We start from the raw sequence: 72,089 nt of genomic DNA, 5'->3' as shown, positions 1-72,089 counted from the left end.
TAACAAGCATAGCTCCTTGATTTGCTCCACCCCTCCAAGAGGCTTTGCACTATCCCCAGTTGTTTCTTAAGCTCATTGGGATTTTCAAAGAGTGGTATGCAAGCTCTAGAGGTTTTCTCCCTATAGATTTCCTATTGTTTGAGAAGGATACACTTGTAAGCATCCAAATGGATCTTACACTGTGTCTCTTGATACAAGGCATTGCCTAGAAAAGTGGACAGTTTGAGGAGCATTTCTCCTTTTAGTCTCAAGGCTTCTTCTTCTACAAAATCTATCACCTACCCTCATAAGTGACTAATGATTGTTTTCTTTAGGGAGTCAAATGTTTTTTTCCATTGTTCTCACTCCTGCAGATATACTTGGTGATCCCTCTCTTCCTATTGCAGTTTGGCTTTTTCCTAGGAAATCACCACCTTAATTTTAGTGAGTGCATGGTTCAATCATAGATTTTCTTCCTTGAGTCTTCCATTCTCTATCTCATATAATTTGTAGTTTGTTTGCATTTTATCAAGTCTTTTCTTAATGCTTTGGAGGGCTCCTTCTTTATGCTTGACTTGAGAAAAAGAACTCGAGCATAAAGAAGGAGTCCTCCAAAGCAATACTTCAAAAAGGCTTGAGCTCTTTTTGAAGTATTTCTTCCCTTGATTGGCAGTTTAATCTTTCACCTACAAGGCACTCTCCTTTTTTTTCAATTTCTCATGGAATTGCTACTTAAAGAGGTTTTCTTTTTCCAACCAAAATTTTTGGAATTCTGCTTGTAGGGACTCCCTGGCTCTAAGCTCTTCTCTCTTTGCTTGAAGTTGTGCTTCCTTTTCCTTGAGCTATTCTTGTAGTTTTGCTATTTGTTTCTCTTTTTCTATAACGAAGCTCATGTAATTTTCCTACAACTTATCTAGCTCTTCCTACAGATCCTATTTTGCTTTAAGTGCGCTGGTCTTTGCCCTCTTGAGGTCTTAGCACATCCTCTCTAAGGTTTCTATTCCTCCTCTTCCATGTCATTTAGGATGGCTGTGGGAACTTCTCATGGATTCTACATGTTTCTCTTGCTGATTCTTTATGGTGGTTTCCTATGGGGTCTTTGCTAGTTCAGAGATCTGTGCTTGCAGCTAGTCCATCTTTCTTTACATGTTGAGAAAGAGGGATGGGGGGATACCCTACTTCAAGTTGGATTCTCACTTTTCAAGGGCCATCGTAGTCATAAACTATTCCTAGATGGAGGTCTCTAGTGATGCCTGGATAGCCTTAGTGAGACCCTCCCTCTCTTACTGTGCATGGCCAACTTCCAATTTGTCAAATTTTGACTTGGATGTTTTGGCTACCATCTCAAACAATTTATGTTCCTCCTCTCACTGGCCATGTCTTCTCTTGACCTCTTCCATTACTACTCTTTTTCTAATTCTTTCTTAGTAGGATTGATTGATAGGTTGCCTAGCATTAGTTGTGCTAATGAGAGACTCCAAGGTGAGTAGCTAGTAAGTGGGTAAGCATTGATCCATAGTTGATGATTGTGTTCTTAACCTCTGTGCAACTCAGTTTGGAGGGTGTTTCTTTCTCAAAAACCTTATGAGCTCATACCAAGGCCTCAAAAATATACTCTAACCATAGTGCATTCAAATCTTCATTCACCATATTTCTTGTCATAATATCCTCCATGAACCATTTTGGAATCCTTAGAAGGCTAGAGATAGTCTTGTTGTGAGTAAAGAGGTGGTGCAAGACTTGTGAAGTAGCCATCGCTTCTTCATCCCCCAATTTTTTAAAGAGCACACCCTTTGGTTTCACCACCTCTGGGTCCTTTGAAGCCTAGGATATTGTTACTAGTTTTGTCATTTTGTTCTATACACTTGTTTGTTTTTTCAATCCCAATGATTGTTCCACTAGTTCTTGCGTGAGTTCAATGATATTTTCTTGCTTTTCCTAGTGATCTCCATTCTTTCTATGGAACCACATCTAGAATCCATTTCCTTCTACTTGGTAACCATAGATTACAGCTTCATAAGCTATGAAATTAATAGGGTGGGAAGATGCTTTGATGAGGGTGGCTAGGTCACAATTTGCTATCATCTCTTTGAGTGCTTGATGATGGTTGATGAAGTGTTCCAGGCTACTTGTACCTCTAAAGCAGATTTGCGCCACTTCAAACATGTTCACTTGGATGCCAAAGTTATCCCTTTGTAAGGGAGAGATGTTTTTGTCCTCATTTAGGAAATCTTTGACTAATACCCATATGTTTCCAATCACTCATTCTGACTCTTGTAGGTTAAGGAATAGATTATGAGAAATTCCTTTTTGATTAAAGAAAACAATTTATTCTGTATCAATTTTACCAACAACTCAATTTTTGCATCTATTTATAATTAGAATTCACAGCTTATTCATCACCTTTGACAACTAAAATTGTTACTTATTGGGTTTGGTTGCTTCGGTCACATGGTTCTCATGGTTTGCAGATTGGTTACTTGGTCCAATTTGCATGTTGGTTATTGGTATGGTTTCCCACCCTCCTACAAAAATGAGCCAAGCTTCCCAGCTTGGGAGAGGGATCAAGTGTGTACATCTATAATAATTGACAATAGTTGTATATGATACAATATTATGTATAAAGGGGGAATTTATTTGTGTACAAGAAAGGGTTCCTGAATTCACCACTCATAAAAGTCAGGGTTGTATTCTAGTTGAGCAAGGGAGTCCAAGTCATTTAGTTGGACAAGAAGTTCACAAAGATATGAAAGCAAGTCTTCCAAGAGAGACGGGCCATTGAAGAAATTGGCAACATGGAGTTCTTCCTTCATCAACAATTTTTCAATGAGAGGATGATGAAGCAACTCTTGAGGTAGTGTGAATGTGCAAGCTTCAATGATGGCATGAAGAGACGTGGACTCATAGTAAGTGGGATCATGTTTCAAGAAACTAACGACCTTAGTGGTTACATAAGGGTAACTATAGCTTGTAGTTTCCTTGATAATAGCCTTGAGCTTCAAGAATCTACTTAGGGACTTGGGCATGAGTTCTGGCAAGGGTGATGGTGGTAGTGGGGCTGGTGCTTGAGTGGGAAGTTTTTTGGGTGTCTCAGCTATTGTGTTGTGGTGGTAATGGGAGTTTGTTTCCTAGCATGATCTTCTTGAAGTTGGGTTAGCAAGGTCATGGTCTTGGCATGTTGGCTAGGTGGAGGATGATAGTTATCCAAATGGATTTTGGATCATCCACCCTCAAAGATAAACATAGTAATCACACGAGTATCGGTTAGCTAAAGATGGATGTGTTTGCCAATGTAGCTAACATGACAGTTAGTCACATGCTTGAAGGTATGTTCCAAGAGAATCTCATTACAACTCCTTCTATGTTTGGGAGAACATAAAAGAGAAGAGGAATGGTGCCTATCTCAATTGTGATTACAAGCTTGCAGCAACCCAACAAGGACTATGGTTTTCCTCCATAGGGGTTAATCCTTGCATGAGTTGGTTGTAATGTGGGTTGTCCTAGGTTCTTCCAACAACAATAGAATAAGGTGTTATAATCAAATCCCTGATCAATGAGAGCATCGGCTATCATTGATTGAGTGGTACTGAGTTGAATATGAAGATATGTAGCAGGGATGACAGGTTCATCGTCAGCATTAGTAGTATTGCTAATGGTCACAGCTCTTATATTCAAAAATTTTGACTCAAGCAAAGTCAGTGTGCTGACTTTGCTCACATTGTTCATATAACGTTTGTTCTATGCATAGCATAGGACTAATAATGACCATAGGGGGGTTCATGTGAAGAGTGTCTAGGTGGATGATACTTCCAAATTCTATTGTCATTGAAGTGGCCAATGTGTTGACTGTCTAGATTTTCTAGTTCAAGGACATGATGAAGCATTATACCGATATAATAACGAAACAATATAGACAAATAGCCGTAGATGTTAATTTTCTAAAGAAGCAACAAAACTTGATAGAAAGTTGATGTTCTAAAGAGGGTGGCCCATCAAGATTTAGCTATAAGTGGTGTGGTGGTCAGCACTTTCCGAGAAACTATCCTAATGTCAAATGCAACATATGTGGGAAGTCTAGCCATCTAGCTAGTACTTGTTTGCTGGAGTAAGATTAGCTCTCTTCACAAGGGAGTAGGTAGCCAAGTCCAATCAATCATCGAGCACAATGGAATAACCTTTAGCAAGATGAGGAACTGAAGTAAATATTGCAAAGAGGAAAAGCTATCATAGAAGAGTTGCCTAGTGGCAATGGTGTCAACCTTATCAAAGCTATGCGGGTCAACACCACTGAGGCTTCCAATATACGAGCCATTACAAGAGGAAAGAAGGTTAAAGAAGGTGATAGGAATAAAGTAAAAACTATTGAGGAAAACCCTAAACAGGATTATAAGGGGACGTAAGTCCTTAACCTTGATGTGGAAGCTAGTCCTCTAAAAGCTGTTGATGGCAAAGCTAACTCCAATAAGGCACTACCAAAGAAGAAGGTAAAGGCTAAGAAAGAGGCACCTAAGACTATTTAGTGTGACCAAGAGAAAGAATGGTATGGCAGGAAAAGAGAACCATTGCTAATTATCATTGCTAATTATCATGAATTTGACTTAGCCAATTCTCTTTACAAGGTAAAACCTGATATGAATCTCTTGCACTTGATTAAGTTATCCCCAGGAGTGCGTAAAGAGTTTAAGAAGATCCTTTGCACTGGGTATATTGTCGAACCCTTGGGAATAGCCCATGTGGGAGATGACCGGTTTGAACATGTTGACAAGCATTGCCCAAGGGTGGCAACATATGTTGATGGCATATTAGTGGATCATGCCATTGTGGTTATGTGATCCTCCGTTAACATTATGAATTTTGAATTGATGGAAAGGCTAAGATTGGAAATCAAAAGGGATGCCTCCACAATTCTCCAGATGGCTGTTTAAGGCAATCGGTATGTTGCATTATCAAAGTCCACATGACTGTTGCTAATGTGGAATGCATTTTGGACTTTAGGGTTATCGGATTTTTGGGGTGACCAAGCTATCAAGTATTATTAGGGGACGGCCATGGATCTTGCAATCCGATTGTCAAGCTGATATACCTGCTAGTCTGATGTTTGGTAGAGGTGCTAGATATGTAGTAGTGGATGTATATCCTAAATCTCCTCAAAGCAAGAGAGTACCCCTATCTTCGACAAAATTAGATGCATTAGAGAATCCTTTTGGTAGTGAGACTTTGTCAAGTGATGAATCAAGGGAGGGGTCCACTACAAAATATGTCTACCAGGTGACTCTAAACGAGTTGATAGAAGCTCAAGTTAGAATCAAAGACAGAGATATAATTGTGCTAGATCTTGGTACATTGGATGAGCCACAATTGATTAGATTAGGATTTATACTTAGTCTGGAAGAGAGGAAGGACTACGTGTCCTTGATACAAGAATTTTGTGATATTTTTACTTGGAGCTATGATGAGCTAAGGGATATTCCTCCTACTTTGGCTGTGTATGCTATTCCCCTAAAGGAAGATAGCTATTTTGTTCGACAAAAAAAGTGTGGAGTATTCCTTTTGAGCTAAGGGATGGACTATTTGAGGAGCTACAAAAATTGTGTAAGGATGGCATAATATTTCCTCTACAATACATGGACTGGTGTTCATTAGTAATTATTAGGAAGAAGAAAAATAATCAAATTCAGCTTTGCATAAATTTTGGAGAGCTCAATATACAGATAGTTAAACATTACTATCCTCTACTATTTATTGATCGTATTCTAGATCAATTAGCAAGTAGGAATATCTATTCATTTATGATTGCTTCGTTGGTTATAATCAAATGGCTATCCAGAGGAAGATAAGGTGAAAATGACATTTATCACTATATTTGGTATCTTTGTGCATCATGTTATGGCTTTTGGATTATACAATGCACCAAGGTCTTGGCAACGTATGGTTGATAAAACTTTCAGTGATATTTTCCCAAACGAGATGAAAGTCTTTATTGATGATCTAGGGGCAACCACCACAAGGGAGAGAGTTAATTATTTTGAGAAAATGTTTTGAGCAAGTAATGAAGGAGACCTAGGAGAGGAGAAGGAGAGAGCATGCACTGACTTGTCCATACACTCATTGGGAATTACTGTGCCATGTAGAACTAGAGTAGATGAGGTTGCAATCACTACTGCATTCATTGCATCAACCCCTAGGCATTGCATGTCCATGAGCCCCACATTCATGGCTACTAATAAGCATTCAAAGTTAAGGGCCTTGGGCTAATGGGACACCTGCTCATGAAGCTACAGTGAGATGCTCTCATCACGACATCATTCGTGAGAAGCGTCATGTCGCTCATAAGGATGCTCATGCTGCTCATAGTAATGATGAAGTGGCCGATGATATCGAGCACTTCGTTGCTGATAGTGATGTTGCTCCCCATGTACATACTCATATACATTTGCATGATGCTGCCCATGTACATAAGTCTGTGTAGATGGTTGTCCATGCATGTAACCAGAATGTAGCTCATAAGAACATGCATAGTCATCATATGCATGCTGCTACTCAAAATATGCACAATCATCATATGCATGATGGCCATGAGTAGGCATATGCTACTGCCTTTGCTCATTAGACCCATACAAATGATCATGGTACTCATAATTTCCATGAGAATGACCATGTTGTTGCTCATAACCACACTGATCCGTCCTTTTAAGCATAACCACTTGAGCAACTTGAGTTGTAAGAGCTACAAGTTTGTCATCGATTGCCTTGGCTTGCATGTTGGTGATTGAGATGGTTGAGATCACCCGGTCTATCTTAGACATGAACTGACTGTGTTGCTCAAGTAGTTGATTGTGGCTCTTAGCCCAAAGAGCTTCTTGTCGCCATAGATTAGCATTCAATGCATTCATTTGGGGATACCAAGAGTGAGAAAAGAAACTGGAATTAGCAGCCATGACTGATTTTATCTGGTGTTGCTCACTACTGCTACCACTCCATAATGTTTCAAGCAGTTTCCATTTTCATTGCCATCTAGACAAACCTACAAGTCGAAATTTCAAGCTGTCCACACTTGCATTTTCACCCCTCGTTCAGGTCAAACACTCAGTAATAACAATTGCTATGAGTCAAATTGTGCATTTGTTGCAAGCAAGTTTAAAACATGTATTAAGGGAGAGAGTTGCTACAACACTACTTACATCTAGAATACCACAAAGTATGGCACTTCCTGCAGTTTTAACTTCTCAATCACTTGATTCTCATGAAAGAGTGGTACCACAAGATGGCTAGGTTAGCTTCGTAGTATGACTTCTATGTGACTGCACAACTTCTTTTCAATCTAGTTCAACACAACCCCATTATAGTAGATATCACGTTAAAAAAAACTATCAATTAGTCAAATCAAATGGAACTTCTACACATAGTCTTTTGATCTTGCTCGTTAATGTGAAATTTAGGCCACATCACCTCAATAATGCTCTTAATTTCTAAGTCCCAAACCTTTACAGATTGGGTTCAATATGTCGCCAAATAAAATATTCATCAAAATAGGCACCCATGAAGTATGCAATAGCCTTAGATTGCCTTATTCTCAGAGTTGTATCCATATTCAATACATAAGGGGGTCTCACGCCAGTTGTTTGCATATATGAAGGGATGCACAAGGTCCACAGAGCTATAAGTGCAAGTTTCATCTTTACTCTAAGCTATTGGACACAAAGTTTACTACAGAATACTACTAGTACCAAATCATGCTTTATTAAGAAACTGCAAGAAAAGAGCTAGAAAGCCTAGTAAACGGTATGAAGAAGCTACACAACTAGATCCAAGTGAAGCACTTACATGAAGTACTCTAGGGGGGATACTATTGGTCTCTAGGGTGATGTTGTAGGTCTTTGAGAAGATGCAGCCTCAACTTCTCTGCTTCATGATTGCCCAAAATCCCTCTCTATTTGTTACTTGGGTCTTTGCAAGCTAGCAATAGTTAAAAGCCTTCAATATGCCTGAAATCAACCTTTCTAATGGCATAAAACCTTATGATCTTCCTCTTCACAGGCAGGTACTCTTGATGGTCTAACTAGGAAAAGAAGTGTCAAGTTTTAGGGGTTTATATCCATCTCCAACATTGTCTTCAACTCCAGCACTATCTTCGATTTCACTTAGATCAAGGGATTTCTCTCAAAAGCAAGAAGATTTTTACTCTAATATTCACATGTAAATGCTACTTAGACTAAATAATGACTGCACGACAACAGTTGTGCCATCCTCATTCTCAATCGGCAACAGGACTTACAATTGCAAGGAGGTCTTTCAAGCCTCAATTTATTGTTTAAGCTAGTGAGTGGCTTGCTTTGTTTGAGTAATATCTACAAAAGCAAATAGCTTCATAGCAAGGTTAAACTTCCAAAATTAGAAGTCCACCATCATCATTTATTACTTGTAGAATTGCATGCACCTTGCTAAAACAAATCTATCATGAACTAATCAACTAGTAAGAGAAGCGACAATAGAAACCACTATGCACCATTAACTTCATCCAACTCAAGTGGCATTGCATACATGAACTTGGGCATTTCCAAGAACACATTAGATTGCACATCACTAATGTCGGCCTTTGTCAAATAGCCCTCGTGCATTCCATTGGCAAACATCTTTGCAAAAGAAGCTCATAGGGGTGATTTGGGTACACATATCCCACTTGAAGAGGTTCCATCTATTCAGCACAGCAAGTTGTTTATCTTTGCAGGCAGTTGAATAAACCTATGATTATTGCATCGTAGTTGTTGGCTTTTGTTGGGAACTAGCATTCAAGGCATGAAGTCCCAGAGTTAGGTTAGGTGTGTTTGGGGAGGTTTGAGCAGTTGTCCACCTCCTGAGACATCGTTGGGCACTCTAAAAGCTATTTTTGAGGGTAGTTTTAGTGACCCTATCATGTTAGTCTACTAGGCATTTGATTTTAGGAATCTCTGTTAGTTGTGAGGCAACTAAGAAAGCCTACCAAATAAAAGAGGGGAGGAAACTAAATATATTTGAAACATATAAAATATGGAGGTGTGTAAAAAGGGGTTCTAACCCCTAAAATAAGAAAATAAGAAGGAAAATTCCACGATCAAATGATCATCACCTTATGAAGGCTTGATAGGTTCTTAGGGATGAGTGATGCCTTGTCTTCCATGGGGTGGCATTCAACCAGAAAAATAAAATAAGGATGGTTGGAATGAAAACAAAAGTGAGCAAAAGAAAAAGGATTTAGTGTTGCCCTTACAAGAGCTTGGTAGGTTATTGGGTACTGAGAGTGGACCTGACATTAATGCCCTATTCTCCTTGGGTCACAATACGCTTAGGTCCCTCCTTTTTACATGCCTAAGTATAAAGTACTGAAGAGGAAAATGTGTTAAAATTGAAAAATATATGATTTTCAGTAGACCATGCTATAGGAGTCCTCTCCTAGTAGGAGTTCCTGGTCCAATTGTCATAGGTCAGGTAGGTAGGCCAGACCACCACTTAGGATGACTTCTTTGATAGTTCTTTTTAGCCGGTTTATGTTGGAGCAGTTGGTTAGTGACTAGCTCCGGATCTCTATCAGATTATGCTAGGCCTATCCCTTGTGGAATTCATGCATTGATTCCGTCAAGGGATAGGGCGAGAGTTGTATTCGTGCTCTGTTGTGTATTTTTATTTGTAGCAGCTTGATGCTCTTTATGGTTTTTGATTATGTAGATCAATTCTTGGGTTCGACTGACTGAGTCACCTTATCCCATGGTCACCAACGAGAGCAGAATTTTAGATCTAGATTTAAAGCACAAAAGTAGCCTGAGAGCCGTAAAAAATGCATTTTTGGTGAAAAATGAAACGATTACGAATCAAGGAGCTGAAGTTTTTCTAGATGCATTACGATGCCAGAAATCCAACGCAGATGTCTATTTGTCGATAGTCTGTTTAAACCCCCATTTAACGGTTGTGAGGTTTGATGTTATGAAGCAGCTACTACTAGATCCAAAAGTCGGAAAGCAAGTGACGAAGGCCAAGGTAATAGATTTCGATGCCAGGAAGCCATCGTCCAGTCGGATCGCTAATCCAAGGTTGTTTGTCCCTTTGTCTAGGTTGAAACCACTTGTTGCAGACAAGTGTGAACATATAGGATTGAACTCGTTTATTAAAAATAATAAAATTGCAAAAGTCGAACCACAAAATTTAATGAAAATTTGTATCATTCTTAGATTTTGGGGAATAAATGATATTCACATGGCATGAAAATGAGCATGTTGATGAACCACACTTCATATAAGTCATATAAATCTAAAAAATCAATAATTTATATTAAAAAAGAGAAAAAAATCATAACAAATAATCAAATAAATGAAAAAATTAAGGAGAAAAGAGTTTTTGCACATTAAAATTTACAAAAAAATTGGAGAATGTTTGTGATTGTGTAATAAAGGTAAATCATGAGGGTTTGCCTCAGTTTACCACCATTTATATATTACAATGCTTGCTTGTGTGTTTAGAGCTTATTCGTATAAAAAATTATCACGAAATCTCCCTACATCTATGCAAGCAAGCAAAACATAAATGGGGGGTGGGGCTAAAATGAAAATATATTTGATTACATTGCTGATTACTTTGCATATCTTAGAATATAGGCCGTGGTTTATATAAGTTTTAAGGGGTTCATTAGCAAATTCTATGCATGCTATTCAATTGGCCAAGAATCTAGTCTTCCATTCAAAGATAAAGCACATTGAGGTGCATTACCACTTTATTAGAGAGGTTGTTGAGGACAAGTCCATTGAGCTGGTCAAGATCTTAAATGGCCAAAATCGTGTAAATCTACTCACTAAAAGTCTCTTAGTAAAGCATTTTGCCTTTCATAGGAAGATGATGGGCGTTGGATGATATGTTCTCTTTTCTCATCTTGTTATACTTTATGTGCATTTGTACTTTGTTACCTTTTCCTTATTCTCTCCTCATTAGAGGCACATTCACCTTCAAGTGGGAGGTTGTTGGAGGTAAAGGCACTTGTGCCTACACTGCTCATGTATTCACTACACTAATAGTACTCGCACACCTATACACTGCAAATGGCAGGCATCCATTGCTATCACTTCATTCTTTATTCTTTCAATGACTAATAGAATAAGGGAGGCTAGTTCGGCATTGTGACTATTGGAGTTCTCACATATTGAGTCTCTATCTCTTGCTCTCTTGCTAAATAACTTGGTAAACCCTCCCTTTCTCCCATATGCAACAAGTTTACAAGCAAAGACACATGCATGCACATGCACACATGTGGCATTGGACTTGCCGAAATGCCTAGAAAATGTCACTAGGCAAAAGGTGGATATGGGTGCAAGATTCAAACTATCTAAGTAAGAAATGGGCAATGACAACATAAAAATTGAGGTAATCCCTAACCTAGCCTTTGAAGATCCAGGTAAAGTTGGGGTACACAAGCTATTTTCTAGCACAAAGCATAACTCCACCAAGAACAGAATCCCTTAGGCTTGTTGTAAGATATCGGAATAGAGAAATATTAAGAAATAGGATGATGATGTGACAACACACATTAACGGCACTCCCCCAAACTTCAACGCAAACATCAATATGTATACACAAGCTTCCCCCCACTTTAATGCCCCTTCCCTCCACCCTTGCATGGAAATGCACACATGCACATATACACCTCTTAGTGCCATAAGACTAGATATTGGTATGGAATGTTTATGTTAATAGCTTTATGTCTTGCCTTATATTGATGGGCAATGTAGGTGGGATGAAGTGAATGAAGGCATAATGTGAAGCACACTTGAAAAGGGAAGTTTCCATGTAGTAGCACGATAGCTTCCCTTAAATCACTAAAATTGGAAAAGAGTTGCAACACCCTTGCACCATGTTTGGGATATTTGAACACTTGCATTGCAAGCAAAAGCAACAATGGTAGCAATAATAGGAGTCAACACTTCACTTGTCCTTCCCTTGCCAATTAGTCCTACTCACATCTGTGGGTAGGTGTGGTTGCTCTCACCCATTCTTATCACAATGGGGCACCTCCTATATTTCTATCATCTATCTTCATTGTAGGTATCATGATGGGGTGATTCATGTCTTTCCACCATCAACTAGATGGTCATCTTATAATGATGGTTTTACTAGATTATAGTAGTGATATCAAGCTATTGGATATAGTAATGATGAGCACTCAAGAAGATAGTGACAATGACTATTCAAAATATCTTTATGTCATCTTGGTATTAACCCCATCATATCTACACTTTAACCAGAAGCATGTTGCAAATTAAGCAACAACATATCATGTTTATGATTATTCAAACTAAGGATACCTTTATACATGTCCATTCTTAGCAAGCAAGAAATGCTTATTCATTCTGGCAAAAGCCTAAACTAAGGATTATAATGTTTGTAATAGTTCATATTTAAGTCCTAAACAATTGCATTGTTAGATATCAAACTAGAAATTCTTTAAGGCATTATGAAGATGCTATAAATTGATAGCATTTTAGTGCTACCACAATATATATGTGCAAATACGTATGAAATTTGATAATCAACTCCATATTTTGTGATGGAAAAAGACCACCTTAATTTATACTTTTCTTCATATTGTGGCACTTAATCGAGAAGAGTACCTTACTTGGTAGGTTCTTTAGATTTTACTTTGTTTGATCTTAAGGGTGCTACAAACATAGTAGGAATATAAAACTATTAGAGTTGTGGTTTGTTGTGTTTGAAGAATTCTTTGATGTAATGGAAAGTGCTTCCCCCCTTCAACTTTTGTGAGCGTAGTGAAGTAGCCATGCTATATTTTCCTTTTTTCCTCTTCATATTATTAGGGCTTTGGAAGATCATTGCATGCAAAGCATGTGCTTTATTGTGTGCAAAGTGTGCCATTTATTGCATGCTTTGCTAGAAGTTCTACCAAAGCACGTGCTAGAACTTTGTTAGAACTTCTCATGTAAAGAAAACTAAGGGTGGAACCTTGAATTGATTGATGATTATAACACCACCAAGAGTTAGAGACAACTGCTAGTTCACTTAGTTGTTTGTTTGTTTTTTTTAAATACAAATATTACTAACTTCTTTGTTGCACCTCTTGGCAATCTCATATTAATTATAGACACTTTCTTATGCACAAGTGATTTTACATGTTGGTGCTAATTAAGAGGTCAACTTTACTGTTAAGTAGTGTTTATTTGTTATAGGTCCACTACTAGGAAACATACCAAAACAAAGGATGGATGGGTCCATGCAAATACTTATACTTGAAAGGAAAATTAGTTAACTAGTGCTACCTTTTATAACTTATGCAACATAGATCTCTAAGTGACACATAAATTAGCTAGCATAATTTACCATGATAAAGGGCAATCTAGAACATGATCCATTGTGCCTATAAAGATTCATCCCTACTTCTTAGAATAAATTAACTACCGTATCTTTCCTATTACAATGTTTTGATTAAGCTATTTAGTTATATAAAAAAGAATAATACATGCTTTCCAATCTAAAAGGTAATTTATTCAAAAGAAACAATCCAAATTATTGACTACTTCGTGGAAACAACATGCTAACACATTGAGGATTACAAATAAATGGACTTGTGTATATGGCAAACTTGATAGCTATAACATAAGAGAAAGTTGAGTAGAATAAAATCATAGTGGCTTACTTTTATGATAACATTAAGATGTTCATTGACCTAATGAAACACATAGTTTTCGTACTATTGGATCATGATTTGATTTTGAAAGTGGAATGTACAATAAAAAAGAAATGGTTAACCACTCAAAATTTTCTTTAAGGGGGCTATTAACTATATAAAATGTTTTGGAAATATAGTGATGCACCAATGGTATTAAGAGCATAATCAGCTAGATTACTATGTTCCAAGTTTGTTTAAAAGAAAAATATGGATATAATGGTTTTGGAGATCTATGTGTTAGCACAATTGGCAAGTCATGTGGACTCATGTATAGTACATGCATTTGTTGTGTGCACATTTGCAAGTGTGCATGCATACATGCATATGTAGGTACATGTATGGGCATATAATGGAAACTCAGAATTAACCTACCCTCCTGTGTTTGTGAGCATGACAAGTGTAAAGGGGCATATAAGTGGGCATGTGCTCATTGAGTGGCATGCTTGTCTGCCTTTTTCTCCACATTGATACCATCATGTAAGTCAAAATATGCTGTTTGAAACTACGAGTGGATCAACAAGAGGCTTATTGATAGAGGTGTGGAATTGAAGGCAAGGGTGCATACATGTGACTTGCCATATGGTTTTAGTTAGGAGTAAACATCAATATATAGTCATTTGAAAGGTTAGTGATGGTTGGGGGGAAATTTCGTGGCAAGGCATGTTTGTTACCAAGGTTTTTTTTTTCACATCAGACAACAAGATGTCAATTTCTAGAGATCTTTATGTGATGCCCACTAATGAAAAAAGGAAAATAAAAAAAGGCCAATCCTTATGTACTTTTGTTGGTGGAAAGAGTGGCCTTACCCAAAATGGGAGTTTTAAATGGGTGTGGGAGTGGATGGGTACTTATCACAAAGGAACCTTAGTTGGGTAAGTAACAAAGGAAAAGGGTGAGGGGATGCTTTATTCAAATTGGGTGGTACAAGAGAGAATTTAAAGAGGATGACAAAGGAGCCTTAGTTGGGTAAGTAAGAAAAGAAAGAAGGGACCTTAGTTGTATAGTGCATTTTATTTGGGTATTTATTTTTTTCACATCCTGTTGAACCCAAATACTTTTATGTTCTCCTAAGCTAACTTCTCTCTTCTGCCATCTTATAATATTTGAATAATAGAAGATAAGTAAAATAGGCTAAATTCTGTTTTGTGCTATCTTATCATATCATATACCTATCTTCTATTATTTAAATATATGATAGTAAATACATGATATATGATGGCACAAGCAAGATAGGTTTTGGTCTTGGTAGAATATAAAATTACTTGGGTTCACTGCATCCACTGTAGCCATTGCGGACCACTGTCTCCCCCTTCATCAGGCGGCTAGAATCTTCGCTGCATGCAACATGGTACGTGGGGTTAAAGGTTTTGCTCTCTTATTCTACCCCTTTCTTTGTTGTTGTTGTGCATACTACAAAAAGCAACTGTGTTTTTCAGAAAATATCAGTGCTAGATATTCCTTCATCAGGACCACTGAAGTACAAAAGTAAGGAGCGATGATAGAAATCCCGAATCAGGAGTTCTTAATTTTGAGAGGGAAAACAAGTAGCCAGTGAATTTGCTTGTGTGATATAGTCCCTTTTTGTAACCAGTTTGTATTAGCAGTCCATTCACAGAGTTGGCAAGCAAGAAACTGTGAATAAAAAATGTGAATGATTATAGCCAATGCCCGGGGTATCTGGGCAACATTTGGTACTGGTTTTTGTTTTTCTTCTGAGGGGCCTGTTCCATCACTGAAACTTAGATTCTAATGTTGTTTTCCACTGAGTATCCCTGATATTTTTAATCGTTTTTCGCATAACCTCTGTATATTACACACATGCGTGTGTAGTGTATGTATATGGATGCATATATGCTTTCTGACTTATCTATCAACCCCTCAACACAGACACCCGTCTGCATGAGAGTGTGCATGCGCATAAGTTTCTTTCTATAAACCACTGGCTTTATCAGAACTATTAATGATGATGAAGCCCAAGTTAGATCCTTTGCAATAGTTGTAATCTCCACACACACACACACACACACACACACACACACACACACACACACACAGACAGAGTCCCCACACCCAAGTGTGCATGCTTGCGCACACATGCACACACAGCTTTGTAAGCACTACCACTCTATTACAGACATGCATCCAGATGTGGACGGGCATGTCTGTACAAGCATTTATTGACATTGCAATCGTACTGAAACCCTTTTGTTATACTGAAACACTTTTCCAACTGTTTACCATTCTGGCTCTCCTTGGTTTTGGAAGTCGTGGTTTTTCCCAGATGAATTTTAGCTCCCCATGAAGACTATCACTCAATTCTTTTTCCTAGTCTCTTAGTTTTTAGACATGATAATGGAGCAGTGACTGGGCCGGGATTACTGGGGACATAAGCCGTTTAACATGGAGTTCAGAAGAAATTTTTTACACCCTTGAAATTTCAGCTGCAGATTGATGCTAACAATAACAAATCAATCGTTAGGACTACCCCTTGAAAGCTAATGGCCAAGATCCTTTATTGACGTCAACTGCCTAACAATGAGTGGATGAATGGCTGTATCGAACCTTTGTCCCTTTAACCATCTTATAACGGGTTCTTGCTTACTAGGTTGAATCAAAGAGTCTGCTGGAGACCTGGTAGCAAAAATACTTCTCATTTTAGTGATCCAAATGCAACTCCATGCCAAACATAAGTCAGAAATTTGAGGTCATAAAGATAGGGACTTGAAGATAGGACATTTCTCTTTATTGACTATGGAGGATCCTTGTGTCCCTTTTGATGGTATTAAGAAGGATGCAATTGGTAGACTGAAATTCTACAAGCAGGATTGGATTAGTGGCTTCAATTCTGGTTTCAGGTTTATTTCAACCCCTGATACACTTGACTTCTTGAAGCATAAGTTGTTCAATTTAGCCCTCATTGCAGGAAATTATGATTTTGAAGTTTGAAACATTATTTATGATACTTTGATAGACACAACTATATTATAAAGAGAGACAAATGGTTGACTCAATACACGCTATGCCATTTCCTCCTTAGCTGTATGCTTGACTCCTCACTTTACTCATACCCTATGGTGATGTGAATTGTTATGTGCTTGTTCTAACAAGTATGGATTGCCCTTTCTCCAATGCAGTATTTTTGCCCCTACAACATACATATTTTTTGCATCGGCTATCCCAGTTATTTCGTTTGGAGAGCAGCTCGATCGAAGCACAAGTGAGACTGTTTCCTTTATTTGGACTCTCAATATCTAAGTAGAATTGAGCACTCTCAATGTGTGGTGAATAAGATAATGTAATAAAAAAGATATTTCTAAGAGAATATAGCGGGAGAGATGTTCCTGACAAAGTATGGGGCCTCACAGATGGGATTCTGACTGCGGTTCAAACATTAGCATCAACTTCGTTATGTGGGATAGTGCATTCAATCATTGGGGGTCAACCATTGTTGGTCCTTGGAGTGGCAGAGCCAACTGTTATTATGTACACGTTCATGTACAGCTTTGCCAAAGACAGGAATGATCTTGGACCGAATCTATATCTAGCCTGGGCGGGCTGGTAAGCGCTTCTTTGTTGTGAACAACATGTATGCTTGTGTCTATCAACAATTTTTGCTCATTTTGGTGCTGTATTTGGCAAAATAAGTAGTTGTGTTTTCCTTTCTCAGGGTTTGTGTTTGGACATCAATATCACTGATACTACTTGCAGTATTGGGTGCTTGCACTTTCATCAACCAATTCACTCGTGTAGCTGGAGAGTTGTTTGGCTTACTAATAGCTATGTTGTTCATGCAACAAGCAATTAAGGTGAATAGAAAAATCTTCAAGTTGCTGTTCTAAGTTCCTTGTAAATTTAAAGTGATTTTCTGTCATGATTGAGAATTTTCAGCTCCCACTGTAGTTGTTAGGGCTATTTTTCAAACAATATAATCAGGATGTTTCTCCATATGCTATTTAGATTGTCTTGGCTAATGGTGGAGAAGCGGGTTTGCAGGGCGCCGTTGAAGAGTTTCGAATCCCAAAGCTTGCAGATGAATCCCTTGAAGAATATGAGTCTGCATGGCGCTTTGCCAATGGAATGTTCGGAATGGTGTTGTCCTTTGGATTGCTGTATACTGCTCTGAAAAGCAGAAAAGCAAGATCATGGCGATATGGAACAGGTAAACTCATGTATTTCTTTCACCTCACTTAGCTTTTGGTGTCTTTCATCAAGAGAGTGGTAGGAATAACAACACTTTCTCTATTGTAATGTCACACACGAGACATGTCAAAGACAATTATGATGGCATGGCATTTTCTTTTTTTGCCATTCTATTCCTGTCTGAAACCTTGTTTTGATTTCTGTTTTTCCTAATGTTTATTCCCATCTTGTGTACAATTGCTGTGCCATTCCTTGCATACATGTTGACTGTCAGTCAAGAACCTACAAAGAAACAGCATGAAATGATTCTTAAAGAGAGAAAGACGAGCTGTCCTCTCCAGAGTTTAGACCATGCAAATATGGTAGTAATCTGCATGAAGATCAATGAGGTGCTATTACAGTATGAAAATTTATTGCAGCCCTATGGTCTGCTCAAGTGTATGTTGTTCTATTGCACTTATATCTGAGTGTTGGATGCACCATAGGAAATGATTCAGAAGGGTCACCACCGTTCCATTGATCACCCTAATCAACTGCAAACCCATGCAAGGTTAGTATGAACAAGACAGTAAAGGTTGTATGTGACCTCCAAAGTTATCCATTCCTACTAAGCCACGAGCTAGAATTCATCTATGAACAATACCTGATAATAGCCTTTCCTACCACCAGATTTTCCCATACTCACCCCAGATTAGTCATTCCAGTTTCCAGCCATATATAGCTGATGATCTGTGACATGTGCGGACCAGACTAGTCATTGCAGTTTCCAGCTATGCCTGGTCTTCAAATTTTGCAACCACAACAAATTCCCCAATGACATTGAGGAATTCAGTAGTCAAGACCCAGTTCTTAATCAGTTGCATGTAAGATTTGTAATTTACAACTCTAGTCAATATCAACCATTGTATCTTAATTCTCAGTTGAACCAGTAAAGCTGATGTTGCACAATCTCACTATCTTCTCCATATTCTCATAGCCCACCAATTGTGTCAAGCATCATATCTTGTTGCTTAGTTGAATCAGGTGTATCGCCAGCAAGGCTGAAGTTGCCACAACAGCACAATGTCACTATCTTCTCCATCTTCTCATAGCACACCCAAAACCCTACATCAATAAACTTGAAGACATCGATCACTATCAAGAGAAAGAACATGGTCAATGCTCTGCTTATCATAGACATTGCGAATCTTATCTCATAAGTGCCAAGCAATTTGCTTATCAAAGATAACATTATAGTAGGCTTGCTTAGAGAGTGAAAAAATGATTGGAGATTTATATAACTCATCCAATTCAATCCATCAAAGCATTCGGGCTTTGCATCCTCATGTCTCAATGGCTTAATCTATAATTTTTACACTAAAACCTCTACATTTGTGCCTTCCAATAGCTATAATTTGTGCCATCTAACTTCTCAATATTAAAGATAGCATTGGCATTAGATCCACCAACCATAGTGTAAGAGATGGAAGCACAATCCAAGACAAACAAGCTGTTGCAAATGGCAAGAAAATAGCCCCAAAATCACAACCAAATCAAGGGCTAAGCAAAAGAAACTGCCAAAATGGTGAGTTGTTCACAAACTATAATCAAGTAACTATTAAATCCAAGTGAGTACCCTTAGGTAGAATGCATAAAATTGAAATAGTAAGACAAAGTAAAGAGTGTTACCCAAGTTACCTGACAACATGATCTCCACAATGAACAAGACATCACCTGGAAGTGATATAATGTGCCACAAGGTCTTTTTATAGGCCAAACAAGTATGAGACTCTAGGTAGAAGAGTCGAGGTACAAGACTTCATGAAACCATAAAGAGCCCAATTTTGGCTTAAAATTGACATCTTACGTGATGCCCATACAATTTATTTCAGAAGCCCCTCTTGCTGCTCAATACAAGATCCAATAAAACATCGCAATGATAAACTAGACCCATGGGTACTTCGGTCTTAATTGGAGACTATACAATCCTCAAAGCTAACATGATAAAGATTTCTCATGTGCAACCAAGGCTGAAGACCAGATCTACATTAATCAGCAGCTATAGGTAGCTCATACATGTCCAAGCCTGTCTAATTTGGAGCTAGAAAGACAAGCTAGCTTCAAGAAGTTCAATAGCTTCAACTAGTGTCTATGTCATTGCACAATGTTGAAGGGAGCAAAAGTGCCTCATACCATTGAACAAAGACATAGACTCCTATTGAGAAGATAAACACACAAAAGTAGTCATTGAAGAAGAATCATGTGTAATCCATATCGGTCCAGTTATTTGACTTTTGTTATCCTTTGTATGGGTCTTTGGCTTTTGCATTTTACAACAATAGTTGTTTGTACACAAGCAGTGACTCCTTTTTCAGTTCCAATAAGGGTAGCTACTTTCATCAAGCATGCATGTTTAGCAAGGTTTTGTGGATGAATGCAAATTTGAGCAAAACTTGTCAAAAGTCCCATGTTCCAACTAAGATACGTGTATTGAGATTGAAGTTAGTTAAGACCCTAAAGTAGAAAACAGTGAGGAAGCTCATTGAAGCTTTTCTTGAAGAATTAAATAATACCAACAAGAAATTAAACCTAAGATCTATAACCTAGAGAGCCTTAGAAATGGACCAAGAGATGTTTTTACCTAGTAGGAGCTGCGTGATGTTATTCCTCAAACTAAAATTTATGTCACTAATAATGATGGAGCCCCTTTTTTCATGTGCATTCATTAACCAATTTTGGTGATAGGTTATTCTAGTAGCATCACTTTTCACAAGCCAAGGATTTGGCTTGTAGCACCCAAAGCAACCTTATTCCCCTTGAAGACACGAATGAAGATGTCCTCTTGCACTGATGTAGGAGAGTCAGCATGATAAGACTTTACTACTTGCTGGTTTAATCTGTAATTTAGGGTTTCAGCAGCAGCTGAACATAGAAGAGACGAGAAGAGAAAAGAGAGTGAGCTGCATGATTCACCCCTCAACCTTGGCACGACCTGTTTTGTGATGAATTACATCAATCCTTAGCAAGTGTGGTGCATGCTTGCCACATCACCCACTTACTTGGATCTAGTCCCTATGCACATGCATTTGGTGGTTGGAGCCTAGATGGCTTATGCTCTTGGTCACACATATCATTTACGTGTGCTCTTAGTTGTGCTTCTTGACCCTATGTGTATGTTCTATAGTACATGCACAATGACAATCCCTTAAAGTGCTTCTCTTTAAATAGCAAGCTAATTAATTAGCACAGTAATTTATGTGACACTTCCTCCTTAAGAACTATTTTTGTTCTTGAAAACAAAATTGAGGTGTAATTGCAAAATGGGAAACCTTTTTTGAATAATGCTTACATACTTCCATGTTGCAGTCTAGAAAATATTCCTAGTTTGTCTAGTATGAACATTTGAAATTCTTACATACTTTCATGTTGCAGTCTAGAAAATATTCCTAGTTTGTCTAGTATGAACATTTGAAATTCTTTCAGGATCATGTGGAAGGGATTTCTTATTAGAGAGCTCCACTATCTCATGTTGTAAAACAAGATTATTAGCTTCACCCAACTTTTTCCATAACATACTTACACGAAAAATTGGATGTATCCTACTTGTGTTAAGAGGTTGGAGCTTGTAAACCATCTCACCCATCTCCTTAAGTATTGTCAAGGACCACAACAACAATAATTTTTCATTAGTGCAAGCCTTCATTTTAGTTGCTCAACAAGTAGTTCTAGGCGGAAACCCATACCTCATTATAAAGGGACTGCATCTAGTGGAAGAGTGCTTGGCATAGTTACATGCAAACTCTACTAATCTTAAGTACAATACTCTTTCCCAACTAGTTTACCTTTTAATTTCATATATACAAAGCATATCTTCTAGGATATGTTAAGCCTTTTAGTTTGCCCATCAATTTGTGGATGATCTGCTTTCCTCTTGCTTTGTTTAGTATCTAGTCTCTTGAACACAACTCTCCAAAAGTGACTTTAACTTTCTAGCCTGATTAGAAACAATATTTGCTAGTGGGCGATATAATTGGTATAGGTTCTCTGCAAACAATCTAGTCTATTGTAGACTTTTAACATTAGAAGAGGTTGGAACAAACCTAGCCATTTTGGTCAACCTATCCACAGTTACCCATAGAGTCATGTCCTTTTTGTGTCCTAGGTAATCCAACAATGAAGTCCATGGAGATGTTCTCCCATTTACGTGAAGGGATTTTCTAAAGGGTGAACAAAGTCCTCCCAACTTTAATCTTTTGGCTTTATTGACGTGGCACTTATTACAAACAAGTAAATAATTTGGGACATTCTTGTACATTCCAAGCCTATGATGCCACGTGCTTTGTCGGTACTTTTCACATGCTTTTGTCACACTATAGTGAATCAGGGATGATTGCAAGGATTTAAAGGGGAGGTCTTTCTCAGGGACATCAAATTTTAACTTATTTTTAGTATGATTAAGTTGTGCACATGTGAGGTGCACATGTGAAGTGCAAGTTAAATTGGGGCATGGTGATAGTAAAAAACGCTAGCTTGGGCAATGGGGACATTAGCTAAAGTTGTGATAAGTTATGAGGGATAGGTGCTAGTGGATGCATGGTGACAGTCTTGTCTCTAGGCATTAAATGTCCATGGAAATTGTACGAGGGATGTGAGCTCCATGAGCCCTTACCTCACCCGCGGTGTCGTGTGGTGGAGAGCAGGTTGATATTGCGCCATCCCGTGCTCGCGAACCTTGTGCCTTGCGCATTCGCGCCGTGTTATGCTCGCGTGCCTTCGTGCCGCCTTCGCAATACACTAGGGCCCTCAAGACTTGTGTTATCATTTAAGCTAGAAAACTTAAACATTTAATGCTTAGAACTAAGGTAAATGAATGTTTGAAGATTTTCAAACTCATAGGGCTTAGCATTTTAAATTGTGGATGGGCAGTGGTGGATAGTGCCAAGCAATTATTGAATTTCTAGGATCAATTGAAATTCATTTCTAGAGGCTAAGTTATGCATTAGTAGGTGTGCCTGTTGTAGGTGGAGAGAGAACATTCCATTCAAGGCTGGGACAACTTGTGGGAGGTTAGTTGGGCTGGCTGGAGAGAGAGGGAAGGCTGTTAGCTGTAGGGGATTGTTGGTCTAGGGCTTGCAGCAACAGTAGTGACAAAAGGCAAGTAATCCCGACCAGGGGGTGATAGCATCTGGAGCCCTTAGATCAGGTGGCAATTGTGCCATGCAACAGGATAGGAGCAGCAGTTTTCTTCTCCACCTCAGTGAGAGGTGGTGGCAGAAAAGGAGGGCTTGCCAACTGCATTGTGGTTTTACCCCTCTTCCAAAGGTGTTGGCACCATTAGAATTTCCATTAGAGTTATCATTTGAAAGTGTTTCTTAGTGCTCTTGGGAAGTGTGCATACAGATCTCAGCTGTGTGACACAGGATTTGCTGAAAATTGAAGAAACTGGAGTAGATCTACAAAGGAATGCCCATCCACAATTGAAGTGGCCTTTATGCAAGTGTTCAAGATCCAATTGGTCCCAAATGTGCATAGCATCAAAGGGCAAACTGGGGATTTATGCTATTGGTCATTTGTGACAGCCCTTCATTCCAGAATTTGTTGAGAGATTGGCCAATCAATTAAGGAAGAGGGGATTCTTGGGGAGTTGATTTCTTGAATCTGAGGGAAGGCGTGACTCTTCTTGGGGATTGGAGAGCAATCTCTTGAACACTAAGTTTGGTGGAATACAAAAAGAAATATTTAGTTTGTACAAATTTATTACTTGCTGTAATTGCTGGTATATCAAGTTAATTACTGCCCTGTCCAAGAAGGAAGGCTGGTTTCACAACATCTGCCTCACAATGGACAGAATGAACTTCTCTGTCCATCATCAAGTGATGGCTTCTTGCTTGTGCTTGGGATTTGTTGGAGTGACAGATTCCTCCAACATCCCTCAGTCCACCCCTTAAGAGGCAAAGGTCTCAATGGACACCTCTCCACTCTTTTAGCATCTTGCATACCTTTTATACTCCATTTTTTGGGCAGTGAATTCAATCATTTCAATTTTCATTGTGTCTTGCATTGATTTGTTAATTCAAGCGTTGTTCATACACACTACATTTTAATATTTGACCATATAAAAGTCACTGGGTAACCATACATCATCTAGAAGGATTGCTAAGAGCAATTTGAGGTTGTAGTTCATGATGAACAAGCATCACAACTCCCAAATAGCAACTGTAACTAGCATATTATATGTCATAACTGACGTAAGTTCTTGTACACAAATGAAATGGTACATGATGCCCAAACAACTTTCACTTTTGGATCACATCATCACAAACGTTACACACATTGTAAGTGACACATTTCATTGGCGTTTTGAACATTGAATATACAAAGGATCCAGATCATGAAGGTACAAGCAAGAAAATGTCCATTGTATTGTATTACATGTGTCATCATGCAAAGGCAAATCATTATCGACCATTTTTAGAAATACTAGTATCAGATGCATTTGCAACAGTGCCAATGACATAATTTCTGCCTTTACCTATCTCAGACCACAATCTAGTGATTGCTAGGATGTGGAAGGGGCAGAACTCTGACCCTAAACACTATTTATCGGCATCCAATTGCAAGATTGCAGTTAAAAGTGATCTTTTAGGGGCTTGCTGGTTCTATGACACCATCTATTCATTGCATTTATCAGAATTTGCATCTACAGATACCAATAAGTCGAGACTTTGGCTTGACTTTTGTCCTTTCTGGCTGCAAATTTTCTGGAAGCTGTTTTCCATTGGAGTGTACTTTTTGCTTTTGCACGGCATTATCCTTTGGAGGAATTGTGTTTGGTGCTGCATGCAATACCAAAGGACACTATGAAGACGTGGCTAAGTTTGTGGCATGCAAAGCATGCACCAAGAAAAACACTTATTCACCTAGAAGCTTGCCTTTACCTTTGTCCTTTTTTGGGCTGCAAATTTGTCAGAGGCTACTTTGTATTTGAGGGTTAATTTTGTACCACATGTTTTATTTGATGGGATTGCATTTAGTGGTGGATGCAGTACAAAGGACATTCTGAAGTCATGTGACTAAATTTGTTATGTGCAAAGCATGCACCAACAAAAACACTCCATTTCAACGTGAAATAGGGGGTACCCCTGCTGTTACTTTTCTCAACTTTTGTTAATATTGCAGGAAGCTTTTCTCTGTTTATATCCCATAACAGACAAAAATGATTCTTATTGCAAGACAGCCTTGGTGGACAAACCACCTTACCAAAGCATGCTCCAAATATCTGTTGCTACATATATTGTGGGAAGTCAACCACCTCCACCCATATTGGAGATCAATATCTCTAATAGACTGCTAGTCGTTAATTGGTGACCATACATAAATGGAGAGTTTTCAAGCATCACTTGCTCGTGCTCACTGTCTGTAAGCAAACATCATTAAATCCAATGAACTTAAAAATGCACCACTTCAACTAATGAACACGAACAAGAAATTGCACCCATTGTGCTGCATCCTAAGCAGGTGTCATGTTTCTTGGAAAATAATAATTGCTCTCAGAATATCTTTTTAAAGATGCCACAAAATCTTCATAAAGTGCAGCTTGTACAAACTGAGCCTTAGCTGATCTTGTTGTTAGATAACATATGGATCACTATGAAGCAACATGTGTTTTTGTGTTTCTCCATTTTATCTTGACAACTATACGCCTGGTAACTTGAACCCATTGCACTGCAGATAGAAGAGAACCTATGTACACACACACACACACACACACACACACACACACACACACACTCGTGGATACATGTGCACAAACCATAGTAACATGACCATTTTCTAGCTTCATGTCGCCATCCCACCCCATCCTGTACCACCCCAGTCTTCTCCCCATGTTAGAGCCTCCTCTCATGGTGACAGGGAATGGCAATTCATGTCCCCATTCCCAAAACCACTCCCATGTTACGATGGCTCAAACACTTGCACAAGATGGAAAACAAAATCTACAGGCTGATCAACTCAATTGTTTGAAGCTGTCATGCAGAGTCAAAACAGCAGGTTGCCTGACAAGTAGCAGGCCATGGCGATGTTGAATGTGCAAGTTTCATGCCCAAAAACCCTAGAAACCAGGTTTGCGTGATGATCCTCTATGCAGGCAGTGGCTTGATGTTCTTGCTTTTTCGTGTGTGAGTATGTGCACTCTCGGCTTCCTCAAAGAACTGCCAATATATAGCCGCCTGTCTCTACACCTTGTTTATGTAGTGCCATTTCTAGATAGCTATAATCTGAGTCTTCCGTGCTCAGAAGTCAGGGGCCTCACTACTATTGCGCATTGCACTTGTGCATGGCTGATGATTTTGTTTTGGGTCTTCCTCATTTCCTTCAGCCATTCCCATACCAAGCATTTATTTTGCTTTCATTTGCTGCTTCCACGTGCATTTTGATAACAAAGCACTAATGGACAAAGTATCATGCTACTTTATTGAGTATGAGTAATGTGTGCTTCTCTATCAATGCCAGCACTCAGTAACTGCATCCTATCTGTCCCACCAGCAATGATGAGCAACATAGTCTGGACTGTCTGAAGCTGATATATAGCTTCCAAACTGCAATAGTTTGATGCATTCTTCCCTGCTCCAATTCACATATGATGGTCCTTGCAATGAGAGAAAATATCTCCAGCCTGTGTATACAGTGTTCACAGCCAGTTCTTGTGAATCTGTAAGGCAACTGTCAACTTACTCTGATGTGTAGAGGCTATAAGCTGGGAACTACGTTTCAATGCGGCTTGACATCAGTATCAAGAACACTTCACTGAATACCACAAGAACAGCCAGAGTACAATCTCTGCTGTAGAAGAACAGCTGGATCAAAATGCCAAGGCATATTGTATGCAGAAATAGTTCCCAGTGAATGCTGCAAGGTCATGCGCGTATCATTATGCACTGCATCTGTTTAATCAAATTTAGGTCTATCCCAGGATCTTTTGCATATCAAGTGGGAAATATACTCGCGGGCAACCTTAATAATGCATATGGTGCATGCAACCTTCATTTTGAGCAATGACTCTGTTGGGTAATGATTATGAAACCGAAGCAAGGCTTTGGCCATGTAAGCATGTTTTTTTCAGGTGACAATGCAATGTGGTACCAAATTTTTTCTGGATGTGTTTGATTTTTATTTTTCATCGTACATGTTACTTTTATTCTATAGCTTCAACACCATGGAAAGTGTAAAATTATTTTTAATTTGAAACTTACCATGTGGAAATTCTCCTGTTGTCAGGTAGGTTGCGTGGGTTTGTAGCCGATTATGGAGTACCCTTAATGGTTCTTGTCTGGACAGGCTTATCATATGGAGCATCCAAAAATGTTCCACAAGGAATTCCTAGGCGTCTTTTCAGTCCCAATCCATGGTCACATGATGCTGCAAGAAATTGGACGGTGATACGGGTGGGACATCACTGAGATTAATTTAAATAATGTGTCATTTAGTTTAAGCTCTTTACACCTGATCATGCTGTTTGTAATCTCTCATACACAAAGTCATAAGAAATTGAGTTCATCTAGCTGAAGTCCCAGTTTGGACTTGTTGACTTTTTAGGAGATGACACAAGTTCCAGTCAGCTATATCTTTGGTGCTTTGATTCCAGCGACCATGATAGCTGTGCTTTACTACTTTGATCATAGCATTGCATCTCAGCTTGCACAGCAGAAAGAATTCAATTTGAGAAGGCCATCAGCATTTCACTACGATCTTCTACTTTTGGGTTTTCTGGTATCACATTGACTTCATCAATCTTAAATGTTTGAGCAGCATGATTTGTAAAGCGAAAACATTCTGCTACAATCTCAAACTTATCAACCACATTGGATCTTTTACTCATGTAATTTGAATGTAAATGTCTGACAGGTTTTGGCATGCGGGTTGATAGGGATACCCCCTTCAAATGGTGTTATACCACAGTCCCCTATGCATACCAAGAGTTTGGCAATATTGAAACATCAGGTCTTTATGGAAGTAATTTTCCAGATAGTTAGACTTGTGTGTAGGCGCTATTTGCAATTTGACAGAAGGTAGTTGTCATTTCAGCTTGTGCGCAAGAAGCTTGTGAAGACAGCTAGGAAAAGTATGGAACATAATTCAACGTTAGCTGAGCTGTATGATAATATGCAAGAGGCCTTCAAGCAGACAGGAACTCCATTAGCCCTGCAAACTCCATCTTCTAGGGTAGGCTTTCATGTGATATCAAACTCTATGCTATTCCCATGTTTTATACCATTTCCCCACATTTTTCCAAATCCACATGTGGTTCTTTCTTGCAAACTTCTGTTTTCAGAATTTTGAGGTCCAATTTGTTCTAATGATGTGCAGGTTCTGAAAGAGCTCAAAGCCAGCACACTGCAGTTGGCTGCAGGGAGTGGATGTCTTCATACTCCTGTAGATGTCAGTGTTTTTGATCCTGATAAGGATATTGATGATCTATTACCAGTGGAGGTGAAAGAGCAGCGCCTCAGCAACTTGTTGCAGTCCATAATGGTAGGAGGTTGTGTTGGTGCAATGCCTGTACTGAAGAAAATACCAACATCAGTGTTGTGGGGGTATTTTGCATACATGGCAATTGACAGCTTGCCTGGGAATCAGTTTTGGGAGAGAATTCTTCTCCTTTTCACTCCAGCAAGTCGTCGATATAAGTATGCCGTTCTTATGTTCTGCACTCATGCAATAAATTTTCTTAACTTGCTCATGACTGTTGCTCAGCTTGGTTAGGGTTCACCCTGTGGTTTGGGCTTTTGCTAGTAACACTATTTAATGATTCCCAGGTAATTCAGGTAGCTCTTCTAGAAATGTCCAACCATTCTAGAACACTTAATGTCAAACACTGGATCCATGCACATTAGGAAAATAGAAAGAAACTAATCTAACCAGCCTGTTTCTCAGAGTCACAACATGCCTGTAGCCTCCACTATCCAGGCCTGTGATTCGCCATCAATGACCAGCCAAACACAGGACCATTTGCTTCCAAGAAGAAGCTACCATAGCCTGTCCAGGAGCCATGGCTGCCATGGTTTTGGCACTATAGAGTCCTCAAATAGCTAGGAGATCACTCCAATTGAATGCTCTCTACACCTAAGTATTGCACAGGCTCCCTTGCTTCCAAGAATCCACCATTGACTTAGCTCATAACTCCCATCACTCTCGTACCATCTGGATTTGAGAAGAAAGAAAGAAGTTGGGAGCATACCGATTGATTTTTTCCTTGATGCAATTTTGTCACATTTGGTTCTTTTGAGTAAGTACCTTTCCTCTATAGTTTAAGTGAATACATTTGTACCCTATGGAAAGTAAAGTAAATCTAATGGAAGGTGGTAGTTTCTATTACTTTTTGCAATGTTGTGGAATGGATAAAGTTGATGATGATGGAGCAAGAGAAGAAACGGGCCTTTTGGCGGCTCTTTACGATGAATGCAAATATGGAGCAGGAGAAATGGTAGAATTTGCCAGCGGGTGACGCGTTCGGCTTGCAGTTCTTCCTTGAGTTGTGGCTGTGATACACTGATTTTATGCCATCTTAGATCACGTGCAATAGTGTAACATGATAATATACCAAGATAAAGTTCCAAAACATAGAGGATTTGCATCCAACTCACCTCCCAAAAATGGGCTTATTACTAAACTTACCTCTCTTAGAGAGTTACATTTATGGACATCCGGAAGGGTGCTAGCAGCATTGGTCATAGTGTTCATAAAATGCTCATAGTGTTGGGGAACTTTAGGGTTAGGGCAGCTGAGCCCTATCTATAGGAGTCAAGGCTCCACGTGCACCATGGACCCTTGAGTCCTATAAATAGGACTCGCCTACCCTAACCCTAAAGTGCCCCTAGTGCAGAGCGATGCAAGTCCAAGAGTGGTGATCACACGATGTGCATAGTGAGCCTTGAGTCTTGTAAATAGGGCTTGGCTTCCCTAACCCTAAAGTGTCCCAACTGCATTTGCACTAGGGCACTTAATGACCACTTATGACCAATGTTGCTCTAAAGTGCGGCCCACACAAGAGTGGTGATCATACAATGTGCACAATGGGCCTTGAGTTCTATAAATAGGACTCAATAGCCCTAACCCTAAAGTGGTTGTACTACATTTAGGCTAGGTCACTTTATGACCATTGTGGCCAATGCTGTTGGCACCCACTCGATGTCCACAATGTTGCTAGCACCCATTTGATGTCCACCATGTGTGGACATCTAGATGGGTACTACTAGCATTGGTCATAGTGTTCATAAAGTGACTTGTGGACATTTGGATGGGGTGAGAATTGAGAACATAAGGTTATAGAAACAATGCCAAAGAAACAAAAGAACTTCCCAAACTAGCATAGGGACGATGAGCTCTCAAATATGTTGAGACATGGTCAAGGAGGGAGCATGAGACAAGGTAACCCCCAAAACTATGTTGGACTATTTCCTAAGGTGCCATACAACATGCACAATTAAATCCCCCTAAACCATGCTTTGCAAAGAAGTTACCCTTTGACAAGGCACCAACCAAACAATGCCAAAAGAAAAGCCTTGATTGGAGAGGAAGCTTGCTTTTCCAAATCTTGCGAAGATGCTTGCACCATCTATTCAATGTTTTATCCATATGCCACAAAGCATTGGCATGCTCCTGAATCCATGTTTAAGAGAGGACATGAAGATACATTCAACAGTCAATGCTCGAAGAGGCAAAGGTCTAGAAATAGGAGTGATGCGCCGTAAACTCCAATCTAATAGCCTAGAATGCTGATTCAAAGGAGGAATGGGTTCCATTGAAGATAGGAATATCCTTAATTTTACAGCAAACCAGCCAATAGTGCATCCCGAGATCATATCTAGTAGAAGCAACCACAAATGATAGCGCATGACCTTGGTCATCAATCAAGTCATCAAAAGTAAGCTCTTCTTGGCTCTTGGACAGCCAATGGTTCAGCAACTACTCTATTCCAAGCAATACTTTCCAGTTGCAAGGAGTTTGGCTTGTTGGGGACACACACACACACACACACAAATGCTTTTGCATAGATGGTGATGAAACGGGATCTATGGTCTTGGTTATCTTTGCTTGACCTTGGTTATACCTTCTATTCAGCACATCACTTAGAAACTAGAGCCGTTTGAATCGCACGATGCATGTGTGTCATACGTGATGATTCTTTTTTACTGGAAGTTTTGGAAATTCAGGTTTTGCAACTCTATGTTCCTTTTTATCACTTTTCCTTGGTATTTGAGATTCTTAAGCATCATGTTCATCCTTTTTGACATTTTTTGAACAAGTTGCCATTGCATTTTAATTTGACTATTGCATTAGTTCACATTGGATCTCTTGTCTAAAGGTGCTGTCTCTTTGGATTTGTTGGTATCTAATGTGCAAACAATGGCTAGGCAATACGGTATATATCATCCTACTCTTCACAAACATGATCGCAGGTTGCAGAGCAGATCTTGCCCTAGTGCATTCACATTCTTTTCTAATGGACTTGCTGCAGGACCACTTGCTTTCTACTTCTACGAGACTATCACAACTCATTTAACTTTTCAGATGCGTTCTTACCAGCAGGCTAAAATTGCTGCATTATTAGAGGGATTGCAAGATAATAATTGCTAGTCCCATAAATTCTATTGTGGTTTATATGCTTCCTTTGCCAAGGAAAATGTAGTGAAGTTGAGTAATTCTATAGGTGAAATGTGTACAAATCCTCAAACTTTTGTACAAATGTGTGGGATTATTTTATGAATCTGCTTGGGCCACAATCACCTGTTTTAGACACCATCTTGGTAGCTTGTTCTTTGTTTTGTGATTTGGTTAAAGATCAAGATTTGGTAGATATAGCTGAACTCTTAATTTGGACATAACACAAGATGTGTAACGGACACTCAAGCAAGGATAGCCCTTGATTCACATGCAAGTTGGGACAGCCCATGTTCCATGAAGTTTATAGAATCTAGAAGATTCTAGAAGATATTTGCATCATTGCTCATGTCATCACTGATGTTAGTGTGCCATGTGTTGACGTGCATGTCATGCCATGTGGCATCCTCTTGTAACGACATGTGTTCCCCTTAACCTCCCTAGGCTATAGTATAAATAGAGGTAATGGGCTACAAGCCCTTTAGTCTTGCCAACACCAGTTGTGAGGCTCTTGTGAGGTAAGTCCTCTTCTAGTTCTTGTCTTGTTTTAGTCTTGTCTTGTATCGAGTCTTGCCTTGTAATCAAGCTGCAGCCTTGTTAGTATTCTCTTGTAATCAAGTTCCTCTTGTAATTGAGTTATCTTGCAATCCAGTTCTAGTTCAATTTCTCTTTCAAGTTCTTCTCTTGTAAGTTGTGAGAGTGATCTCCTTGCTCTTGAAGAGCACTTGCCATGCTCATAATAGTTTGGCAAGACTCTCCTACCATGATCTTGCCTACTCATGATGGAGTTCGTGATGGAAGGTATTCTTGCTTCTTTACGAAGCATCCAATAGCAAATCCAAGAGCTTCAAGAATGTAATGCAAAGCTACAAGTAGAGCAACCACAAGCTTTGGGATTAGCTGTGCAAGACTTACCACGACAACTTTAAGAAATTCAAAAGACAAGTCTACATTAAGCCAAAGGTCTATCGGGACTACTGGCAACCTTCATGATCAACATAGGAAAGAACCAAAGGTCAATCTTCTAGAGAAATTTGATGGCACAAGGCCAAAATTTAGAGGTTTCCTCCAACAAGTACGATTGTTTATACGTATGTAACTAGATCATTACCCAAATGGTACTTCTTGGATCAGCCTTGAAGGAACTCCTCTCTCAAGTATAGTTCTCTCTTAGTTTGCTCCCTTGCTTGAGAAGGAATCCCCATTGTTGTATAATTTTGATGACTTTATACAAGAGTTCTCCACCACATTTGTAGAAGTAGACAGAGCAAGAGTAGCTGAAACAAATATTAGAAATCTAGCTAAGGGTCAAGACCCGTCTATATATATGCATCAGCATTTTGGCAACTCGCATGCGATTTAACATAGCATGAGGATTATTTCATTAGTAAATCTCATCAGGGATTGAAAGGTGATGTTAAAGATCTTTTGCTCACTATGTCAAAGGTGCATACACTTACTGAATTTCTCTCTCAAGCAATTAAATGTGACAACCGTCTATTTGAGAGAAAACTAGAAAGAAGTTGAAGAGCTGCTTTAAATTCAAGCATGATGAAGGCTTTTGAAGACCAACTACCCAAGAACACCAAGTATTCGAGGCAAAGCCTATGCAAATTGATATGATGCAGTTCAAGCCATTGATAGCTCAAGAAAAACAAAGACGGCACAGTAATGGATTATACATGTATTGTGGCTAGTTAGGACACATAGCTAAATATTGTCCTAATAAAGGAAGGATGAGAATTCATGGCACTGTTACTTCATTACTATCGAGAAATATCAACATCGAGCCTCAGTAGAGACCATGCGGCTGGACAAAGCTTCAAGAAACCTAAAAGAAATCTCCTTCTATCTGCAGATCCAACATTTAGCTTTATGTTACCAGTAAAGATTTACCTAGAGGGAAGATAGACAGATAGACAAGCTTTGTTAGACTTTGGAGCCACAAATGCTCTATGGATAAAAAATTTGCAGAGCAACATGGTATACAACTTCCAAGGAAAGCAAAGCCGATATGTGCAAAAGCGATTGATGGTTGATCTCTTGTTTTGGGAGTTGTTAGGTATGAGATTCAACCCATAAAACTTACCCTAAGGAGTCTTCTATTAATTATAGCCTTCAACATTATCCATTGTGCAAGTAGTCCAGTTGTTATTGGGTTACCTTGGCTAGAATTATATAACCCCGCGATATCAATTGGAGGTCTAGAAAGGTTGATGAACCAAGGCCATAAAAGAAAAAATTCTCAACCAATATACATTGGGATAAAGGTGTTAATGCGTTAAACAAAGAAACATCCATGCTTTTTGATTTATGCAATTCCAATGGAGAAGCCAAAGGACGAAAGCATGGACACACTCCCAGCTCACTATGCAGAGTTCAAGGATGTGTTTGAAAAGAAGCATGCAGATATGCTACCGGAACACCAATCTTATTAGTGTGCAATAGATTTATAAGGAGCTCAAGCTCCTTTTGGGTCCCATCTATAAGCTATCCCAAGATGAATTAGTAGAGCTTAGGAAATATATTGATGAGAATCTTGCCAAGGGATTCATATATCATTCGAAATCTCTAGCGGGTGCTCTAGTTCTATTTGTTAAGAGAAAAGATGGATCCCTCCGTGTGTGTGTGGATTATAGAGGACTCAATAAGATTACTGCCAAGAATCATTATCCTCATTCCTAAATTTAGAACTCCTTAAACGACTTGGGAAAGCTAAAGTCTTCACCAAGATAGATCTTTGTGGCACTTACAATCTTGTCAAGATAAAGGAAGGTGATAAATGGAAGACGGCTTTTCGCACACGGTATGGGCATTTTGAATATGTTGTCATGCCATTTGGCCTTATGAATGCTCCAGTAGCTTTCCAACATATGATGAATGATATCTTTATTATGATCTATTTGGATGACATCTTAATCTTTTCCTAGACCCAAGAGGAGCATGAGCATCACTTCAAAATAGTCTTAAGTAAATCGTGGGAAGTAGGTTTGTATGCAAAGCTAGAAAATGTTTTTTTCCATCAAATTGAAGTTGCGTTTTTGGGGGACGTTTTTGAGAAGGGAATTTCTATTTACCCTAAGAAGGTACAAACTATTCTAGAATGGGAGACTTCTTCATTTATGCAAGATAATCAATGCTTTTTGGGATTTGCAAGTTTTTATCGCATCTTTATCAAGGATTACCTTGGTATTGTTGCCCCTCTAATCAAGCTAATTGGAGAGGACAAGTTTGTATGGGATCAGAAGGTTGAACAAGCTTTTCAAAGATTAGAGCGAGCCTTCACCTTAGCACCCATTCTCATCCATGTAGATCCATTGAAGTCCTTTATCATGGAGACATATGTCTCAGATTTTGCACTTGGAGCTGTTCTATCCTAGATCAGTGATGACAATTGAGTTCATCCAATAGCTTTCCACTCGAGAAAATTCTTTGATGCAGAAATCAACCATGAAATTCATGATAAAGAATTTTGAGCCATTGTGGACTCTTGGAAGACTTGGCAACATCTACTTGAAGGTGCCCCTCATAAGATCACTATCTATACGGATCACAAGAATGTTGAATATTTTTTGACTTCTCGGAGCTTGAATCATCGTCAAGCAAGATGGAGTTTCTTCCTATCTAGATTTGACTTCATCATTATCTATAGGCTTGGCCACCAACAAGGAAGGCCAGATGCTTTATCTCAATGATCCTTCCTGGCACCAAAAGAAGGCCATGAAGCCCATGACCAATAGAATTTATTAATCTTGAAACCTGAGTAACTGATGTTAAGGATAGTTATTAGTAAAGCCCCAAAAGACTTTGGATTCTTATCAAAGGCCAAGAAAGAAATTACAAAAGACTTATTTGCCAAGGATATAAGGAGGCAATTACATCAAGGCCAAGAACACAACTCAAGGATTTTCAGGACATTGATGGGCTGCTCTATTATAAAGGACTTTTCTACATTCCTCTTGGACCTTTGCAAGTGGATATACTTGAGAAGAGACATGATCTCCCTGGACTTCTCTACATTCCTCCCGTCCTTTGCAAGTGGATATACTTGAGAAGAGACATGATCTCCCCTTAGTAGGGCATTTTGGGATTAACAAGACAATTGAGTTGGTTTCATGGGATTTTTGGTGGCTGTAAATGTGGAAACTAGTCAAAGACTTTCTGTGTTCTTGTGACACGTGCAACTGAGCTAAAGTCCGTCATCATCAACCTCATGGCCTTCTTCAATCATTACGTATTCCAAGTAAGCCATTGCTATCCTTATCCATGGACTTCATTGTTGAACTATCTTCTTTGAGAGGTATGATTCTATCGTGGTGGTGGTTGATTGATTCACAAAAATGGCACACTTTATCCCAAAAACCAAGAGTATCAATGGAGAAGGGACAAGGCTCTTCCTGGAATAGGTATATCGGCATCATAGGTTACCTGATGACATTGTCTATGATCATGACCCCCAGTTTATATCCGGGCTTTGGAGAAGTCTCTTTAAACTTTTGGGAGTATAAATGAATCTTTCTTCAGCCAATCACCCATAGAGTGATGGAAAAATAGAAAGAGTGAATCAAGTCTTGGAGCAATACCTTCGATGCACAATCAACTATCATCAAGACAATTGGGTGGATCTATTACTCCTTGCTGAGTTTGCATACAATGATTCCCCCTATGCCTCCACTCAATTCACACCGTTCTTTGCTAATTATGGTCAACACCCAAGGATAGACAATCATGCAAGATCACAGGAGAATAATCCAATTGCTACAGACTTAGCTCAAAACCTCTTTGATATTCATAAAGAGTTGCAAGCATCCATCAAACAAGCTCAAGAGAAATATAATAGGAATGTAGATAAGCTTCACATGTAACATCCATCATACAAAATTGGAGATGAAGTTTGGCTTCTTCGACATGATCTATGTTTTTTTTGCTCTTCCTAGAAATTGGATTATCAACGACTTAGGCCCTTCAAATTCTTGGCCAAGTAAATTGAGTCACCTATCATCTCTAGCTTTCCTAGTCCATGAAAATCCATCTTATATTCCATGTTTCAGTCTTGGAGCCATATCATACATCCAGTATCCCTGGAAGAATACCAAAGCCATCACCTCCATTCATAATTGAAGATCACTAAGAATATGAAGTAGACAAAATTTTGGGTTTGAGAATTTTAAGAGGCAGATTACAATATCTTGTCCATTGGAAGGGCTATGATGCAAGTGAGTGAACATGGGAACCAGCTTCACATCTTAAAAGAGCCGCTATTAAGGTTTGTGAATTTCATCTTCAACACCCAACCAAGCCAAGGTCTATGCAATAGCACACCATTGGCCCTTGCGGAACTCGATGCTAGAAGGGGTGGTAATGTAACAGACGCTCAAGCAAAGACAGCCCTTGGTTCATATATAAGCTAGGAGAGCCGTTGGTTTTGTGAAGATTCTAGGACATTCTAGAACTCATGTGTATCATCGCTTATGACATCATTGATGTCAGCATGCCATGTGGCATCCTCTTGTAATGATACGTGTCACCACCCCCCCTTAACCTCCCTAGGCTATAGTATAAATAGGGGGTCATGGCTACAAGCCCTTTAGTCTTGCCAACACTAGTTGTGAGGCTCCTGCGAGGTAAGTCCTCTTCTAGTTCTTGTCTTGTATCGAGTCTTGTCTTGTAATTAAGCCATGCTCTTGTGAGTATTCTCTTGTAATCAAGTTCTCTTGTAATTGAGTTATCTTGCAATCTAGTTTTAGTTCAATTTCTCTTTCAAGTTCTTCTCTTGTAAGTTTTGAGAGCAATCTCCTTGCATTCGAAGAGCACTTGCTGTGCTCATAACAAGATGAGGTGATGGAAGTTTTGTTACCTTTATCTAAAGACAAGAATTGTGGGTCGGATGGTCTCAATATTGAGTTCTTTGAGATATATGCAACTCAATTGGCCATGCCTTTGATTGCCCTATGTTAGCAAGTTTAGATATCATGAAAGAGTTGGCCTCTTGGAAGGAGGGTGTCATTAAATTGATTGCCAAAGTGGGGTGCACTTCTACTTTGAAACATTGGAGATCAATTTCCTTGACGTGCAGTGCGTACAAGATCTTTACAAAGGTTTTGGCTAAAGATTACATTATCACCTCCCTGCCATTGTGCATCCTATGCAATAGGGATTTACCAAAGGGAAGAATATTCTTCACAATGTCTGGAGTGTCCAAATGGGATATATTATGCACATTGTGAATTGGTGATATTTCAATTGGATTTAGAAAAAGCTTTTGACCATCTGCAATGGTCCTTCTTGGCTTAGTTGATGCAATGGATGAAACTTGGTTCAAGAATGTCTAGATTGATCTATACTCTCAGTTTAGACTCTTCTTCCAGAGTTTTGCTTAATGGTCCCATGGGTATGTACGCCTTGAGGTTTGGGTAAAATGGGGTTTGTGGGTAGTTTGGACACTTTATAACAAAATGCTCTTCCAAAAAGGATAGACATGGTGATTTGATTGATACTATTGGGATGCATCATGGCGTTCCTCTTGTAGGCATACCCATAGATGCTCTACCTACAGAGCATGACAAGGATTAGGAAAAGCAGCCGGTTCAGCCCTTGCTCATTGCTTATTTTGAATAGTAGGAGGTACACAACCCAAAAGACCAAAAAGTCAAAGACAATACATCTTTTTTATAACTAGGTTAGATCATAATAAAGTGCTTTGCAGTTATGTGAGGAGGAAGGACAAACCCACAAGGAGTATATGATAAAAGACAAGGGTCATTGGTACTATGTGTGGTTATAATTTGTGGCCTCGAGTGGTTAGGTCATATGATCCATGATCCATCTACTCCCCTTGGCTTTGATGAGGGAAAGTGATGCGTTGGGACTGCACGTTCTTGAGTCAAGGTGCTAACAATATGGATCAGCCATCTACTTCCAAGAGAGATGGCGTGGTCCAAATGTGTTTGCCTTGTTGGCTGATTTTTTGAAGGAAGAGTTACTAGCTGCATTCGAAACAAAAGCAAAAGGGAGGTAGTAATAGTCTTATATATAAATTTGTCTCTTTGTTCCTTATAAAAATCAGCACTTGGAATGTTGGAGCATTTACTCTCAAAGTAAACAAAATGAAATGTGGAGAATGTTGCATGCACATGCTTCAGATGTCCTATGCATAGTTGAATATAAAATTCATAAAGAAGCAGAAGGAAAGTACATTGTCATGGCTCTAAATTATTTTATAACGGGGTTCCATTGGTGAACTATATAGGTGTATTGATGATTGTACATGAGAACTTGCAGCCAATCTTGGTTAAACATGATGTATCCAGTAGATTCCTTGTAACTGAGATTACATATGAATGTGAAGTTATGTGGCTAGTTGGCGTATATGCATTGAATGTTGCTACACACTGTTGTGACTTGTGGCAATAGTTGCATCACGTCTTCAACTTGGTAAGCATGGTTAGTCTACGCAGTTATGTGAGGAGAAAGGACAAAATCACAGGGAGCCTATGATAAAAGGCAAGGGTCATTAGTACTATGTCTGGCTATAATTTGTGGCCTCGAGTGGTTAGGTCATATGATCCATCTACTCCCCTTGCCTTTGGCAAGGGAGGGAAAGTGATATGCGTTTGGACCACATGTTCCTGAGTCAAGGTGCTAATAATATGGATCTGCCATCTACTTCCAAGCGAGATGGCATGGACAAAATGCGTTTGCCTTGTTGGCTGATTTTTTGAAGGAAGAGTTACTAGTTGTATTGGAAACAAAGGCAAAAGGGAGGTAATAATAGTCTTATATTAAAAATTTTCTCTGTTCCTTATGAAAATCACCACTTGGAATGTTTGGGCCATTTACTCTCAAAGTAAACAACATGAAGTGTGGAGAATGTTGCATGCAAATGCTTTAGATGTCCTATGTGCAGCTGAATATAAAATTCATAAAGAAGCAGAAGGAAAGTACATTGTCATGGCTCTAAATTATTTTATACTAGGGTTCCATTGGTGAATTATATAGGTGTATTGATAATCATCAATACACCTACTAGGGTTCCATGGTGAATTATATGAGAAGTTGCAAACTGCATTTTTACATGGGGAACTTCAGGAGGAAGTTTATGTACAGCAGCCCATTGGTTTTGCAGTTGAAGGCTCAGAACATTTGGTATGCAAGCTCAAAAAGGCACTATATGGTTTGAAACAAGCTCCTAGAGCTTGGTATGCAAAAATAGATGCTTTCTTGCTTGGTCAGGGGTTTCTAAACAGCTCATCTGAGTCTACCCTTTACGTATGTAAACCCTTATGCTGATTATATGTCTTTATGTTGATGACCTTTTGCTCATTGGAACACATGCTGATCAGATTTCAGCATTCAAACAAAATTTGCAACAAACTTTTGACATGTCTGACTTGGGAGTTTTGCATTACTACTTGGGCATCTAGTTCATACATGATGCTCGAGGTATTGGGCTATCACAGTCAAGGTATATTGGGCAGCTTCTTGAGAAGTTTGGCTTACAGGATTGCAAGCCAGTTTGTACTCCCATGGAACCTGGACTGAAGCTGTCATTACATGATGACAGTGATTTGTTTGATATACATACATATGCTCCTGCAGTTGGATGTCTTATCTATCTATGCAACACTAGGCCGGACATACAGTTTGCAGTTTCAGCTTTGAGCAGGTATATGCATCAGCCACGTATGTTACATTGGCAAGCTATCAAGCGTGTTTTTCGCTACTTGCAGGGTACTCGATCTCTTGGGTTGCTTTACGCCAAGGGGGGACCATTGCAGTTACATGCTTACAGTGATTCTGATTGGGCTGGTGATTATGATACACGTCACTCCACTAGTGGCAATTGTTTCTTTCTTGGCTCTTCTTGCATTTCTTGGCTTAGCAAGAAACAATCCACTGTTGCCACATCGTCATGTGAAGCTGAATACAAGGTAGCTTTCACTACCACAGTTGAATGCGTATGGCTTAGACGCTTGCTAGCTGATTTGGATGTATCTGTTACGGAGCCTACTCCTTTGTTCACAGACAGTCAAAGTGCCATTGCAGTGGCACGCAACCCAGTGTTTCACGCTCGCAGGAAACACATTGAGATCCATTATCACTTTGTCAGAGAGAGGCTACATGCAGGTGATATCAGCCTTGTCTATTGTCCTACCACCAGTAATGTGGCAGACATCTTCACCAAAGCTCTTCCTCGTAACAAATTTGAAGCATTTCGCGATGCTTTAAATTTGATATCCTTTGGTGGCGGATGATCCTTGTACTCTTGATCACTCTTCACTCCAGGGGGGTTTGTTGGGTATTTGACTGACACCTCACTTACGCCTACGCTCATATGGGAGTGTCGGTGATCAGTAGGACACTGGGGCACTTTTTACTCTCGGTAGGAGAGGTTTTTTCCCCTAGACTTATAGTTTTATTGTCTTATGTGCTTATGCTACATACTTATGGGCACTTAGTGTGTGTCGGGTGTGAACACCCCCTACAACCCTAAGGTTTAAGGGTTGTACTTTGTACTTTCTGGTTACACTCTTTCAGTCTATTCTCTTGGGTGTCGTGCTTCACTCTGTCTCTCACTCTCACACTGTCTATTGAATCATGCAAACGAGTTTGCCTTCTAGTACGACCAGCCATGAGTGCTGAATCATGCAAACGAGTTTGCCTTCTAGTACGACCAGCCATGGGTGCATCCAAAGGACTATCTTGCATAGTTTGCAAATACCATCTAGGTAACTATCTAGCATCCTGACTGTGTGCAAGCTCTTGCTGAATTTCAGTTTCAGCATGATGCTGAATATTCCGATCAGCCAATGGCTGAATTTCTGCACTTTCCATAGGAGCAGCTGGCTGAACATTGGGTTCATTTTCTGAAGCTCCAGCTGAATCACCAAAAGAAAAACATTACGGGCAGCCTGATATGTGTCAAAACCAGCCAAGGATAATTCTGATTTTTCATCAAAAACAACATCCCTGCTGACAAAAACCTTCTTTGTAACGGGATCATAGAGTCTGTAGCCTTTGCTTTCATTGCTATATCCCATAAAAATGCACTTAACAGCCTTGTTGTCCAACTTTTTTCTAAGTACCTGTGGAATATGGGCATAGGCAAGACATCCAAAGGTACGAAAGTGACCAACTTACGGCTGTTCCAAGCCTCAAAAGGTGTGATGGTCTTCAAGGCTTTGGTAGGGCATCTGTTCAAAATATGGCAAGCACACATGACTGCTTCCATCCAAAAACTATGAGGCAAGCTCTTTGCCTTCAGCATACATCTGGCCATCTCCATGAGTGACCGATTCTTCCTCTCTGCTATCCCATTCTGCTGTGGAGTATAGGCAGTAGTATACTGATGGACTATGCCCTTCTGCTGCAAAAAGGAATTCAGTATAGAGGACATGTATTCCCCCCCTCGGTCCGAACGGAGAGTTTTAATTTTGCATCCGGATTGATTTTCAACAAGTGCACTGAAAGCCAAAAATGCATCATACACTTCTGACTTCTTTTTCAAATAGTAGACCCAATAAAAACGTGTAAAGTCATCAATGAATGTCACAAAATAATAACAACCGCCCAATGACATGGTTTGCATAGGCCCACAAACATCTGAATGCACCAATTGCAATCTGGTTGTTGCTCTGAAAGCAACATCACGAGGAAATGAGAAACGATGCATTTTCCCCAAAATGCATCCCTCGCATAAGTGCTCAGGAGGTCTCTCCAAGAGAGGTAAGCCATCCAGCATCTGAGTACACTGCAAAAGCATCAAACTGCCAAAGTTTACATGCCCCAAACGAGCATGCCATAACTCCGCCTATATCATAGCAGGAGTAAGAGTGGATGTCAAATATGCCGACTGATCTTCTGAAAGAGCATCCAACTCATATAAACCATGACACAAAGATCCTGTCAAGACCAAAGTCATGCGTTCTTTATCTCTAACCATGCAATGGTCATCATCAAATGTGACCTGCAAACCACAACGTGCCAAAGAAGAAATAGAAAGCAAATTCTTCTTGATTCCAGGCACAAACAAAGCATCCTGCAGGCAGAGAATAGAGCCATCAATGGCTGTGAGCTGAATCTCCCCAATACCACGAACAGGGTTGGCACACTGTACCGATTTCCCAACGGGAGGTGCACTAACTGAAGCAAACAAATCTCAGCGAGATATAATATGTCTAGAAGCACCATTGTCAAAGAACCAAGTGTCAGCATCCTCTGTAGAGCTAAGTGCTCTATCGGCCCAAGAGATGTCATAACTGCAAGTGTAAAAACAATAGTCCCTGTCCACAACAAAGGACGCGGACTCACTAGCAGTGGAAGGAGTAGTAGAAACAGACATTCCTGACTCCTTCTTCTTCTCTTTGGCAATGCGCTTCCTGCACTCGTGATATAGTGGCCGGGCTTCTTACAATAATGACATTTTTCTTTTTTAGCTTGCGTCTCCCCTTGTGTCTGATTCTGCGATGTGCCCGAAGTGCCAGAACTTTGTGGAGCATTTTTCACCTTGCTGTTTTTGCCTTTCTGTCTTGCCACAAAAGCCTGCTCAGAGACTATAGCATCCACACCACTATTTTTCCATGTTTGCTTCTCCTTTAGAAGTAAACTAACCAGCTGAATAAAAGTGAGTGGGTGCTCAGCAATCCTCATGGTGAGGTTCAAGGCAGTATGAAAAGACAAGTACGAAGGAGGTAAGGAATTCAAGGTGGTGGATATTAACTGTGCATCCGAAAAATACTCATCTACATTCATGAGCTGCTTCCTCAAGTCCTGAATCTTATTTAAGTGATCCTGCATAGAATCACCCTCATTCATCTTCAAAGTCTCCAACGCTTTCTTCAAAAAAGAGATCCGAGTCTCATTCTTTCCTGCAAACATATGCTCCAAAGTCAACCATGCATCTCGTGAAGAAGATGCTGAACGAATGTGAGGGATGATGGACCGCTGAACTACCAGAGCAATCAACAACAAGGCCTATGCATCATGTGTATCCCGAGCTTTTTGAGCTGTAGTTCTTGGAGGAAGTGGCTGAGGTGGAGCGGGCTGAGATCCCCGTTGTCCACGTGCGCCATGGGGAGGAGGAGTAACGGGAGCTACAACTCCCGGTCGAGTTTCCTCTCCACTGACATAATCCCATAAATTCTTGGCCACTAATACATTCTTCATCATGAATGACCATAGCGAGTAATTGTTTCCGTCCAATCTGTCTTCCTTGGATACATATGTAAAGACATCACCTCCCTGATTTGCCATGATGTCAAATTTCCAAAGACAAATGAGCAATGTCAAAGCAGTAAGGATTGGAAATCTGCAAATTTCCAGAAATTGCAGCAAACACACTTTTGCAATTAATGTGCAAGGGCGTACTCTGTCAAAAACTGTCTTTTAATGCACGCTTCCCAAGGTGCAAACAGTGCTCAGCAACACTGTTATATCAAAATCCCCAAAATTTTTGCCAAAATGTCTGTCACAAACAGTGTTTCTGTGACTGTAACAGCAGTTCATATGCAACTGTCCTCAAAATACACAAAAGCCCCAAAATTTCTAATGAACCAGTCCAAAAATTTGCATCAAATTTATTGCACACTTGTATCCTGTGCTGTGTCTGCCGCGTATGAACCTCCTCTTCTAGAATATTTGTTCTGGACTAAAAATAAAAATTTTTGTTAAAAAATACCTGACGTGGACTGCAGGCTGACAGGGCAGTGTGGCAGGTCGTTCGTCGTTGGTCGACGGGACGGTCTAGGAGATGTTGACGTTGACTGGGCGTGTTTGGTGACGTCTGCAACTGGTGGCGCAAACTGACAGTCAGGCGGGCAGTCAGGCGGAGGGGCTGACGACATGGAGCTGTGCAGGCGGCTGGGGCTGGGGCTGGGGCTGTGCGCTGGAGGCAAACGACGAGCTGCACGCTGGCGACTGGAGAGCGGGAGGCTGGCGACTGCTCGTGCTGGCGACTGACGAGCAGGGGGCTGGCACGACTGACGAGCGGGAGGCTGGTGACTAGCAGGCGACTGACGATGAGCTGGACGTCTGGTGGCTGTTTGACGACTGTTGACGGACAGCACTGGAGAGCTAGAGGCTGACGACGCCCAGGCCTGCTGGCAACTGACGAGCGCCCTGTGCACGCTGAACAGACACAGGGCTGAGGACATGCTTGGCTGAGATGTCGGCTCCTGCAGGTGTAGTGGAAGCACGCAGGTACAGGGCGAAACTGACGGGGGCTGCAGATAGTGGAAGCTTTAGTCTGCAGACTGCAGACTGCTCTGATACCAAATGTGAGATGGAAGGATCGAGGTGCAGCTGAGATTCAGTAGACAGTGTGAGAGTGAGAGACAGAGTGAAGCACGACACCCAAGAGAATAGACTGAAAGAGTGTAACCAAAAAGTACAAAGTACAACCCTTAAACCTTAGGGTTGTAGGGGGTGTTCACACCCGACACACACTAAGTGCCCATAAGTGTGTAACATAAGCACATAAGACAATAAAACTATAAGTTTGGGGGAAAAAACCTCTCCTACCGAGAGTAAAAAGTGCCCCAGTGTCCTACTGATCATCGACACTCCCATATGAGCGTAGGCGTAAGTGAGGCGTGAGTCAAATACCCAACACTTTTGCCCCCCGCGTCTGGGCACGTTCCCACAATTGGTCAATATCCTTTCCATTGTGTTTTTGGCCCGTTCTTTTCCTATGTGGTAATTTGGAGTCCTTGGATGCCACATGTGGGTGACATTCCATACCCCAGTCCCCTTGGATTCCATGCTCTAGCCAACCCACTTTTGACAGTTTGACTTGGGCCTTGGATGCTCTTCTTTCACACTCCTCTATCTTCTTCCACCTTGGATTCCTCTCTTCTTCCACTCTCTTCTTTAGCCTCCTCTTCTCTATCCTTTCATACCAAATCAATAAGCATTCTCAAGCCTGTCTCTCTTCAGGCAAGCTATCTATCTATCAAGCCTATCCCACCCCCTCTCTCTCTAACTTTCAAGCCTCTCACTCTTCTCTCCTTCTCAAGGCTCAAGCCTCTCACTATCCCTCTCAAGCCTCTCTCTCTCTCTTCTCTCTCCCATCCGGGTTCGAACTTCCAACTTCCAAGCCCGAAGGTGCAACCCTTCATCGGCATCACGACTTGTGAGAAGCACGAGCCTTCAATTTGCACACCATCCATATGGAGAGACACACAATGAAGTCCAACCAACCTCTAGCATTGGACATGCAAGTATTGTGGCAAGTGCTACATAAGTGGTGTGATCCGACTTCTCCAACATCTTTCGAAAACGGAGTGCAAGTTGGTCCATGCAAGGAAATCCCTCAAAACATCGTGGATGAGATTCTCACTAAGGTGAGAGGGGGATCCACTAGAGGAGGAAGTGGCATATCAGCACTAACACCTATGCCTACTAATGAGGAAGCATTGAATGTGGATGTATCTTCAACCGATGTGTATGATGCCTTCTACATTAGTGGTGTCGGCTTCACATCCGTATCCGGCTTCGGCAAAAGATAAAAAGTGGAGGCTCATGCGATACTAGAAAGGCAATCCTCTTTGTGTGAAGCTGTCGGTCATGTGCGTGGATTGGTTGCCTTTCTTAGAGAAAGGCAACGACTTGCGGACATTGAAATTGCATGCACGGTGATTGAGTGCAATCTTGCATTTAATGTCCTAAAGCAAGAGCAATGAAAGAAGATGGTAATAGCCATTGCTAATGTGGGTTCATGTGAAGGATGGACTAGTGTCACATATAATGATATAAGGACAAGAAAGATTGATGAAAAGAAGGAAAGGATTGATAGAACCCTTGCTCTTATTTGGGCCACATGGACAAATTATGGTTACTCCATTCTCACCAACAGATGAAGTGATCATAAAAAACAGAGCATCATCAACATACTCATCTCATGTCCACTTGGCACTTACTTTTTATGGGCCATAGATAATTGTAAGAGAGGGAGGAAAACGACGGGTGCATTCATTTATTGCCACATTTGGCAAGCTATCATTAAGATATATGTTGCCTTTTGAAAAAAAAAATCTTTCATAATTTCAAGTTTTGTATTATAAACTACAATTTATTATTTAATGATCATGATTCGTGACGCCTCTCTGTCTATCTCTCTTTCCCCCAAGCCTCTGTCTCTCTTAATTCTTGAATCTTTTTAAGGCTCAATTCTCTCTCTCTCTCTCTCTCTCTTTGTAATTTGTGGTTGTAGGTGGGTCTCTTAAATGTGGTGCAAGTTGTTATTGACAATGCATTGAATTGTCTGCACATGGGGCTTTTGCTTGAGGCCGAGTTTCCTACGATTGTGTGGATTCCATGTGCAAGTCATTGTTTAGACTTACTCATGGAGGACATCGGGAAGCTTAAGTGGTCGAAGAGGACGGTCCACAAAGCTACATCAGTTGTCACCTTATTCACGGTAAAGGTGAAAGTGCTTGCGACGTATCACACTCGAGAGTTGAAGAAGCCTTCTTTAACTTGGTTTGCTTACATGTGGTCGTTGCTCAAGCGCCTTTATGAGGTGTGGTCCACTCTATGCCAAATAGTGGTGTCCACTATGGAATGAGTGGGATGAGCATGAGAGAGAGGAGGCCAAAGCCATGTAACACTTGTACCTCAATGAGCAGTTTTGGCAAAAAGTTGGTGTCATTGCCATTGTTGTGACTCCCTTTTATAGGGTATTGCGTATGAGTGATTGCACTGGGGTCCACTATGGGTCCTTCTCGTTCACTTCTTTAGAGCGGCATTGGTGGAGGTGTGTGCTTGCACGGTGATCGTAGACATAGTGTGCACATGTTCTAGAGATAGCAGAGAGGGGATGGGCATGGATGCACAAGCTTATCCATGGTTTTGCACCATTGGTACATCTAGCCTACAAGTCGCTGGCAGTCATGGACAATAAAGAGCTCTGTTCGGACCAGCTTGCATATTTGACTTGCGTGGTTGGTGTGGATGACCACAATGCAGTGCTAGAGGAGCTAGGATGCTATGTAGATCAGAGAGGGCATGTGGCATTTGCTTCTCCCACTTGTTGGAGGAGAGTCACTTGTGAAGCCTCCCTTTTGGTGGCAAAACTTTAGATACACGTTGGACATGCTTCAGCCCTTACCCATGAGAGTCCTTGCTCAGGATTGCTCTTTGGGTGCATGTGAAGCCTCTCTTTTGGTGGCAAAACTTTGGATGCACGTTGGAGACCCTTCAGCCCTCCGCCATGAGAGTTATTGCTTAGGATTTCTCTTGAGGTGCCAGTCTCATAAATTCTTTTGGGGTTTCCATGCATCTCCCGCTTCAGAAAACATGGTTAGATTGCAGCATGTAGAGGGTGAGTGATTACAACATAGGTGCGCTAGTGCAACCATGCTAAATGACTAAGGTTGAAAACAACCATCCATGTAGAGGGTGAGTGATTACAACATAGGTGCTGTAGTGCAACCATGCTAAATGACTAAGGTTGAAAACAACCATCTAGAGATAATTCTAATCTACTCTTGCATTCTCAACAAGATTGATCACAACTAGCAGAATATTGAGGGTGTATCCAGATAATGTGTGCATATGCCTTTTATTTCTTGTTAGTTCTTTCTTGTGTGCTTCATTATTTCTGTATGTATCATCTCTCTCTAAATCTGAGTACTGAAGGCTTGATCTGCCAGTTGTGTCATTTCTTTTTAGATTTTGGAGAAGTTTTACTCAGTTTATGTGTTCTTGGTTTCCAGGACTTCTTTTTGAAAATTTCGCTCCACATCACTTCCTTAGTCTGTTCATTGAGTTTCTGTGAAGGTGTATTAAGCATGCCGTGGTATTCTTTTTACAGGGTGCTGGAACAATCTCATGCCTCATTTGTTGAGGCAGTCCCCTTCAAGATAATCAGCATTTTCACCATTTTTCAGCTCACTTATCTGGCAGCATGTTTTGGCGTTACTTGGATCCCACTTGCAGGAGTATTGTTCCCTTTGTTGATTATGCTACTAGTTCCTGTTCGAAGGTATATTCTGCCCAGGTTCTTCAAAGGTCCTCACCTTCAAGAACTTGACCGAGCCGAGTATGAAGAAGCCGCTGCCATGACACGTGATGTGGCTATCAGGGTACGATTTTCTGGCATTTCAAGGTTTTCAAAGTCAATCCAGTTCTATTCACAGCACACAAAACAGATAGAAGCTTCTACAAAAGCAACCGCTTATACTACACGAGCTCTGCTCCCAATATCAGAACTTTTATCAAGAGGAAAACTTGTGCTAGGCATTTTCTTGTGTAGCTGTGTAACTAAAAAGATGGTTTATGGTTGATTCTGATAATTTCACGTTAGCAGGTTCCCTTTCTACCTTTTGTGAAATCATTGTTAATATCTCACATCAATGAGGCCTGAATATGCAATGATAGCCTGATGAAGTTACAGGGGTCAGACATGAGAAGATTTCACAGGCTGTATGGATGCATTTCTCTAGTCGTTCTATTAGCAGTCTCTGCAGATTTCCCTTCATGTTATATCCATGAATGGCTGGATGATAGACATCAAGTTTGTGTTACTCATGATGACATTAGATGGTTTCTTGTTTCTTAAGAGTTCTTACGAGGCACTGGGCATTGCTTGTAGGAGGCTGACAGCAGTGGACTTGGACGGGCATTGGGGTTGGATGATGAATACGATGCTGGTGAAGTATTTGATGAGATAATTACGAGCAGCCGCGGTGAGATACGGCATCGCCTTAGCTCTGCTCTAGCAGCAGTGGATCTAGAACGGGGTGATGATGAGCTGGTGTTGCAAACTGTCCAAGGACCGCACTCGCCTCACTGATCAAACTGTAACTGCTAAGCACGGCTTGATCCTTGGTATCAGTTGCCATTGTTCTGATTTCTTCAATAATGTTTTTCAGAAGGTGGGAGTATACTTGGTCTTGCTCGTCTCTGTCTTTTCTTAAAGGCGAATACAAATCTTCTATTCTATTTCTATACTTTTTAAAAAAAATAATGCGCAGTTTATTTATTAGAAGGCTTTTTCTATAATTATATTATGCTCACTAAATGTATTTCTATACTTTTCATTAGAAGGCTTTTTCTATATACTTATATTATGCTCATTATTACAATGTTTTTTTTATTTTGGGGGGGAGGGGAGGCGAGTGCCACCTGGCAGCTTCTCATCACATCCCCGAAACCGCATTCCCCGGGAGAGAGTATATGGGTCTCCCCTATACAGGAGAGAGGAGGGTCTCTCTCTCTCTCTGCCCCCCAAAACTTTTTCTTAACATTCTCGATAGGTGGTGAGGAGGGGGATATAATTACGTGTATAATAATAATAATACATATAATATAATTATATGTTAACTCAATAATATACGTATTAATCATAGTTATTAATACATTAACATTGATTATGTATTAATGACCAATTATTTCTATACATTAATTAATTATTAGGAAAAAAAATATAACTACATATATAGTTATAATCAATATGTACAATTAAAATTGATACATATATCTAAAATTAATATGTACATTATATATTAATACTTAACTCTAAATAATAAACATGTTAATGTATGTATTATGTATAGTTAGTTATTATTATGTATTATTGTCCTTAATGTACTATTCGTATTAATAATTAATATAATATTATAATAATTATAATTATTAAGGCATTGATGTACTTGATTGTGTATGACAATTAGTATATATAATTGTGTATGCAATAATTAATATATATTATAATAATACATATAATACAATTACATTAATTTAATAATATTTTGATTAATTAGAGTTATTAGTATGTTATATTCTATCTTCTATACTTATTATTAGGTCTTGAGAAAGTGCCACATGACACCTCATCACCCCCAAAGCCTCATCTTTTTTTCTCCTTTTCTCTACAAAATTTTCCAACTCTTTTTTCTTTGAGGGGTTCTCTCTCTCTCTCTCTCTCTCTCTCTCTCTCTCTCTCTCTCTCATAAAGCTTGTTCTAACATTTTTGAAAGTTCTTGATAGGTGGGGAGGGGGATCCTCTCTCTTTTGAGATAAATATTAAAGTATCATTAAAAAAAAAACATGTTGCGACAAGTAGGGTGGCTCTTTGTGTCTTTGTCTCTCTCTCTCTCTCATATTTTCATATAAATATTAATTAAAGTATTTCTTTTTTAATTAAATGTTATTATGTATACTTATATAATGTCTTATTTGTATTATTTATAATTACAATATACATAATACGACAATTAATATGTATATGATAATCTCTCTCTCTCTCTCTCTCTCTCTCTCTCCTTGCTCCCTATAATAACACATTATTACAATTAAATATAATTGTGTATATTTATACTTTGATAAATAATTAATTCTTAATTATTATGTATAATATATAATTATGCATGTGATAATTGATACATATAATAATAATAATACACAATGTATTTATATATTAATTTTATGTTACACATCAATTTTACACGTATTGTTTATACTTATTAATGCATTTTTGTAATTGATTACCTATTAATAGTTAATATATTAATACTTTCATTAATTATTAAGAGGTGTATAACATACGTATATTCATAATTAACATGTATAACTTTTATTAATACGTTTTTTAAAAAAGTGTATGTAGATTAGGTATCAATATGGAAGAATAAATTATTAACAAGTTAATCTACCAATAGATATTATATACAATTAGTTATTATTCAATATAATTTTTCTTTATGTATTATTTGCATAAGTGATAACTATAATCTACTTATTATAATTATCAATGTGTTAATGCACTTGATTATTTGTGTAATAATTAATGTGTAATTAATAATACATATACATATACTTAATATTATGATTAGTATGCATAATGGTGGAATAAAATAATTGATAAGATAATAATAACTAATTGTTAATATTTCAGTCAGTCATTAATAAAAGATGCATAATTATATTTCAATTAACGTATTGTGCGTACATAATTATGTATATATATTGTGTGTGTGTGTATATATATATATATATATATATATATATATATATATATATATATATATATATATATATATATATATATATATATATGTAATATTAAAAACTTTGATATTAATAATCTAATGATATATAGAAGTATAATTATACATGTGATGTGTATGTGTATTTATGTGTTACATAATACATGTTAATCTAAAATCACACCATAGTATTATACATGTCAATACATACATATCACATATTAATGTGTAAATTAATATATTTAGGATTGGTGAATAATTATCGTACAATATTTACATATGTTAAATAACATTATACTTGAATTTAATGTGTCACACGCACACAAAATATGTTCGTACAAGATTAAATAATTGTATTATATATGTTAATATATATAAAATGATGTCATATATAGTATACATTACAATTAATGTATAATGATCATATTTATATTTATAATTTTTATATTATCATGTTTAAATATGAATAAATTATTATTATATTGTAAATATTAAAGAGAGAGAGAGAGAGAGAGAGAGAGAGAGAGAGAGAGAGAGGGAGGGAGGGAGGGAGGGAGGGAGGGAGAGATGGGACTCTGAGGAGAGAGTAATGTAAGCGAAAAAAGGTGAGAAAGAGATGAGGGCATATAAGCATGATTTTGTATGCAAAGTATTGGCCTAAACACTACAAACTATGGTGTGTGAAGTACAATGCTGATGTGCACGTGTAGGCAGGCGCACGTGCATGCGTGCACGTGCACACACACACACACGTGCGCGCGCGATTCAAGCATGTGTAAAGAGGGGATAAAGACACCAATATAATGGTTTATTCAAATCCTTATATCATATTGTTTATGATGTCATGACATTTTATCATATTGAAAAAATTCTTAGATGTATTAGTGTGGTTTTTATTAAATAATAGTGGTTACCAATATTTTGAGATGTAGCTTGATAATTAAGAAGTAAGTTGTTAAAACATGTTATTTGGGATGTGTTTAGTAGTCCTTGTGCTTTATCATGAAAGGCATGTGTAGCCAAGGTTGCTATTTATAATCAAAGAGCACCAAGAGAATTTGGGCACAGAGCAACATGAAATGTGGCTCTGAACCTTGATGCGAAGCACTAGAACACCTATGCGATTAATCTTAAGTGTACATCCTTAGTTGATTTACACTTTTTTTTTGTGTGGAATGCAAATAGTTTATGAACCTTAGGCGTACATCCTTAGCTGCCTTAGTGTGGAGCAACGATGGTTAAAGGCCTAAAATTAGTGGAAAAGACATGTCAAATTGAACCTATAGACATGCGCATACACCACCGTTCCCTTCACACCCCCCAAACCAATGTTCTGATTAAGCTAATATACAATATGCAATGCTACCAAGAAGGTAAGCATTAGGAAGAATGGGTGAAGCTCATTTTGGTCAAGTTGAATGCTTGGTGACTAGATGGTCTTGAGTTCAATTCCTATACAGTATAGGAACTTTAAAAAGGGAGATCCGAACATGGGTTAGGGAGTGGATGAAACAAGTGGCTTACAACTAGAGTAGCCACTTCATTATGAAAAAAAGGAAGAATGTAACAAAAAGATTATGCAAAAAGAGTGCATTCATCATGATTGATATCATGAAGTTGAAGGTACTCAAACAATGATTGTTGAACAAATGTTCAAAAAAATTGAAACGATCTTTTGTAATGTTGCTAGAAACTATGAATACTTATCTTCTAGACAGTCCAAATTGCCCAAAATTAGACCCAAGCCTAAATTTGCAAAAAACCTTGAAGAGGTGTAGGTATAATGAGAAACAACCAAAAGTTTTTACCAAATATAGTATAAGTGATTCTTGCTCTCCCAAAGACATTGACAATGAGGTATCCCAAGCAACAAGCAAGGTGGAATGAGCAAGGAAAAGAGTGAGTGACCACATTTTTTAATGGATAGTTCAAAACAAAATGCAAAAAAAAAGAGCATGGTAAAGTAATGCCAAACTCTCTTTGTATCTACTTTTATTTTATGAGTATGCAATGAGGAAGGAAAGATTGGTATACATGAATATACACATTTCCATGAACAAAGTGAATAGGATTTTACATATAGCATTACAATGAAGCAAAAGTTGAAGAAGTTAGGTTTACAAAAATATATCAAAAGTTATTTATTTTCCACTTCAATCCCAAGGGTATCCACAACACCTAAATACAGAGAGGTATTGTTATATGTATTCATTACATACATCTACTTGCGATTTGGCAACCACATTCTCATTCTTCTTTCCATGAAGAAGAGAAAATATATGATGAAATCAATGTCTCATCAAAATGCACAAATGCCCTATATGGAGGCAATCTCGAAGTAATGGAGCGGTGTTACATCCCAACTCAAGTGCAATCCCTCCATAGCAACTCCAAGTAGCATTCCACAAATGTGTGGCTCCTTTGCTTACATTCCCTTAAATCATCTAGAGTATTATCTTCTGCTTTGCTATCGGGCAGCGTGGTGGTAGGCAATGGAGTCCATGGGATTGAATCAAAGTATTTGAAATAGAGGACAACTAACATCAATGTGGACTTAGAGTAGGGGGCTTGTATCCAACCCTCACAAACAAACAAAATGCAGAAGTAGACACCATTGCAATGAGAATCAATTACCCATCACCACATATGAGTGAAACGTTCTCAAATTACAAGTTTTCAATGTATTCCTCACCTATATCTTAGTACCTACTAGCTCAACATAACCCTATGGAAAATGATGCATCATGAGAATATTATGCAATATTTCCATACTACACATGCATGCATACCTCTCTATCCATTCCATCGAGGGACTTGCAAAATAAGATTGTAGAAAATAAACATATGGGTCACTAAGAACTCACAAGAAGTGCTTAAGAAACCATGACACTTGTAGTAGAGGACATAACCAAAAACCATCCATGATTTGATCATGAAGCTACAACTACATATATACCATAATGAACACGGACCTCCAAAAGTCCATCCCATAGTGGATGTGCCACCAAATGCAAGATTCAAAAAGACCATATTTGCAATTCAACTCACATATTTTCTATTACAGACCTACTTTGTATCCTTAGGAAAATAAGTCTTAAAGTGCTCATGAACATGTGTGTACATAGGGTTCTTTATCTCACATGCGAAGTCCCTCCCAATGGTAATATAATCACCTAGATTAGCAAAGCATCAATGATTACCACTAGGTGGCACAAAGTCCTATATGTGCTTAGACAAAAACAAAAGTGCTAGTTTTTTAAGCCATGAGTGCCACCAACATCACCTACTATCAAGAAGTTCAACAACCTTACCCTCACAAATAAGGAAAGAAAACAAATAGCCCACCATTGCTTGAGAGTCTTAGTCACCTAGAACAAAGTCCTCATCATTTGGGATATTCTCCTTATCATTTGGATCCTTTTACAAATGACTACGATTCATAGGTTTTGATGTTCCTTGAAATAATATGTAATAGAACTAGAGAATCAACATAAGGAGAAAGATCATACTTGAAACTAGCACAATAGCATCAAATGTGCAACAAATTAGTTACCTTCATGGCTCAATGTCAATTTCTCATCATGCTCTCTAATATCATCTCACCATAATAGAGCATGTAGGCCTCTTTCCATCTCCAAAAACTCACCTTTGCTCATGTGTTGATCCACCATGGGTAATTTTCAATCTCCCACTTTGAGAGAGTGTGTATGACAGGGATATACATCATTGTGTCCTTGTTGATGAATGACGCCCAAGCCTTGGGAGCGATTGGAAGGGAAGGCAAGTGTCCAACCATCCCTCAAGAACAACAAAACCTTATCACACAAATGAGAACACAAAAAAGTGACTCCCTAAGAACTAAAAATTAGTATCCCATTTTCATATTGGACAAATACATTAATAATTCTCACCTATACAAAACCATGTGAATCAAGTCAAACATTCTTAAGTTCTTGAGCTCGACATTCTTCTCCCTTTTCTTAAGATGCAAAATGGTAGGAAAAAGAGATTTTCTCTTTTTAGTGCAAATCTTCTCAAAATACATTCGCAAAGAGCATTCTGCAGGTATGACAACACCATTTGGCTACTTAGCAAAGTCTTTAAGGACGTCAAGTCGATTTGAGAAGTATTATCTTTATCATAGTCTCCCTCTTTTGCCAACTATTTGGACAAAGAGAAAATTTGTTTGAGTTGTACATTCAAAGAGAAGAGACTTACTACCTTCAGCTATGCCAATATTTGTGAAAGTCATGGTCTCCTCTATGCACACCAAACATTGCCCTTGTTGCCTTGTTTGCCTCCAACAAGGAAAACCAAAGAATATTTGTCTTTGTTTGCTAGCAATCAAATTCATCTTCTCCAAGGTTGCATGAGAATTCCGCTTCCATGATAAACCTTTTCTCTACTAATCATTCCTTTTCTATATACTTACTACAATGCCTACTTTACATCATAACTCTCTTCTCTCTAAATCTCACTTGATCTCCCCATGATAAAGTGGTCTTTCTATCACTTTCAATCCAACTAGTAATATTTCATCTATAATTGGAGGCACAATCACTTTCAATCCAACTAGTACTCTCTATCTCTATCTCTTTCTCAGATTCTGTTCGCTGCGCCGTGTAATTTTTACATGGGGAGTAGGTAGACTTTGTGAGGTGAGAAGGCATGAGCAATGGAAACCAAGCTGAGGTAATGTTCACCTTTCATCTTAATCCTCACCTCTCATCACATAATATTAAGCAATAGTACCTCTCATGAGACATGGAAATCAGATAATAAGTAATGTTTACTAAGCAATGAAATAATGAAATGGTGCTTTATAAGGCATGATGATAAAAACCTTGAGCTCCAATTTGTCTTATTGACACGGTGGCGATTTGGAATCGGCAGGAGCCGGTGGAGGGACATCTATGTGAATTTATTTTATTTAATAAGCTACTTTTCGTTCCTCTTGTCTTGTCATATTGGTATGATACCTGACCTATATCTGATAGGCCCAAGGTTCAAAACCAGGGTGTTATGAAGGGGTTTACACATTCTTTTTTCGGTTTTAGATTTTTTTTAAAATTTCATATTTGCTCACCCCAAAATTTTCAAAGGGGTACCGGTGATGTTCACCGACATGAGTCGATCACCCACTGAAAGCGACAAACGTGAGCCCAAGAAATTTATCTTGACAACTTTACAAGCTGGTGTGAGCTACTTGTTGAGATATCGAGCTCCACTCGTGATACGCCAGGGTGACCGTTGTGTATTTATGTCACCGACTTGTCAGTTGCAGACGTGGTTGGTACACCGCCCATGAATAATAGCTACATGATAGCTATCCTTATCTACTCTAGTTTGTGGCTCAGTTAGTATGCCACCTTAGTTAGTTGAGTTTGGTTTGAGACCCATATATAGGGTTCTTCTATTTCTTTGTACTTGAGTTCTTTTGGCTTACACAACTAAGAAGAGGAAAACTGTTTTCAGCCTCCACCCTTGTGTGTATTCCCCCATTGTGCAAGCAAGAAAGCTACAAGTGAGACTCCTTCCTTCTCTCCCACAATCTTGACATGGTATCAGAGCCTTGTTTGTGGTAAGGAGCTCAAGAAAGCAAGCCAAGCTCGCGGTGTTCTGGTAAGAGGAGCAGTGTTGCTTTCATTTTCTGTTTTGGGAGCAGATCTCTGCAGGCAGCACAGCCGCAAATTGCAAGAGTGCATTGTCTCAGGTTGAGACCCTGTTTTTTTGATTTGAGGCCATTTCGGGGCCTATTTTGGAGGCGGAAGTTTTCTGCACACACTCAGGAAAAGGCCCAGTTTTATGCTCTGCGACCACTGTTCTACAGTGACAGAATTTTTTGCAGTGTTCTGTAATGGCGTCTGATTCTCTCTCTCAGATTGTCACTGAAAAGCTTGATAAGAACAACTTCCAAGCATGGAAGTTTAGAATGACGAATTTCCTTATGGGAAAAGGATATTGGGAATTTGTTGCAGGAAATGAAGAAGAACCAGTTCTTCCTGATGTTCCCAATCAACAGCAAATGCAGGCATTTAAAGCATGGCATGAGAGAGCCAGGAAAGTTATGTACTGGCTGTCTATCAGCATTTCAGACTCTATGATTGTGCATATTCAAGATGCAAGTACGCCAAAGGAGGCATGGGATACTTTGTCAAAAATGTATAGCACAAATACGCAAGCCAGGAAAATGCAGCTCAAGCAAGAGTTGCATAATGTGCAGAGAGAAAATATGAGCATCAATGACTACCACATGAAGGTGAAGAAGATTGCAGATGCACTTGCTTCCATTGGGTCGCCAGTGGAAGATGATGATTTAGTTTCTGTGACCTTGAATGGTCTAGGAAAGGGTTATGCACAGTTTCGGACATCCATTTCAGTTCGTGAAAGATTTCCTGATTTTGAGGAGCTGATTGCTCTTCTAATTTCTGAGGAGCAAAGAAATGGTGGTGCATCTTCTTCAGGAGGAACTTCAAAAGAAGCTGTCTTCTACTCAAATGCTGGAAGAGGTAGAGGCAGAGGTAGAGGAGGCCGATTTGGAGGCCGTGGTAGAAATTAGAATATGCAGCAAACTCAAGAAAACCAGTCCTATGGAGGAGGACGTGGTAACTCTAGAGGCAGGGGGAGCGAAAGAGGTCGTGGTGGATGGCAAAGAGGCCAAAATGCAAACAGTAATGTTGAATACTACTACTATGGTATAATGGGTCATATGGCTAAAGACTGCTATAAAAAGCAGAATGACATCATGAATGGAAAACTGCAACAAGAGAATTATGCATCTTCTAGTAGACAGGGTGATGACAGAAATGAGCATCTGTTTATGGTGCAGCACATGAACAATTCTGTGACAAGTGCAGAAGAAAGCAACGATGTATGGTATGTTGACTCAGGTGCATCAAATCACATGACAGGTCATGCAGAATGGATGGAGGATGCAAGGAAAATGGAAAAACCAGGATTTGTGGAGACTGGTGATGATACTGCACATCCTATTGTGCAGATTGGAAAAATTCCTTTGTCTATGCAGGATGGGAAAACGAAATACCTGTCCGATGTATTTCATGTCCCGAATATCACCAAGAATCTGGTTTCTGTTGGTCAAATGGTTGAGCAGGGCTTGCAGGTCAGATTTAATCCTCATGGATGCTTTGTTGAGGATATGAAAAATAAAGGTCGCTTGATAGCAAAAGAAAAGAAGAAGGGCAGAATGTTTACATTGGATGCAGACATGCCTGAATTGAGTGCAGCAATGTTTGCACATGGGACTAATGTAGTTGCAGATATTGATATCTGGCATAAACGCATTGGTCATGTTAATGTACAGCGACTTAAATCAATGCAGGCCCAAAATATTGTTGCAGGATTGCCCAAATTCAAGGTTGCAGAAATGCACAAGGTATGTGAAGCCTGTCAGTTTGGAAAACAGGCAAGGAAACCATTTCCTAGACATGTTCAAGAGAATAAGAAGCCATTGGAATTAATCCACTCTGATGTGTGGACTACTAAAGCTGCATCTCTTGGAGGCTGTCATTATTTTGTCACTTTTATTGATGACTATAGCAGAAAAGTTTGGGTGTATTTTATGAAAAAGAAAAGTGAAGTTTTTGGGCACTTCAAAACTCTTAAAGCTATGGTTGAAAAAGAAACAGGCATGCAGATAAAATGCCTAAGGTCAGATGGAGGGGGAGAGTACCTCTCAAATGAGTTTGCAAGGTTCCTGCAGGAGCATGGCATAAAGCAGCAATATTCATGCAGTCATACCCCACAACAAAATGGAATTGCAGAAAGGAAAAACAGGCATATTGGAGAGGTATCTCGTGCCATGCTCAATGAAAAAGACTTGCCAGATTTTTATTGGGCTAAAGCAGTTGCTACAGCAGTCTACATAATGAACAGGACTCCCACTGCAGCAATACATGGAATGACTCTAGAGGAGAGGTATACTGGTAGGAAACCAGATATTTCTCATTTGAAAATTTTTGGTTGCATTGCCTATGTACATGTGCCAGATGAGTTGAGATCCAAGTTGGATCCAAAAGCTGAGAAGTGCATCTTTATTGGTTACTCTCTGCAGCAAAAAGGGTATAGATGCTATAACCCTTCTACTCGTAAGTTTACAGCGAGCAGAGATATTGTTTTTGATGAGACGAGTAGCTGGTATAAACCAGTAAATGTGATTGATGATGTAGATGCACAAAATGGTAATGCTGCACAGAATTCACAGCAGCAGTCACAAAATATTAGTGGACCTGGAGCGTCCTCTAGCAGTGGTTCACATTCTTCGCCATGGACAGGCAGATTGAGATCAGGAGAATCTTCTCAAAGCAATGCAGATAGTGGTATGCAGGTATTACGAAAAGGAAAAGAGAAGGTTGATCAGCCCATGTTTGATGTGAATGCAGGTCACTCTTATGTGGATGGTGAATCCAGTGGCTCAGAACAGAGCATTGATGATGAGTTGGGTATTCCTTCTATTGTTACACCTGGAGTAAGGAAGACCAGGGATGTTTTGAGAGCACCTGGGAGTGAACCTACTTTGCGCAGGTCTACGAGAGCTAGGTATCCTGTGGATAGGCTGAAATATGATGGATTTACAGCCATTCACTATGCATATATGGTTAAAGTGATACAGGAACCAGAACCCACTTCTTTTGAGGAAGCCATGGGAAAAGAAAAATGGGAGAAAGCCATGGATGAAGAAATGGATGCCTTGGAAGCAAATGCTACATGGGAGTTAGTACCTTTGCCTAAAGATAAGAATGCAATTGGCTGTAAGTGGGTTTATAAGGTGAAGCACAATGCAGATGGTTCTGTGAACAGATACAAGGCAAGATTAGTAGTCAAGGGGTATGCACAAATATATGGCATTGACTATGAAGAAACATTCAGTCCGGTTGCAAGGATGGCAACCGTAAGAGCAGTCATTGCTATGGCTGCATCAAAGGGATGGTCTTTACATCAGATGGATGTAAAGAATGCCTTCTTGCATGGTGATTTGCAAGAAGAGGTCTATATGGAGCAGCCACCAGGTTATGTGCATGATGTTCATCCTGAGTTTGTTTGCAGGTTGAAGAAAGCCTTATATGGCTTGAAGCAAGCACCTAGAGCATGGTCTGACAAGATAGGACAGTATCTTGTCAATGTTGGTTTTCAGATTTCCAAGGCAGATTTCTCGCTTTATGTGAGAAAAACAGAGAAATGTATTATGCTACTTGTCATTTATGTTGATGATTTGATTATGACAGGTGACAGTGATGAAGATATCCTTCATGTGAAAATGCTATTGAAGCAGAAGTTTGAGATGAAGGATTTGGGAGAGCTGCGTTATTTCTTGGGCATTGAGGTGATTAGATCACCAAGTGGGATACAGCTCTTGCAGAGGCAGTATGGATTGGACATGCTGTCCAAATATGGGATGACAGGCTGTAAGCCTATTTCAATTCCTTTGGAGCAGAATGTGAAGCTGAGCGCAGATGCAGGTGAGCTTCTGGAAGACCCTACTATATACAGACGCATAGTAGGAAGCTTGATTTATATGACTATTACCAGGCCAGATTTGAGCTATGTTGTTGGATTGGTAAGTCAGTTTATGCAGGCTCCAAGGAAACCGCATTTGGATGTGGCTAGACGCATACTCAGGTATGTGAAGTCCACATTGCAGTATGGACTATTTTATGAGACTGGGGTTCAGATACAGTTGCATGGATACACTGATGCTGATTGGGTTGGTAGCATTTCTGATAGACGATCTACCAGTGGATATGTGTTCTCTTTTGGGAGTGCTGCAGTCACTTGGAGCAGCAAGAAACAGCCTACAGTTGCCTTGTCCAGCACAGAGGCTGAGTACAGGGGTGCAGCAATGGCTGCATGTGAGGTAGCTTGGTTGCATAAGCTACTTTATGATATGCATCAGCCTACAGATGGGCCAGTTGTCATTTATTGTGACAACATGAGTAGTATACACTTGGCAAATAACCCAGTCTATCATGCTAGAACAAAGCACATTGAGGTGCATTATCACTATGTGCGGGAGAGGGTTTTACTAGGTCTTATTGATCTAGTTTATGTCAGCACAGAGGATCAGGTAGCTGACATATTCACGAAGGCATTGGGCGCAGAGAAGCTGCGCAAGTTCAGAGACCTTCTTGGTGTGCATGAATTGGGATTGAGCTCGAGGGGGAGTGTTGAGATATCGAGCTTCACTCGTGATACGTCAGGGTGACCGTTGTGTATTTATGTCACCGACTTGTCAGTTGCAGATGCGGTTGGTACACCGCCCATGAATAATAGCTACATGATAGCTATCCTTATCTACTCTAGTTTGTGGCTCAGTTAGTATGCCACCTTAGTTAGTTGAGTTTGGTTTGAGACCCATATATAGGGTTCTTCTATTTCTTTGTACTTGAGTTCTTTTGGCTTACACAACTAAGAAGAGGAAAACTGTTTTCAGCCTCCACCCTTGTGTGTATTCCCCCATTGTGCAAGCAAGAAAGCTACAAGTGAGACTCCTTCCTTCTCTCCCACAATCTTGACACTACTTTGGCCATCACAGTTGCAACCATTGGATTCAATTGGGTGCATTTTACCCCTTCTCAAGGAGACCATCTAGACAAGGGTTTCTCCTAGTAGGAATTGTACTTATGGGACTCTGTTGCAAAATCAGAAGCAAGATATTCAGCCTCAAGTGATTAGCTATTGTCTTATCTTTACACATCAGTACACTGAAGGTCGCAAGGTTGGTGCTCCCATTGCTAGGCCTCTATTCTTCCGCATTGCGGACAACCCAAATGCACTCTCTATCGACACCCAGTTCGTGCTCGGGTAAATATGTTTTTGCTCCCCCAACACTACCAATACCAATGCTTGCTTACTTCCTTGTAGGTTCTAGGTTTAACCTCTTTGACTGCTTGCAAGTGATCAGCTCGATCTCTGTGAACCAGGACGTTCAGGCTCCCGAGGATACTATCAATGTCCAATGGTGAGGGAAAGGTCTATTCTCCCTCTCTAAGGAGCTGCAATGATGACAATCACAGCTGCAAGAAGGACACCCTTCAAGAATGACACTCTTCACTCTTGTGGTGTCATGTCCTTTGGAAGAGGCACAAGGAGGCAAAGATGAGGCAGATGGAGCTTTGTTCCTTGATGGCCCACATTCATTATCTCTATTTCTTGCTCTCTTGCTCCATCCACCATAGCTCTTGCTTCCACTTGTGTGCTTCCACTCAAGCTGCTCTACCTTTCGATTGGAATCAGAGTGGGCATTCGATGAGCTTCTTCATCCTTTGCTTTAGCTCAGATTCAAAACTTGTGTGCTTCCACTCAGGCTGCTCTACCTTTTGATTGGAATCAGAGTGGGCATTCGACGAGCTTCTTCATCCTTTGCTTTAGCTCGGATTCAAAACTTCATCTCAAGGTTTCATAGTAGCCATTGTTTCTTCCTCTCGAGGCATGCATCGAGTTTTTCCTTTCTACAACTTATTCTAGCTTGTTCTTGGTTTGTTGAAGAGCTTCCCAGGGCTTAGCTAAGTCTTGTTGAGTAGTGATTGAGTTGAGAAGTAGCCATTCTATCCATTTTGAGTGGATATAGAGCATGTTGTAGTAGTCGTGGATAGGGAGGCATGGAGGTCCATATTCATTAACTTTAAAGCCAAGAGGGAAAATGGCACCTATGAGGTCAGCTATGATCCATGAGGTGGTTGAAGGGGATCCATGCTATATGTAGCTTTGGGCCCCTACCCAAAGTAGGCTACACCAGTTTAGTCTAGTTTGGTGTTGCTTAGGACTACAAGATGAATGCCTAGAGGGGCTTTGCATGTTAGGGTAACACTTTTCCTCCAACGTTTAGTGGTTCAAAAACCTTGATGGCATGTGAGATGACATAGAGGTCAAGAAGTACACGTATTTGGTTGTTTAGGAAGGATGGCAACCCTAAACCTCAAGACCCCACTGGATAGCTTGCGCTAGCTTGGGCTATTTCGACCACCTATTGCTCTAACTTTCACGAATGACTGCTACTTCTACTAATGAGTGTTGATTTTTCTTTCACGAATGGTATTTCAAAAATATAGTATACTTGAGCTTGGGCAACTAGACTTCGAAGATGCTTGCCCAAGTGGTGATGGTGAGAATTTTTGGTTGCCCAAGTGGAACATGTGCTGTGTTGAATGTGTGTTCCCTACTTGACATCAACAATCAACTTAAGACAAAACGTTGACACTTTGGGGGCTTTGTAAAGTGAAAATAATCATTTAATACTTTGAGTTTTTAATTGACTTTTGTCATGTGAAATTACAAAAAGTTAAGGTATTGAATTTATAGGCTAGCTTAATAAAATTTACTTCGATATCCTTACAGATATCATGCAATGTTCTTTTGAGTTAACCAAATCCAAGTTTTGAAATTCATGAGATGATTACCTAAACCTTGAATCATTGTACATATCTTTTACTAAATCGAATGGTGCTTCTTCTAGTAGACTAGCTAGTCAAATTCAAGCTGCATAGCTAAGTTCTTTATCCTTATACATCCCCTCCAATAATTAGACTAGTCAACTAGATTTAGATTTCATTTTAGTGATTGAAAGTTAATTACATGTTAGAACGTTTTTATGATTAAGCTGGCAGTTGCCCTATATATAGGCAATCTGTGTAGAGTACACTGTTAGTTTTCCATAAAAGATAACTTGTTTTCACATTGTCACTTAGTGCTATTAATACAAATAGCCATGTAAAGTAAAATTCAATCAATTCACCTGGACTTAGAGACCTTGCTAGACAAATTGTGTAAATGCGAACTATTTTGGCCACCTACTGTCCCTTTTGCAAATGAGCACTTCTAATGGGTGGTCCCGGTGAGTGCTTCCAATAGTTGGGCAACTAGATTCGATCACTAGTTTCTCACCTTGATTAGAACTCAACTTGTACTAAAGTTGTTTGTTACTTTTTTTATATAATGTTCAATGGAAGCCCTAGTGGTGGGTTGCAAACTAACACTCTCCTATTGTGGGCAAGCTAAAGCTAAGCTCTTGTTTCACACTTATATTGCTCTAAGGTAGCCTTCAATGTCTCTTTCTCTTGTTCATCATGCATATCCAAGGTGTTAAAAAAAGGACTTAGGTATGTAGGTAACATTGGTGTTTGCCTTCAAATATGTGATACTTAAGAAGATCTCTTTGTGATTAAGGGTCAAGGTACCCAATTTCAATAAACACGATGCCATCTTGAGTCAATTAAAATTATAAGTGTCAATTAACACCCTAAAAAATAGCCCACTCTAATATGGAATGTCTTTGGGGTGTCAATACACTAGCATCAAGCCACAATAATTTACTAGGTTCTATCTTTCAATATACTCCCTTAAGCCACAAATATTATCATCATATGAGCCAAGCATCTCAATTTAGTCTCACTCTAATATAAACTTGCACTAGAGTATGATGGCATCCATAGAAGATATATTCATCTACAATTATATTTATAGTGTGTGCTTCTAGTCCAAATGATTTTTACAAGATCAATAGCAAGAATTGTTGCACATCAAAACTAAGCATCTCATTGTTGCAATATGCAATTATTATATAGCTAAGAATTATTTTATAATAATTGCAATATGCAATTATTATAGAGCTAAGAACAAACACTGCTCATTTATCTTACAACTCATATCAAACCCTACTACAAAAACAATAAAAAAGAGGAAATAGAGATAGGTGTGAGTACCTATTGTATATCGAAATTTTACTACTAAGAAGGGAAAATTTTTAGTGAGTTTACTTGGGTAAGATATTTGGCTTACTTACAGTTTATATCTAGGACACCATCATTTATTACATATCATAATTCACAATATTGTGAATTATCAATACATGTTTATACAATGGTTGTTACATAAGAAAACTTATACCAAAAGTTGATTTGTAAAATTACAATTTGATTACACAAAAATTCAGAGTGGGGCATCACAAATTCTAACATGGAAATCCAAGTGTGGTGAGTTAAGCCTAGGATAAAGAAAGTGGATTTTGAAAATTTGACCTAAGACGTAGGCAATCTAGGTCAACGAAGGATGATCGATACATACCCACTAGAACAATTGGGTTATTGGCATGGGGATGCCCTTTTTTCATGCACACCCAAAATCCCCCATGAATACAAGGGTACATATATTTGCAAGCTAGGTAAGACTTACCATCAATCTCTCTGTTTTAAAAATGATGGTATGTACATGTTAACCCTCAAATGAGCAAGGTGGGAAATCCAGAAAATCTAAAGCAGAAGACAAAGCCAAGGCAAAAGCGGAATGGAGAACGAAAACACGTCAAGAAAAATCGAGAAACACAAGAAGTGTGAAAAAGTCCTAAATCAAGGAGAGGCACTTAAGAAAAAGCTCAAGTCAATACTTTTGTAAAAAAGTGTAAGGTGCACCGTGATTTATGTTAAGAGCACTGAGCTTTGACTTGTGCAAATTGTAAAGGTAGATGGGCGGTAGGAAGGAAGCTAGGAAGAGAGGAGAACAATGGAAAAAAGGGCCTAGGCTATGGCCGACTGCCCAAATGGGATTTAGGGCTTTGTATATAAAGTTCAAAAGATGAATGAGAGCTCATTCCTTGGTGTGTGGCAAAGTGGATTCTTCTTCTTCTCTCCTTCTGTTCTCTTTGCTTGCTTGTGTGTGCTTGAGGGAGGGAGTGTGAGAGAGTGAGTGTGTGAGAGTGAGGGATCAAGGAGGTGAAGCTCTCCACCATCTCCTCTCATCATCTTCTTTCCTCTTCCCTTCTCTTCTCTTGTCTCACGTGTGGCTATGGAGGATGGAGGTGGAGGTTTGAGGATGCTTGAGCTTGCATCAAGAATCATGGAGATATCGGAGTGCTTGAGAGAGAAAGCAACTCAATCGGGCATCAAGGTAAGCTCCCTACACTTGTAGAGAGGGATAGCGCGTCGGCTATGTGAGAGATAGCAATTAGTGCTCGCTTGAAACACTTGAACAATAAGAGGTCTATGGGTCTTGGCGGTAGAGCTTGCGCTTGCCTCTACATTTTGGTTCCGTTGCGCAGGGACCAATGGATTCAAGATTGAGTGCTTGCGCGCTGCTTCAAATCGAGCATGAAAGTAAGTGTTTCATCCCCGAACCAGTGCTTGAGATAGATAGAAGGTTTTGGATTTTAATCCATGCTAAAAGTAAGTATTTTTTGTTTTTAATGATTGGTTGAGTAGGAGAAATCCATTCAGTACCCTGCTTTTGATTTTTGTCGCATTTAGAGTAGGATAGGTAGGAGAAATCAGAGGAAGTCAGAGAGGGAAGCTTGAAGTTCACTGCTGTAAAATAGTCTTGAATAGGGCAATAACATGGGAAAATGGGAACAAAAGAGTGCTCAGATGTCTCGAGGTCGAAGGTCTAGTGATTGGGAAGGCTAAGGTGCAGGCTAGTGAGGGATCAAGGTCTTGGTGGGTGACCAGGGAAAACCTCATTTACAATTCTGGCTTTGAGAGAGAGAGAGAGAGAGAGAGAGAGAGAGAGAGAGAGAGAGAGAGAGAGAGAGAGAGAGAGAGAGAGCTTACAGGTCCAGGTCTACATTAGATCGATTGGAGCATATTGAGACTTTCATTGAGATTCAAGTATGGAATGCGCTTGGCCTACACTCCTCCTTGATTCCTCCAAAATCTGGTAGCTACTAGCAGCACATATATCTAGATTTTTGGCAAATAAGTGCTTGACATTCGTTTCAGCCAGCGGAATTGGATGCCTCCCACAGTGCGATTCTTAGAATCGGATCGAGAGCCATCCATTTCCCAGGATCAAACACTCGAAAAAACCCACCTCATTTGATTGGACACCCTGTCTTGTCCGATTTTGAAAATCGGACAAGATTCATAATTGGATCACTTGGACTCGGATTGCCGATCGGCTGATCGGACCAACATTGACCCAATGTCGACCCGTCTGACCACGACGATCCGGACCAACAGCCTTGTCTGATTAGACATACCCCAATCGGACCTCAGACCAGCTTCAGTTCTTCGATCGGACACACACCTATCCGATTGTGACAGACCCAAACCTGTTTGATCCCCAAAATCGGACACTAGTAAATTGGATGTTTGATTTTCAAAATCTGACATTGGTAAATCGAACACAGCCTGAGAAGAAAAACTTGGGAATTTGATGAACCCCGACTAACGAGAAGCATGACCTACACTAGAAGAACCCATCAAATGCCTCACATGTAGTTACAAACCTAGAGATTATGGTCAAACGGTTTGAAAGGGTGGTTGGTGTTGTGGGCTGATTGCAAGACCCCAACTCGACCTAGACCAAGCCGAACGAGATAGCGCGGGAACTAAACGCACGACCCTATCAAGCCAAGAAAAGAGCATGGGAGCTACGTGCATTTTGTTTTTTCACTCACTCTAGGTTCCATCACTCGAAGCTTAATTAAGGAAAGCTAAAAGCTTGATTTCGCACAGTGCATAGAAAAGAGCACACACATACGCATCCACGCACAGAGTGAGGTAAGTTGAGGACTGATTGTAAGTAACAAGGAACACACCTGGACTTAAGGACTTGAAGGAACCCACCAATAAGAAAAGAACCAAAGACATAGAAGGGATATCGAATCCCCAAAGGTAGGACCAAGCGGAGACCATGGCAAAAAATATTTAAACACCACAAGAACAGACAATACCGCGGATTTGCCCGGCCTTATCAACTTGACCAACAACTTGGTAGAATAGGAAGTCCTAGACATGGAAGGAGACAACTCAGGCCGTAGAAACAACAAGGAGCTTAACCTAGGAGACTTTCCTGAGGTTGTCCAACATTTAGTGAACCAATACGATGCTCAAACTCGGCTAGAACACCATTGTAGGCCAATAGAGGACATCATAGTAGACCTAGAGGAAGAGAGAAAATTGGCCTACAAGGCTCTGCAAGGCCTAGTTGCATACAACTAGGATTAGCAAACTAAGAACTTGTGCTAGAGCATAGAAATGCGAGAGATCCAGAGAGTGCTAGCCTTAGCGGGCATGAATTGGTCAGAGAGCGAGAGAGCGAATGGAAGGAGATCTCACATTGAGTGAGCTCCTAACAAAGTGGCTGCTAGATAACACGATTGCAAAACAAAGCGCTGCACATTGGCAACATCTCTATTGACGGGGTTGGGAGTCAAGCAAGGCTCTAAGAGTCAATTGAAAATCCCTGTGGTAGCAAAGCAGCTGGGACAAATACCAAGCTATCGACGATCCATACAACTTCGTGGAGCAGTTTGAGCAGGTCTGCGAGGCCAACGGCCTCACTGATCCTACTCAATGCTCCCAAGCCTTTGGACCATGCTTAGGCACAACAAGGGTTGACCTGGTACACAAGTCCAGATGTTGCGGAGCGTGCCGATTTCAATGAATAAAAAATCTCTTCATCGAGAGATTTTTCGAATCTGGATACTCTGATAACCTATTAGTGCGACTTATGAACGTCAAGTAGAAAGAGAGAGAGGATATCCAAGATTATGTGACCCACGTGAGGAGCCTTTTCAAAAGAATCCCCATGGATGAGAGATCAATTGAAAGAGCGGTATCCATAATATTCCTCAATGGAGTACAAAGCGAAGAGCTCTACAAAGCCTTGGCCGGCAACTCAAGCTTACAGTGAGACTCACTGGCAAGGGTCTTTGAAGAAGCTATTAGAGTGGATGACTAGCTCAAGGAAAGAGGCTTTAGAGGATCGAATAAAAAATAGTCCGGTGCCAAGAAATCCGAGAGAGCCTCAATGTCGAGTGAGAGAGTAGACCTAAGCACGCAGGACAAAGGGAAGGACACTGAGTCGAGCTAGCAGAGATCAAGATGGACATAGCCAAACTACAGGAGATGATGAGATGACCAACATGCCCACATGTCCAATGTGTGTATTGTGACGGAAACCACTTGCCAGCTGAGTGTTAGGACCCTAGGTCATGACCTTGTGCTAATTGTGGTAGATTCGGCCATGACACCATGCATTGTCGATTACCTCGGAGGCTCCCATACCTGTAGCTTTATGGTCAACCCCACCTTGCAAACAGGCCACCGAACTTCTTTGGAAGGGGAGCCCCTTTGGCTCTTTCGGCACCAAATGACACTACACCTACCATCCTTAGGATGGAGATCAATCCTACAGGTATGCCTAGACCACCTGGACCCTACGCTACCCATCCATCGAGTGATACTAGTCCACTATGTGGACGAGCCTAGCAACGATGAGCCGTATGTGAACCCATATGTGTCATACGATGAGGAAGGAAATGCTATCCTCATGGACTATTGACTAGTACTAGTGATGGTGTTGGGGAGAGGGAGAGGCAGAGGCCTAGGAGGGCAAGCCCAAGAGCCAATTGTGTGCTAGACTTGTGGTCACCCATGACATATTTCTTCGCATTGCCTCGAGAGGGAGCAAGCTAATAGAGATAAGGCTGACTTAAGATGCGCTGAGTGTGGAATCACTCATCTCTTTGTTGACTACCCTAGATGAAGGCCATCCTCTAGTTTGGCAAACAAGACATCGGTTCCATTGGGGTTGTTCAGTGTCGAGACACTCGATGGGGAGGCAACACCTATTCCATTACACGTCATGACCCGCACATAGACTAAGCAGGCTGGCATATCATTACCACGACCTAGCAACCTTGACGCAACCTCAGTTAGAAAGAAGAGCCGGAGACGAAGGAAGAAAAGACCGAACGCTAAGGCCACCCTCAAAACCAAAAGTGCCACAACACAGCCGGTTGGAAGGAAAGTCATGGACGTTGAGGAAGAAATGTCTGTTCCATGACAGTTGAAAAGGAAAGTGCTAAGATTGGGGAGTATCTCAACCTGAAGCGCCAACTCGAAGCCATCAAGAAGGTGAAAGAATGGGTAAGGGAGACCCAAGAACACCTAAAGGATGCTGAGCCCATACTAGAGGACGAGATTGATGATCTCTCAAGCATAGGCACCTCAATCTCTCTCCCACAACCAAAACCAAGAGAGGCAATGGAACCACAAGTTGAACCACCTGGAAAAAGTAAGACAAAGTCTAACTGCCTCAAGCTGGAAAAATAATCAAGGCCATTGGCCAAGAACCACAGACCTAGAAGAGAGGCGAGTGACTAGCAACCTCCTCAATACACTGGTGACCACTTTGGTAACTCTGAGCTTAGGAGACCTACTTAGGAAACACCCAACTCTACAGCGGGAGCTTAAGCAGTGGGTTGAAGAACCAAATGAGCCGGTTGCCACAGATTTGCATGAGCATGTTGCAGAAACTAAAATACCGAGTCTGACGCTGCACTCCATGCCTATATCCCTACACCTCAACGCCTTTTGGGAAGGCACGAAAATGCATGCAGTCCTAGCACTGGGAGATGTCACCAGAAAGGGGATCATGGACACAGGGGCAGGAGTGAGTGTACTAAGCCATGCGATACTCCAAACTTGGGGTAACCCACCGGTCGAGACTACCAGATTTAATGTCACACTGGCAAATGGAATGAAGGTGGAGCCTTTCAGAGTGTTAAAAAACTGGCCAGTAAAGATCACAGGGATCCAGTTCTCTATTGACTTTATAGTCATGAAGGGAGCATACTACAACATCATGCTAGGCCGACCCTAGATGCACAACACGAGAGTTATAGAAGACTGGGGCAATGGTCTTATGTTCTTGGGCAATTAAACAGAAGCTGTGAGAGTGGAGATGGACACTTGGAAGACTACCCCAGTCGACCTAGATGCCATCTCCACCATGCTAAAGGGCGATGGACAGGCTAGGGGATCCTATGGAGCCCTTACCAAGTATATCCCGTACCCTGAGGAGACAAACAAGACTGGATGCATGTTCTGGCTACCATCGACCTACCGTTCTCAGATACTGAGGAGTATGAACAAGCTGTCAAGGTGACTAATTAGTTCAAGGACATACCTTTAGTACCGGTCTGCATGATGACCGGGAGTCTACATGGAAGACCCACTCATGTTGCATTCTGAGTCCCAAGTAATAGACACGAGCTCCAGGAGATCCTAGGATACTTAACCAACAAGTTGGCTGGCAATCCAACGATGAACCTTAAGCCACTCCAAGATCTCTTGGATGAGCTTGAATGGCGATGGTCCGAGTTATATGATTTGAACTTGAAATACAATTGGGCCTTCCTTCTTGACCAACAAGAAGGGAATAGTTAGAACCAGGAGAATTAGGAGCAACCTGACAAAGACAGCTCCGATGATGAATATAAGGACTATTGTTCCTTTAGTGGAGAGAGTGAAAAGGAAATCGATATCCTAGAGTACAACATTTGGGGGCATGTAATCAAACAAATACAAGCAGACCCTAGACCATGCAAGTAGAGTGCACTAAGAGATGGAGTCAGATGTGAGGATTGTGATCAAACTTGGTTGGAGCACACAGGTGTTTATGGAGGCCAACCCTACAAACTTCTGAGAAAGTGCAAGGTTGTAGTTTCTATCGAGTTTGAGAGCATGCCCATAATTTTCAATGTGTTGCCCAACATTAAGGAGGCATGCACGGAATCTTTGTTAGGATGAACTTTCAAAAGGCAAGCTCATTGCAATGTCGACTACAAGTCATAGTGCATCCACCTAGTCGTGGGTGAAGTTCACATAATTACAGCTTTCAGCAAGGGT

At 39.9% G+C, this 72,089-nt stretch overlaps 1 protein-coding gene across 4 annotated transcripts; it reads left to right on the top strand.

Annotated features, from left to right (window-relative positions):
• Positions 1–15,008: 15,008 nt before the first annotated feature.
• LOC148010559 (putative boron transporter 2) lies at positions 15,009–49,406 on the top strand. Of its 4 annotated transcripts, none has more exons than XM_087671534.1 (12): positions 15,009–15,029; positions 16,816–16,898; positions 17,047–17,239; positions 17,349–17,487; positions 17,675–17,840; positions 27,080–27,246; positions 27,398–27,571; positions 27,707–27,802; positions 27,887–28,024; positions 28,169–28,488; positions 48,273–48,543; positions 49,053–49,406. In XM_087671534.1, exons 3-12 carry the CDS (start codon positions 17,163–17,165, stop codon positions 49,251–49,253), a joined length of 1,749 nt encoding a protein of 582 aa, XP_087527660.1. In that variant the 5' UTR covers positions 15,009–15,029; positions 16,816–16,898; positions 17,047–17,162; the 3' UTR covers positions 49,254–49,406. The 4 variants fall into 4 exon arrangements, with proteins under 4 accessions (XP_087527660.1, XP_087527659.1, XP_087527658.1 ...); XM_087671533.1 differs by lacking the exon at positions 15,009–15,029 and adding an exon at positions 15,139–15,166; XM_087671532.1 differs by lacking the exon at positions 15,009–15,029 and adding an exon at positions 15,251–16,536 and having other exon boundaries at positions 27,140–27,246.
• The last annotated feature ends 22,683 nt before the right edge of the window (positions 49,407–72,089 follow it).

This window comes from Lygodium microphyllum, chromosome 29 (assembly GCF_053477565.2).
Source record: "Lygodium microphyllum isolate KBCC chromosome 29, Lygodium_microphyllum_v1.1.10, whole genome shotgun sequence".
NCBI classification, from domain to species: domain Eukaryota; kingdom Viridiplantae; phylum Streptophyta; class Polypodiopsida; order Schizaeales; family Lygodiaceae; genus Lygodium; species Lygodium microphyllum.
Note: the sequence above shows the minus strand (reverse complement) of the source record. Positions and strands in the feature narration are given on the sequence as shown.

Excerpts from the sequence above, each read along its gene's own strand:
- LOC148010559 (XM_087671530.1), top strand. The coding sequence starts at position 16,433 with ATGGAGGATCCTTGTGTCCCTTTTGATGGTATTAAGAAGGATGCAATT. Across the intron at positions 17,841-27,079 it reads ATCATGGCGATATGGAACAG|GTAGGTTGCGTGGGTTTGTA; the intron begins GTAAACTCATGT and ends TCCTGTTGTCAG. Across the intron at positions 27,803-27,886 it reads TGGCAATATTGAAACATCAG|CTTGTGCGCAAGAAGCTTGT; the intron begins GTCTTTATGGAA and ends TTGTCATTTCAG.